The sequence below is a fragment of the Oreochromis niloticus genome, linkage group LG2 (genome assembly GCF_001858045.2).
Source record: "Oreochromis niloticus isolate F11D_XX linkage group LG2, O_niloticus_UMD_NMBU, whole genome shotgun sequence".
NCBI lineage: Eukaryota > Metazoa > Chordata > Actinopteri > Cichliformes > Cichlidae > Oreochromis > Oreochromis niloticus.
This window is the reverse complement of record NC_031966.2, coordinates 863,524-935,612: the sequence shown is the minus strand read 5'-3', so window position 1 is coordinate 935,612 and position 72,089 is coordinate 863,524. Positions and strand designations below refer to the sequence as shown.

Genomic DNA, 72,089 nt, shown 5'->3' with positions numbered 1-72,089 from the left:
TTTTCTTATATATGTACAGTCATGTCAAGGTGCTTTATTCTGTAAACATCCTACAATATTAGAGCGACACTTCAGCAATCAAACAACAAGTACTTGGCAACAGAGGGAAGGAAAAACTCCCTGAGCAGAACCAGACTCTGGGAGGTGGAGAACATCTCACTCTGGTTGGGGGTGAGGGGAGGAAGAAAGGACAAAGACATGCTGTGGAAGAGAGAGGCAGAGATTATTAATAACTCATGATTAAATGCAAAGAGGTCAGTTAACACATAGTGAGTAAAGAAGAAACATTTGTATGTTGTAACAAATGTGTGCTATGTCTTCTAATGATGCTGCCTAAGGGAAGCATGTATAATGTAAACAGAATTGGTCCTAGCACTGAACCCTGTGGAACTCCATAATTAACCTTAGTGTGTGAAGAGGACTCTCCATTTACATGTACAAATTGGAGTCTATTAGATAGATATGATACAAACCACTGCAGTGCAGTACCTGTAATACCTACAGCATGTTCTAATTGCTCTAATAGGATATTATGGTCGACAGTATCGAACGCTGCACTGAGGTCTAGCAGGACAAACACAGAGATGAGTCCACTGTCAGAGGCCATAAGAAGATCATTTGTAACCTTCACTAAAGCTGTTTCTGTGCTGTGATGAGCTCTGAAACCTGACTGAAACTCTTCAAATAAGCCATTCCTCTGCAGATGATCTGTTAGCTAATTATAGTAAAGAGTAGCTGTAAAGCAGCTAAGACCGCTGGGTCTAGAGATGGCTTTTTAAGTAACGGTTTAACTGCAGTTTAAAAGGGATACTGACATTTTGTCACCCTGGTGCTGACGAGAAACTAGGGTTGTTGTTTCATCTGTCCATGCTTTCTGAGTTATAGAATGTATTTTCATGGGAGCCAAGTGTCTCGTATTATGCATATAGAAGTTGAAACATTATTAATTATTCAAAAACAAGTGAATTTTGGATGTTTCCTTTGATATTTGAGTTAGATATTTTGGTTTGTTTAATGTTCTTTGATCTCAATAAAAATTAATACACTTGTCTGATGAGCCAGCTAGTTGTGCTCTGTATGCTAGGTTGGTTATTTTGAGTTTGTTTCACGTGTCCAGTTCATAACTTCAGTTTATAGGCAGCAGATTTGTTGGCAGACTTCAGAACTAACTCATTTTTACTCTTCCTCATTCAGCTTTTGTGTAACCTTTACTTGTCTGAGTAAAACCAAGCAGACCTCTACTTTTCTCTTAATTCTTGCCCATATCTCTGAACTATAGCACTCCACTCCTTCCCCAAGTTTTTGTGTTTTAACGATTTTCTTAAAAAATGTTGTGTTAATTAAGCTAACAGCCAGTCTTCATGAGGACACAGCATCAGAAACGCTGGTATGTCTGAAATGAGCTGTAATCCTAAAGCAGGGAAGAGTCCCACGTCTGCAGTGGAGCATCGTCAAATACCAGCAGAACAAATGCACACACAGCAGTGCATTATCATTTTATTAGTATGGATTATGTAGTATTTCAGGTACTAGTTAGCAATCATTTTTGCTCAAATGGCATCAACATAAGCTGATAATCAATGAAAGAATGAGCTTCAGTCTTAGTAATTAGAAAAACCATACACAACATGTCAGCACAGTGACACAGCACACTATCAGTACAACACTGACAAACTAATAAACACAAACAACACAGAACTGTGGAAATTAGACAGATTAGTAAACACATAAATAAATGATCAAATAGTTTAGATAATAAGTTCAATTTTAACATTTTTAATTTTGTCTTCTCAAATATAAGGGATTTATGCCATCCCTTGCTTTATACATCTATAACAGTCATTTTGGTGACAGCCACTTGTTAATTAGTAATTTGGCTAATTCACTTTAAAAATAATTAGCTGAATTTCTATCATTCTAAAGGCTCTGAACACAGAGAATACATTGAAAATGGATTTGATGAAGGGTAAAGCCACCTGCTCTCCTCAGTTACTGATCATAACATCAGGAAACATCGCTTTTTATTATTCATATTAGAAGCATTTCTGCAAACAAAATGTCTGGAAGCATATAGGATTAATTTAGTCTGAGCTCAGAGAAACAGAGAAGCCCAGCAGTCTCAGAGCCACTCGAGTTCACAACAAAAAGAGACTGAGCTTAGATGTGGTGGCAGGCAGAAATGTGCTGGAGAGGCACGTGGAACTAGGTGTTGCTAAAACCCCCAAATGGTTGAATTTTCAGGGGGGGTAGATTAGAGACACCTCCCTCCCCTCTGCCTTGACAACTAGACAATGGGTGACACCTAGAGGTTCACCGTGTGCACTGTAGGCCGATGACTCCAGCTCTTACCACATTACTGCGGCTACCCACAGCAGTAATGAGCCCTGACATGGAAGGCAACCACACAGAGCCCCCTGGAGGAGAAATGGCCACACTGCAGCTTTTACAGCATGTATCTGTAAGGAAAACCAGGTTGCAGCCCAACACAGCATCAGAACATAAAAAAGGAAAACATTATATATGATTAGTAAGGAGGCCATAAATCAGCAAACGTTGATTCAAACTACAAACAACCTCAACCCACCTATGTTTCATTGTGTTTGCTGACAAATGACTGCAAGAAGGGTCCAATAAGAAGGTCGTGTCTTTAAAGCCAGCAGTCAGCTGAAGCCTTCCTGTACACAGTGTGCATGTTCTCCCTCTGAGTTCTCTCTGAGTACTGCAGCTACCTGTGTTAATGCATATCTGCCTCTCTGTGTTAGCCTTGCAATAGCACGACAGCCCGTTGTTGGACCCTGCTGTGCCCTGCCTCTCACCCTATGACTGCTGGATAGGCTCCAAGAAAGACAATAACAACACTATCAGTCATGGATTGACCTCCCTGGAGCCCAGACCTCAGCATTATTGAAGCGGCGTGGAATCACCCGGACAGAGAAGAGAAAAAAAGCAGAAACATCTAACAAAGAGCTTTAAATGTCCTTTTAGAAGCCTGTAAAAAGAATTGACAGAAGATTGGAGTTAGGAGTTCAGACTGTGCAGGACAACAAAGCTGCTCACACCAAATATTCACTTTCAGACTCTTTATAATATATAAGGAAACTAAAAAAAGAATGATACTAGCTGTGTTTCTGTGCATGTTTACATATTTCAGTAAATCGTGGACCGATTTGTTATAGCAGCATATAAAAGATATGGGCAGGCTCAAACCTTTTACATAGTACTATATATATATATATATATTATCACACGAGCATTAGATGAAGAACTACCCAGCCCAGGGTCGTCTCCCTCTTCCACACTCACAAGAGTGCAAAGATGTCTGGCACATTAAAAGCAGCTCTTAAGTGAGAGCTCATTCTAACACTCAACATAAGCTCCTCTTCTTTGAGGACAGTGAATGTGGTTTTCTCTTGGGGCTCCTCTTTCCTCTCCACACTCCAAACAAGCAAAGGCATTTTGGTAATTCTACATTCTGCACAGTTGTGGGGGTGGCTGTAGAGCATGTGATCTACTAATCACAAGGTGGGTACTCATGGGCAAGATGCTAACTCCTAGTTGCTCTTCGATGCATCTATCAGAGTATGAATGTATATGAATGTTAGCTACAAAGCACAGGAAAAGCTTAGAAATGCTTGTATAAATGGATGCGAATGGGTGAATGATGCAAGTTGTGTAAAGCACTTTGAGCGCTCAGTAGAAAAGTGCTTTATAAGAACCAGTCCATTTACCATTTCAGTCCTCAGTAACAGGGAAAGTGATCTTACATACTACTCCTTATAATAATATTACCCATTTGTTATCAGGGGCAATGGTTTATATTTCTACAGTTCAAAATGCAAGCAGACACTCGAGTGTGGTACAAAGACAGAGGGGAAAGGACTCTGAAAATACAATCACAGAAAAAGTCCATACACAGAAACAACAAGAGAGCAAAACAGAAACTCAGACTTATTAACTAACAGTTCCAGACTGAAAACAGCAACAGTTACTCTTACAGTGACTAACTAACTACAAACACTGCCATCCCTCCATCCATCCCTCCATCCATTCCTCCATCCATCCCTCCATCATGGTAAATGGTAAATGGACTGGTTCTTATATAGCGCTTTTCTACTCATCTGAGCACTCAAAGCGCTTTACACAACTTGTGCATTCACCCATTCACACCCATTCGCACAAGCACATCTTACTAAGTGCTTTATAGCTAACATTCACACACATTCATACTCCGATGGATGCATCGGAGAGCAATTTGGGGTTAGTATCTTGCCCAAGGATATTTGGCATGTAGACTAGGGGAAGGCAGGAATCGAACCACCAACCTTCCGATCAGTGGATGACCTGCTCTACCACCTGAGCTACAGCCATCCATCCATCCCTGCATCCATCCATCCCTCCATCCCTCCCTGCATCCATCCATCCCTCCATCCCTCCCTGCATCCATCCATCCATCCCTCCCTGCATCCATCCAACCATCCATCCATCCATCCCTCCCTGCATCCCTCCATCCATCCATCCATCCAGTCCAATCCACCCATCTACCATCTTCTCCCTATCTTCTGTATGTGGTTGGGCTGGAGGCTGTCCAGCTGTCGTAGGCTGAGCGGCTGGGTACATGGGATCATCAGCCTACGGCAGGCCTGTAGGTGCACAGCCACATACTCTGTGAGACGACAGTGCTAACCACCGGGGTGACTGTAGCTCAGGTGGTAGAGCAGATCAGCTACTGTTTGGAAGGTTGGTGGTTTGATCCTTGGCTTCCCCAGTCTGCATGCCAAATATCCTTGGGCAAGATACTAACCCCAAGTTGCCCTCTGATGCGTTCATCGGAGTGTGAATGTGTGTGAATGTAGATTAGTTTGCACTTGTGTTTAGAAGTGCTTGTATGAGTGGGTGTGAATGTGGCATGTTGTATACAGCGCTTTGAGTACTCCGGGAGAGTAGAAAAGCGCTGTATAAGAATCAGTCCGTTTACCACTGCATCACTGTAACGGACATATCTGACAAATAAGACACAATCAGCAGTTGCATTAGTCTGTTGCTCAGCACTAATCTGAGATGTAGAAAACCTAATTTAAAATACTTTATTTGCAGTTCCCCAATCACATGTGCACGAGTTACAGAACCATAAGCAGCCTGTGAGGCTAAGAGTGAAAACTTATAATAATAGCTCTGTACTGAACTACTACAAAGGCGTACAGTTAGGTGATTAGATCTGCAAGCAGTTTTTTTTCAATGACAGTTTCAATGACAGTTTTTTTGTTGAGTTTTGTATCTGTGCCCCACACCAGTGGATTCTACATAACAGAATCTAGTTGTGATTAAAGAGCAGACTTTGAGCTTTAATTTAAGGGATTAAACAAAGTTACTGCACAAAGTGTTTAGAAACTACAGCCATTTTTATGTAAACCCATCTCAGGAACTGTTTCTAATACTTGGATGTTCTTTGGTGTTACTGACTGCCTCAAACAAACTCTAAATGCTGTGTTTCTAATTAAATCATGAGGTCATTAAACTGCTTGTTCCCTGAAAATAGGAGCTGTGTGTAAAAATGATTGTAAATCCTAAAATGTTAATGCTTTACCTGAAGGTAAAGGTAAAAGTCTGCACTCCAATCTCACACCGATTGTTTGGTTTAAACCCACTGGAAAGATTTGTCAGTATCCGAAACCATACCTATTGATTGAGTTGAAGAAAAAAGGCAGGTTATAGAAAAGCCTGTAGCAGCCAGCATGAGTCGCGCACGGTGCAAGGACGAGCACCACAGAGGAGGACGCCAGCTCTGCTGTCTGCCCCGATGCTGTCTGCAGTGTTAGCAGTGGATAAAGACACAGTGTGGTTATTTGTCAATGAAAAAACAGCTTGTTCCACTGACGGGTCGACTTAGTGTGTGATGTATGCCCTTTAAGCAAACCTGTTGATCAGAACCTAAACACCACAGAATGGCTGACAGTGAGAATGAACTTCAGCCTTGTTGTCAGTGATGAGGGGAATCAGGATGTTCAGTTTACTCACCATACTGATCCATTTTTTAAACTTTAACTTTTCTACTCACAACAGGTTTGTCTCTTACTTTTGTCCTCGGTTGCAGGTCTGTTCTCACTCCCACATTTGTGATAACTGCAAGTAATCACATACTTGTTTTACATATTTTCAGTAACTGCCAACTGTGGCCAACTGCTTAACTGCATGTGTGTGAAAATGTATCTGTACTGTCTTCTCACTTACATGAGTCAACACATTATGGCCACTCATAAGTGATAATGTTCTAACAATGCTCACTTCATAGTCTGGGATACATTGGATGGAAAGTAAACAGCTCTTTTTTCTTGTTAAGTTTTAGTGTTATCAGCCACTTTGATAAGGTCACATGGTTGTGGCTGGTGGGTGTGGAAAGGGAAAGAAAGGTGTGCAGGGATGCTCGTGACACTGGTCCATGGAGGGCATCCATGGTGCTGTGGGCTTAGGCTGCATTTAGCCATGATGCTAAACAGTTCTGTGTATCTTACAAACACGTCTGTTTATGTATTGATAGTATTAAAGGAACAGAACTGGCACTTATCTAGGTTACTGCAATAAGTATGTTGTTGTAGAGGCTTTGGAAGAAAAACACTGTTGATATAACTCCCACATTACAATAATGTTATTGTGGATCACTGCTCCGCTTCCCTTTTCTTTCCACCGCTCACAAGGCTGCCTTTTGTTGTCAAGACAATATGCTCCTGTTTGTATCACAGCAACACCACAACATGTTTTTCACTGGGATTACGGCTGCGACAATAGCTGCTTTATCTGTGGGTTTGTCTTTTCTGTGTGTGCAGGAAATGTAGCAGCACTGTAATGTGAAGGAGCACTTATATATTCACACACACACACACACACACACACACACACACACACACACACACACACAGGGTTAGATAATGGACCATCAGCTAAATAATAACAGCAGAGTGGATGGGTATCTGTGTCTTTATCTCTTTGTGTCTCCACTTCGAACACTTTTGATTTCTCGATTATTTTGTGAAACACATTTTGTGTAATGGTGTGTGTGTGTGTGTGTGTGTGTGTGAGAGAGAGTGTGTGTGTGTGTGTGACTGTGGCTATTATCTACCCAGTATATATCTGCCTGATACATACAAACAGAGTGTTTGAAAGTGTGTGTGTGCTTTAGGACTCAATAAGCTAGTGTAATCTCTGTGTATGTAGCATGAGCACCTTGTTGGGTTGCTGCCTGTGAATGGTGGATGGGTGTAGGGTTGGGGGTGGGGGGCAGGCTCAGGCTCATCTGCTCAAACTGAGCGTGTTTATTGCATACATTTGCAGTAAGCTATTAAACTGTAAGCTTTACAGACATGCATGTTTGGGCATAAAGGGACATTTCACTGATACTATACATGAGACAACTGAAAGACACAGTATATGTAGTTCCAGTGGTCCTGTGGGAGTGTGACGCAGTTACAGAAGAGCCCTGCCTCGTGGTACACAGACGTATGGCGACCAGCAGCTTTCCTGAGCTCCGTCTGCATCAGTGTCAGAAACAGTGATGAGACTAAAACAACACAACCAGCTGCAAAAGCTTTTCTACATCACTGGACACAGGGAAGTGTTGCATGGTTGAGAAGTTCAATCAATGTGCGTTCTACAGTTTGTCAAACATAAAATCACTTTTTAGATTTACTCACACTCGACTTCACAAATCTTCATTAGTTCCATTTAGCACTCACAGCAGGCTCAGCCTGCCCGTCTGCTATTTACTATTAAAATTGGAGAGGCGACGGTATTATCAGCGCACACTGAGTGTTCAGGTCACTTCAGTTTAGTTCCTCATATGGATCAATCCCAGCCACAGCTCATGCTGCACACCATCACAGGGAGACTGGGAACCATCCTCTGTGATCCACGGTGGAGACAGAAGCATCCTTTTAACTGTTTCCTCGCCACTGTGGGATTTTCAGCTTACCGACCAACATCTTCAGTCTCACTCACTGATGCTTAAATAGGTCCTCTATATATGCATATAACAGGAAATGACTAAGAAATGTGCACATTATTGCCACTGGTTAGTTTGGCACTACTCCAAGGTTTTGTGCTGTGTGGTAAAATGCAGATCACATGCACTCACATGCACACTTTCTGTACAGATGTTGAATCCATTGTTGACAGCTGCATCTCCTTCCCTGTGTGTCTCATCCTCTTCATCATCCTTCGCGTCTTCCTCACATCCATCTCTGCCTCAGCCTCTCTCCATCTCTCACGCATTTCCTGATAGAATGATGTGAATTAGTGTCACATCAGTAACACTGTAATAACTTAACTTAATTTATCATATATATGGACAACAATACAGCCAGTTCATTTCAATAGTGACCTGCATTCTACCTACAGCAGCACAAATCAGCAAAACAAAAGGTCGGGGATATGTGTCACGAGGTGCTCTCTGGGAAGGGAAACCTTCTAGAACAGGAAGAGCAGGAGTCAATGCAGGAGAAAATATAAAAATTAAGTTTCTAAAATATAATTTATTTAAAATACCCTGGCCAAGGACAACAAGAATTTAAATATAAAAAACAGCCCAAGTAAAAGTTGCAGTGGCCTCAGCCGATGATCTAAAACTACTAAAAGTCCAATAAAAAGTCCATTCAAATTCCAAGTGGGCAGCGTCCTCAGACGTCCTCACCGCCACTTTGCTCCAGCGTCCACTGAAGAAAAAGGAGGACAGTCACTCTTCTTTAATTATTCATCTTTAATAACTTACCCCGCATACGCAGAGCTCTGAACTCGGCCCACCGCTGTCCTGAGCTCAACGCACATGGCTGGTGTCTCGTTTCCTCCCTACACAGGACGTCCTTCTGTCACCACTTTGCTCTCCACCCAGGGTGTTCTTCCTCCCCTCGTGTCTAACCACACCGCCGTAACCTCCTCCATGGTCCCGCTTTTCCTCTCGTCCACCTCGCCACCTCTCGTGACCTCCTGTCACCACTAACACAACTTTGGGCTTTGGCATCTTCCACATCTGCTCCAGTTGTTCCTTCAGTCTCTGGTACTTCTCTGTTTTCCTGTGTTCCTTGATGTTGCTGGATACTGATCCATGACTGCAAATGTAGCAGCAAGCTTTCCCACTGGGATGCCGGTTTCCCTGAATATATAAACGTATTTAACAAAATATACCGCATGTTCCTGGCACCGTGTCGCCATTTTTCGTCTCCATTTCGATCATTTGCAAACACAGCAGTAAACATTCCTTGCACCAGGATGCCAGTTTAACAGTTTTGTTCCCTCTTCTGCAAAATGCAGCAGCAAACCCTTCTGGCACCGGGATGCCAGTTTCTCTGCCATCTATCCTGCCTTTGCAAAACACCAACGAACCCTCATGGCACCGAGAAGCCAGGTTCTGTCCTCTATCCCTCCTTTTAAGACATCTGAACTTATCTTGGATCTGAAGGTGGAGCTGCTCTGCAATTTCATTATTCAATAAATGCATGACAATAAAAGGCTTCAAATTCTAACCTCCATAAACACACTCATAGAAAACATCACATCTGCTCTCTCTCAGCATGAAGCCATGGCGAGCATCATGGTAGCCCAGCTTCAGCAGCTCTTTCTCATACCTCCATGGTGTGGATCGTCAACTATCCCTTGTACTAAGGACAGCTGTCTTTGTGCTACACTGTCCATAACACCATCCATCCATTCTCCTCTCTCTCATATTCTTCATTCAGCAGATCCTTAAAGTGCTCCTTTCATCTTCTTAGGACTCTATCTTCACTCATTAGCAGGATTCCATCTCTAAAATGAGCGATGCACGTTACTGTAGCTAGTTTTTAGAAGCTATAGACCCATGAGGTGGACTTGGTTAGTCACAGAACTCCACAGAGTCCTTGTGACTGTATATCCTCTGGTCTAAACACCTTTTTTCCATTTTTCAGTGTGTGCTCTGTATTCCTTTTAAATCTTTTTTCATATCTTGTGGTATTGCTGGTCTCGTAGAAAATAAATCTCTGTATCGATACATATAGTTTGTGAGCAGCAGTTCATCTTGGGGGATGCAGAGCCACTTCTTCCATTCTGATGCTTTTAACCCGCTGTGTGGGGTTACTAACAGAAGCTTGGTCACATTTGGTCAGAGATCACAACAACAACCCTCCATGTTCAGAAATGGCAGGCTGGATGCCAGACCTGTCTCACTAATGCTGCGACCCAGTGACTCATGCACTGCCACCAACTGTCGGCTTCTGCATAAATGTGACGATGCACTGGCTTGGACATTCTGGGAATGAGAGCAGACCAATTTGGATCCATATTATGGTGGACGCAGCAGAAATCTGGAAGCTATCGCCTCTCCATGAAGAGAGGACGGCTGAATAGGACTGATCCCTGCGTCTTTAACAGCAATGCTGTGTGCTGTGCAGCTCGTACACGAGCAGCATGACTGATCTGTTTCACACACTGTGTGTGTGTGTGTGTGTGTGTGTGTGTGTGCACGTAAACACCTCCCACCTGAGTTACAGTATCATGCTGTTTGCCAAGAAACATTCCTTAAGCTACAGTAACACAAACTCTAGCTCCGCACCTTTGGACCTACGATGCAGCGTGTGTGTCTGTGGAGCATGTGTAGGTCTGTGTGTTTGTGTGTGTCCGTGTCTGTGTGTGTGTCTGTGCAGCGCACGTGTGTCCATCTAGCATGTGTGTGCCTGTGCAGGATCTGTGTGTCTGTGTGTGTGTCCGTGTCTGTGTCTTTGCAACATGTGTGTGTGTGTGTGTGTGCAGCGCTGCATCAGCAGCACCTGAGCGCTGTGTCTGCTATGGAGCCGTTCCTGTAACAGAGCTGCTTGGATGTTTGTCACGGAGCGGGTGGAAGCCTGACCCCTGCTGCACAGCTGTGAGTGAGGGCGAGTCGAGTGTGTGCGCCCACAAAGATGTTTGTGTGGAAAATGGTGAGCAAGTGCAATTAAAATGCAAAATAGTCAAGAGAGAAAGATAGCGCTGTATTTATAAGTGTCTAAGTGTGTGTGCACGTCCCTGTGTGTGTGTGTGTGTGTGTGTGTGTGTGTGTGTGTGCATGTCTCTGTGTGTGTAGGTGCACTAATGTGCACTTTCACTCCCACTTATTAATTTCAGCATTAAAAGGACTCTTTGTGTTTCATGTCTTTTTTGTGCCACAGCCATTATATGACTAGAGTGTGGGGTCAGCCTCTCTCTCTCACTGTGTGTGTGTGTGTGTGTGTGTACATGTGTCTGCAAAAGCTCCCACATTTTCCCACCAGTAGGTGGAGCTCTTCCTTTTCCTTTGGAGCCTTCCCTCCTGTGCTTGTGGCTGCCAGCTCTCTGACTAAAGCAGAAAATGGATCAGCTGCAGAATAACAAAAGGATGGATATGATCCCTCGATATCTTTCGCCAACTTCAGCCTCCTTTCCAACTGGCACCAGCATGTGTGTCATATCTGGCAAGTATTTCTGCTCCGATTTAGCCGGATTACACTTACACCTGGTGTTAAAATGCACCTCCAGTATACACATTTAAATTGGATTTCTCTCTCCACCAAATGCCTCTACATACTGCTGTACACATCTGTTGTCATCTTCCTTTTTCACATCGAAGCCGCTGCAGAAAGAGGCGCTCAGACCGAGAGCTGCAGTTACAAGCGCTCTCTGCTCCCGTTCACTGACAGGAGGAACGTTCTGGCACAGCACTCTAACGCTGTGTAACAGTTGCATCAGCAACAAAAACGATGTGTTACTGTAAATGCTTACACAGTGCTGTTCTGAGCCAAACACCACAGGAATTATGGAGATGTTCCAGAGCAGACACTTTGACCTGTGCAGGAGAAGCACAAGTCTGACGATAGAGCCAATCAGGTCGCATGCCTTCTCTCTCTCTCTCTTACCTGCAGGTCGACCACTGGGTGGCGCTCTCTTGGCGATGATCTGCCAGTTTCCATCCTGAAGCTGGGTTTTCCAAAGCAACAGTAAGGTAGGCTGCATGTTGTGTTCAGCACACACCCTGCTAGTATGGAGTCTGTATCACAGCTGAAAGTGTCTGCTGACAGAGGGCCTTCAGTTTGTGGTAGGCTGATTCTGGCTGCATGTTCCTCAGGTATCCATCTGTAGGTCTCTGCCCTCACGGTTACACTGTAGTGGGATGTGCTCAGTGTGGCTGCAGTACAATCTGTGATGTCATCACACTTGAGGTGTCTCCTCCCAGGGGAAGAACTGGTGGTGTGTCTTATTGTTTAGTTTGCATGTTGTTATTTCACCATTCCTCCAGTTTTTTTTCATTTACCAGTTTCATTATCAGCTGTTTCTTTAGGTGTTTTTTTTTTTTTTTTTGCTTGATTGCAACGATGTTCTTGACAAATAGCGATGTGACCTCTCCAGTGGGGAGTCCCAACCAGCATTTTGGGTGTATTTGGGTTTACTGTGCAGTGTGTCTGGTGCTTATACAGCTGTGTACAGTGTGAACACATTTGACTGCTGGGCACTCCCACATATTAAACCCCATTTGCGATAGAAGGTGGCCAAAAGGGTTTTTTAACCCTTACTTCAACGTGTGAGTCAGGATGTGAAAAAAGCTGTTACCATCACTGGGAACTCTGTGAGACATTGCCCCACTCCACCATGATGTGGCCTCTGAGGTCACCTGAGTCCGTGTGCGAGTGGGTTTGAGGTGCCTGGTAGGGGAAAGGGACCCAGCTGGGATAACCTCGTGTTTAAAGAGCTTTCTGTACATGAGTGCGCTCCTTTCCTTTCCCTTTTGTTTCAGCGGGAATGTTTTCTGTCAGTGTTGCAGGATCCAGAGTCAGTGTGTAGGTACTGGTCTGTGTGTGTGTGTTGGCTTTTTGGTAAACTTCAGATAAAAATAAGATACAGTTTGGCATGACAGCCCACAAAACTATAAGTTAAATTGGGGAATGAAGACTATAGGCTCACAGCACATAGAGGCTGAAATTTTTCAGCTTAAATAAACAATTGAGAAAGTGAATTTGTTATCTTATAGCATAGTGGTCAAATCATTTGTCTCACATGAAAAAGAGAATCAGACAGAAATCTCTGGGAGAGTTATGTCATGAAATCTGCCTGATTAAATATGTGGATTGTTTTGTAAAGACGTGTGCAGTGGAAAGAAGATTGTATTCAACATGCGAAGAATGAGGCCTGAAACAGAACTAGCTTATAAGCTAAGAGCTAGCTTGTTCCAGGTGTTACAACGTAACAATACAAACGTTTGCAAATAAAAGAGACCTATAGTTATATACTATATAGAGTTATAGTTCTAAATAATCACTTTGTAACAGTGCACCTGTTTACACACAAGTGCACTTTATCATTTGTTGTTAGATAAAGATCAGATCAGATCAGGGCTGTCACTTGGTGTTCGCTCGCTCTGCGGTAGAGTATCACTTCCTGTTCCTGCTCAAACACAGTGGTGTTTCTGAGTAGCTTTTCTGCTTAGCAATTTAATTTAAATCTTTTGACACATCCCTTTTTCATAGTATAATCTTAACGTGCTTCATCTGAATCACCCTTTCTGTGTGCTCACTACCTAATTTATAGCCAAAGTATTCACTCACTGTCTCTTTACCGTTTCGCTAGCTTAGCTTAGCTCGTAGCCGACTCGTTAGCACCATGGCTACTTCACCTGTCCCTCTTGCACTTTCCTGCTCATTGTGTCAGATGTTTAGTCACTCCTCGGCCTCCTTTAGCAGTAATGATACCTGTAACAAATGTAGCATATTTGCAGCTCTGGAGGCCAGGATTACTGAATTGGAGACTCGGCTTCGCACCCTTCATTCACCCGTAGCTAGCCAGGCCCCTGTAGCTGGTGCAGCCGAAGATAGCGTAGGCCCCGCTAGCTGTTCCCCAGCAGACCCCAAGCAGCTGGGGAAAGAGGGCGGCTGGGTGACGGTGAGGAGGAAGCATAGTCTTAAACTGAAGCCCCAGGTACACCACTGTTGGGGGAAATTTCCCAAATAGAAGGCTGCCAAAGTAAAACAGAAACACAGTGAGACAATATAATCAATCACATGTACATGGGTGAACGTCTCTAATGAGAGTCACACAGTACTCTTCTTTATTGCAGGTTATATAGGCACGTAGGTTACTCAACAGGGCGGAGGCAGTCTCCGCCTGTTCTCAGAATATAGATTGCAAATACATATCTTGCTAAAGAATATAGATTGCTTAACAGACAAATGCATATCTTGCTAAAACGTTCTGTTCATACTATACTAAACATCTGCTTAAGTGGAACTTTCCGTTCCTCTTTACACAGGAACTTGTCTTCACAGGCATATGATAAGCATAGGCAAGGCTTCATGTTTATCAGGGTGAATTGTCATTCAGAGTTTACACAATCACAAGCAAAGCATATTTGAACAATAAACAAAATCTTTTCACATTTCCCTCCTGTTGTTTAACTTTCACACTAGTTAAAACACCATTGGTTTATTATCTGTGCATGATTTCTTGCAGCGCATTTTTAATCAGCACGTCATACATTGGTGTATCACAGCATTTCAGTGTCAGGTGGATCATCATCATCTTCGTCCATGGGCAGTGTCAGGTATGCCTGCACATGAACTGCAACAACTTTATTAATCATTGATTGTACACATGGCAAAATACAAGAAGTAAAACAACAGAGTAGGAGTAGAAGAACTCCTACAAAAACCAGTCCTTTTATTAAAAGAGATTTCCAGGAACCACTCAACAGCCAGGTAAGCCAATCTTCAGTATTCGTGACATAGTCCTGTTGCTGAGCGTCCCTGAGTTGTTTCAGCGTGCGTAAGGCGTCGGTCATGTTGGAAGAGTGAACATTATCTGGAATGTATGTACAGCATGTGTTGTTAAAGAGTATACAGAGTCCTCCTTTTTCAGCCAGAGTCATGTCCAGTGCGACTCGGTGTTGCATCACAGTTATGCACAGGGCATCAATCTCTTCATTTTGTTGATTGTTGATTTTGCACGAGGCATTCAGGAACAGTCCAAAGCGGTAGTCCAAAGTTTCAATCCTTAACATGTTCTTTCCGGTGCCCACCCATGGAAACAGTGAGTGGAGGACCTTTTGTCCGGTGGTCCAAAGCTTAAATTCCTCTGGCACATCACTGCCATAGATGGGGTCATGTGGTTGCACTGTGGAGATGTCTCGTCGTCGTCTTGTAGTCTGAGAGCTATTTACAGCTGACATCCTGAAGGTGTGATCTGAAATGAAGATTGGGGCACAGGTGCCCGTCCATCCGGGTGGTAGTATGAAGTAGGCACGTTGTCCACACAGCCAGGCCATTCCCTGCACCCAGTAGGTGCCGTTGCTGGGCGCGGACGTGTTTACAGGTGCGCCCTCTCCGTTGGCTGCGGTTTGGTTACAGTTGGTGGTGTTGCCTAGGGGTCTGTTACCGTTGTCTTGTCGGTAGCACATGGAGTGGTTCTTCCCTGGGGTTTGGTCCAAGAACACTGGGAAGTGAAGGGACGTGTTCCGATTCGTCACGTTGAAGTTGATCCAGAAGAGCCGGTCACACGTTCCGTTGTCAAGTCCAGCGTTTTCGACGGTGATTACCTCGTATTGGGGTGGTCCCTGAAAGATACTAAGAAGGTTAAGTGAATAGATGATAGAGCTTGTCTCATCAATGATGATTTTCTTATGTTGATAGCCAATGCCCGCGAAGCTGGCAGCGCACTTGGCTTGTGTTTTATTCATGTAGTTTCCATAAAAAGTGGGATGTGTTGAAGTGCATGGCATGTGGGAGCAGACGTAACATGCAGTGTTATTAGGCTCTCCCTTAGTTCTGTCATGTACGTAGCGGTACCATGAGTTATTCATCCATGGGTGAATGTGGTCTTGTGTCATGTCACGGAGGTGTGAATTGTCATGCGTCCATCTCATCCGTAGATGGTGCTGTTCGTCTTCTGTACCATCCTCTAGAAACATGAGGAGTCCTGCTGAGAGTAGGAGGACAGCCACGAGGACAACAAGCGTCTTCATGGCGACCAAACACACCTAGGTCCTCAGGTGAGTAGACTACTGGCAAGAAGCAGAGGGCGGGATATACCCAATCAGCCCTCCCTTCACCAGTCAGATCACCTGAGGGTAGGGGTGCTGGCGTCTATGAGTCTGGGCTGTCACTCACTTTCTTGCAGTGGCTTTGGTGAATCCAAGATGGTCTCTCTGCTATCTTACAGGCGGTTGGTGTGTTGATAAGCACTTGGTATAGGCCTTCCCAGCGGGGCGAGCTCCAATTCTTTCTCTGGAGAACTCGAATCAGGACCCAATCACCTGGCTTCAACCTGCAAGATACTGGAGAAGATTCAGAAGGCAATTTATTGTTTAAAACAATATCTTTGTTTTCCAGCAGTTTTGACATTCATTCTGCTAGTGTAGTTTCTCTGATTGATTTATCTAAAGGTTCACTTGTGATTGGCAGTGGAAATGGTCTGCCATGAATGATTTCAAAAGGCGTAAGTTTTTGTGAACCTTGTGTTAATCTCATCCACATTTTTACTAGGCCTATGCACTCTGGCCACGGCCTTCCTGTTTCTTCCATACATTTTCTAAGTCTCTGTTTTATTGTGCCGTTAGTTCTTTCCGCTAATCCTGCACTTTGCGGGTGATAAGCACAGTGATTTTTGATGCTGAATCCTAGTGCTTCAGAGACTTTGCTGATTACCTCATTGACACAGTGTGTCCCATTATCTGATCTTATCAGAGTGGGGATGCCATATGTTGGAATAAAATGGTTACATAAGCATTTTGCTCAAGTTTCGAAATTTAGAGTGTAAAAGTGTTTTGGAGATTATATCTCCTCTCCCTCCTGTTGACGCATGGAGAGTAACTCCATGTGTCACTAAGGCTGCTGTTTTGTGTAGAGATTTTGGAAGTATTGGTTTTCCTTCACAAATCATCAAGTCATCTCTTAGTTGCGCTCCGCATTTCAGCCATTTCTTTTGCTCAGCTGTGGGAGCTGCTTTTTGTTCATCCTTTGTCAGTTTTAGTTTGCATCACACTTCTTAGTTAAAAGAATGTGAAAATCATTAGATTTATTAGATAGGTTTGTATTATCCTATACTGCTGATTTACTGTGAGTGAGTTACACTGTTTCATGACATTTCATACTGCCGAGTTATGAAGAGAATATTGTATTCAGAGAGTAGGGGCCTCTCTCTTTTTTTTTCTTTGTGATAGTAAAGAGAACAGAGCACATGCCACAGGAGCGTCACCCCCACCCTTGGTGGAAGCAGAAAAACAGGGAGCCAAGGTCATAACTCAGGCTCACAAAGAGTCAGAAAGAATGTGAATACTTAGTTTTGTGGCTGTGGCGCATTCTGTATAGCTTCTTTTCTTTGTTTAGTAGCTTTCTGCCTTCACCTGAGGGTGTGCCCTAAGCATGTGACTTCAGGTCTCCATAATTGGAGTTTATTTAAAGATAAATAAGATGATTTCATATATTGCTCGCAGATCATGCACTAGACGATATGTTGCAGTATTAGCCTGCTTCAACACTTAAACAAAACATCACTCTTTGTTTTATTATTATTATTATTATTATTATTATTATTATCCTGTCTCAAAACAGAAAATGAAATTGTAGTTGTTCTTGGCTGAGAAACACAAAACCTCTTTTTTTTTTTTTTCAAAACAAGAAACTAAGTTTTAATTTCTCAGCCTTGACACATAAAACAAAACAGATAACCCAGCTCTCAGCTGGCTCTGGACTTATCATCATCAAGGACACAAAAAGAAAAAGAAAAAGCTGCTGCCAGAAACAGAGCAGAAGTGTGAGGAAAAAACTGAGCTCACAGACAGCTGCATGTGTGACCTTTAATATGTAGCTTCTGCTCTAAAAAACAAATAAAAATAAAAAATGTGTAACTTGCTCATCAGCTTGGTAGTGTCCACATATTTAATTCATTTTATTCAGCTTCTCAAACCTGTAGCTTTAGCTGTTGTATACAGGGTTTGGCTTATTAGTTGTTAGTATAGGTTTGCTCTTCATCTTAACAAAGTCTCATCTAAGATGACAGGTTTACAAGCAGGTCAAGTGTCTCTATGCACCTGATTAGTGTATTTATTTCCTTATTTTCTTCATCTCCTATATCATTGTACTGAGTTTGAGCAAACCTTAAGCTTGAATCAGACTACTTTTAACAATCTTCCACCTCACATCATAACTGACTGAGGTGCCTCTTCCTATTAATAGTATGTCATTATTAATGTTATCATTGTATTGTTTTTCCTTTTTTATAACAGCAATAGTGTATCACAATACACTACTTTACTACTAATATACAATAGTATATTAGTTTATATTTTATTATGTATCCATCACGGGTCTGTGTGAACCTGCAGCTTCACACCTTCCCAAGCTGGAGACATTTTCCTTGGCTGAACAATGACACAGCCTTAATATGCCTTATGCATCTCTCTTTTTTATTTGATATATTTTGTGTGAATTATCTGGTTTCACGCATTCTATTCATTCAGCTTGGTTGTCTTCCCAATTTTGTTTCATTGCTTTAATTTAAGTTAACCTTAATTTAACCTTTTGTTTATTCCACTTCATTCCTCTTTCCATGCTTTAAAATATTACAACTCTTGTGTATGCTTTGATTTCTTTTTAGCTTCCTTTTCAGTATTTATTTCTACTTGGAGGGTTTCTTATAATTTAGTTAATGCATTTTCCCTCCCACGTGGGACATTTAGTTTTCTTTGGATTTCTCCATCTATATGCACTAATTTGTCCGGCGCCTGGACATTTCTTTTCTAGCCACTGCTCGTCAGCAGTGAGTTTTGTTGCTTTATTTCCCATTTTCTTATTTGTTTTATATGTTTATTTCTACTTATTTTATTTATTTTTTATGTATTTTAGCGCTTAGTAATACACACACACACCTGCGGCGCTTTCACTGGCACGAGAACAGAGAGAAGTGGCTGACACGCCCTTCTACTTTTGAGCTATTCTCAAAAGCGGTGTCGGCTTTATGTGATAAAACACGACCTTCCTCTCAGTTCGCCAGTACTTCAGCGACCAACAGTAAACAAATCAGTGGAATAGTTCAGCCTCCTTATTGTGCTGTAAAAATCAACTTATTCCACCACAAAAATAGACAATAAAAGACAGACAGTTTCAACGCGCGTTCACGCTACCAGCTTCCTTAAAGCGAGCGTAGTGCTTCCAGCCTCTCTTGGGCGAGCTTATAGGCCTATTTTTACCCTTTCGGGGAGCTACCAATCATTCTTAGACGAGCTCAATATTTATTTTACTGCTTCCAACCCTCTGCGGGCGAGCTGACTACCAGTCGTCAAGACGAGCTTAATGCTTCCAGTCTCTCTTGGACGAGTCTATTTCTTTTAAGTTTCATTTTCGTTTTTACGCAAACCTTTATTATCTCAAAGTAGTCTGTCTTACCTTGGCGCTGGTTTCTTCAGATGCACCTGATCAGCCCCCGACGGTGCGGACCGCTTGTAAAACGTTGACCAAGACCCGAATTCACGCTCTTGGATTTTATCACGCGTCTAGTGCGTGAGCTGCCGGCAGACTTCAACGTGGGCTTCTCGCACCGACGGGACCTGGTGAGGCGCCTTCTGTGAGAGCTGCTTTAAATAGGCTGTCTCATCCGGCTTTGAAGGACCAAGAAATGTCGGGGGAAATCTCCCAAATAGAAGGCTGCCAAAGTAAAACAGAAACACAGTGAGACAATATAATCAATCGCATGTACATGGGTGAACGTCTCTAATGAGAGTCACACAGTACTCTTCTTTATTGCAGGTTATATAGGCACGTAGGTTACTCAACAGGGCGGAGGCAGTCTCCGCCTGTTCTCAGAATATAGATTGCAAATGCATATCTTGCTAAAGAATATAGATTGCTTAACAGACAAATGCATATCTTGCTAAAACGTTCTGTTCATACTATACTAAACATCTGCTTAAGTGGAACTTTCCGTTCCTCTTTACACAGGAACTTGTCTTCACAGGCATATGATAAGCATAGGCAAGGCTTCATGTTTATCAGGGTGAATCGTCATTCAGAGTTTACACAATCACAAGCAAAGCATATTTGAATAATAAACAAAATCTTTTCACAACCACCAACCTGTTCATGTGTCTAACCGTTTTTCCCCACTCGGCGACACACCCGCCGGGGGTCAAACTCTGGTAATTGGTGATTCTGTTCTCAGACATGTGAAGCTAGAGACACCGGCAACCATAGTCAATTGCCTTCCAGGGGCCAGAGCAGGCGACATTGAAGGAAATTTAAAACTGCTGGCTAAGGGTAAACGTAAATACAGTAAGATCATAATTCACGTCGGCAGTAATGACACCCGGTTACGCCAATCGGAGGTCACTAAAGTCAATATTGAATCGGTGTGTAATTTTGCCAAAACAATGTGGGACTCTGTAGTTTTCTCTGGTACCCTCCCCAATCAGACCAGGAGTGACATGTTTAGCCGCATGTTCTCCTTAAATTGCTGGCTGTCTGAGTGGTGTCCCAGAAACGATGTGGGCTTCATAGATAATTGGCAAACCTTCTGGAGGAAACCTGGTCTTGTTAGGAGAGACGGCATCCATCCCACTTTGGATGGAGCAGCTCTCATTTCTAGAAATATGGACCAATTTATTAAACCCCCCAAAATATGACTATCCAGAGTTGGGACCAGGAAGCAGAGTTGCAGTCTTACACGCCTCTCTGCAGCTTCTCTCCTCCTGCTACCCCCCCAAAAACCCATCTCCATTGAGACTGTGTCAGCTCCCAAAAAGACAAAAAACAAACTAAAAACCAGCAATAAACAACTTAAACATAAAAAATCACAAAGAAAGAACAATACAGTATCCACATCTGAACCAAAGAGTAAAACAGTGAAATGTGGATTACCTAAATATTAGGTCTCTCTCCTCCAAGTCTCTGTTAGTACATGACTTAATAATTGATCAACAAATCGATTTACTCTGCCTTACAGAAACCTGGTTGCAGCAGGATGATTATGTTAGTTTAAATGAATCAACACGCCCGAGTCATTCTAACTACCAGAAACCTCGAAGCACAGGCCGAGGGGGCGGTGGGGCAGCAATTTTTCACACCAGTCTATTAATTAACGAAAGACCAAGACAGACTTTTAATTCATTTGAAAGCCTGATGCTTAGCCTCGTCCACCCCAGCTGTAAAACTCAGAAACCAGTCTTACTTGTTATCATCTATCGTCCACCTGGGCCTTACACAGAGTTTCTCTCTGATTTCTCAGACTTTTTATCTGATTTAGTGCTCAGCTCAGATAAAATAATTATTGTGGGTGATTTTAACATCCATGTAGATGCTAAAAATGACAGCCTCAACATCGCATTTAATCTGTTATTAGACTCAATTGGCTTCTCTCAAACTGTAAAAGAACCCACCCACCACTTTAATCACACTCTAGATCTTGTTTTAACATATGGCATAGAAACTGAACATTTAACAGTGTTTCCTGAAAACCCTCTGCTGTCTGATCATTTCCTGATAACATTTACATTTACAATAATTGATTACACAGCAGTGGAGAGTAGACTTTATCACAGTAGATGTCTTTCTGAAAGTGCTGTAACTAAGTTTAAGAATATAATCCACCCACTGTTATCATCTTCAATGCCCTGTACCAACATAGAGCAGAGCAGCTATCTGAATGCTACTCCAACAGAGGTCGATTATCTTGTTAATAATTTTACCTCCTCACTACGTACGACTCTGGATACTGTAGCTCCTGTGAAAACTAAGGCCTCAAATCCGAAGTACCTGACTCCGTGGTATAATTCTCAAACACGTAGCCTAAAGCAGATAACTCGTAAGCTGGAGAGGAAATGGCGTGTCACAAATTTAGAGGATCATCATTTAGCCTGGAGAAATAGCTTGCTGCTTTATAAGAAAGCCCTCCGCAAAGCCAGAACATCTTACTATTCATCACTGATTGAAGAAAATAAGAAGAACCCCAGGTTTCTCTTCAGCACTGTAGCCAGGCTGACAAACAGTCAGAGCTCTACTGAGCCAACAATCCCTTTAACGTTAACTAGTAATGACTTCATGAACTTCTTCACAAATAAAATTTTTATCATTAGAGAAAAAATTACCAATAATCATCCCACAGATGTAATATTATCTACAGCTACTTTCAGTACCATCGATGTTAAGTTAGACTCTTTTTCTCCGATTGATCTTTCTGAGTTAACTTCAATAATTAATTCCTCCAAACCATCAACGTGTCTTTTAGACCCCATTCCTACAAAACTGCTCAAAGAAGTCCTGCCATTAATTAATTCATCGATCTTAAATATGATCTAGGCAGCATCATTGGAAGACATAGCATAAATTTTCACTGCTATGCAGATGACACGCAGCTCTATCTATCCATGAAGCCAGGTAACACACACCAATTAGTTAAACTGCAGGAATGTCTTAAAGACATAAAGACCTGGATGGCCGCTAACTTTCTGCTTCTTAATTCAGATAAAACTGAGGTTAGTGTACTCGGCCCTGAAAATCTTAGAAATATGGTATCTAAGCAGATTCTTACTCTGGATGGCATTACCTTGGCCTCCAGTAACACTGTGAGGAACCTTGGAGTCATTTTTGACCAGGACATGTCCTTCAACGCACATATTAAACAAATATGTAAGACTGCTTTCTTCCATTTGCGCAACTTCTCTAAAATTAGAAATATCCTGTCTCAGAGTGACGCTGAAAAACTAGTTCATGCATTTATTACTTCCAGGCTGGACTACTGTAATTCTCTATTATCAGGATGTCCTAAAAACTCGCTGAAAAGCCTTCAGTTAATCCAAAATGCTGCAGCAAGAGTCCTGACAGGGACTAGAAAGAGAGAGCAGATTTCTCCTGTATTGGCTTCCCTTCATTGGCTTCCTGTTAAATCCAGAATTGAATTCAAAATCCTGCTCCTCACATACAAGGTCTTAAATAATCAGGCCCCATCTTATCTTAATGACCTTGTAGTACCATATCACCCTATTAGAGCACTTCGCTCTCGCACTGCAGGCCTACTTGTTGTTCCTAGAGTATTTAAAAGTAGAATGGGAGGCAGAGCCTTCAGTTTTCAGGCCCCTCTTCTGTGGAACCAGCTTCCAGTTTGGATTCGGGAGACAGACACTATCTCTACTTTCAAGATTAGGCTTCAAACTTTCCTTTTTGCTAAAGCATATAGTTAGGACTGGACCAGGTGTTGCGAAATCAGTTTTGCCCCGGTTCTTCATTCGTCGAGGGATCCAGAAACGGCACCGGAACTTCAGTAGTTCTTTTTACAAAATCTTTATTCATCTTTATTCATCTTCATTTAAGCATGCACTTCTAGAAGGGAAGACGAGGCCGGTGTCCCTCTGAAACAATCTTCACCCCTTTGTTAGTTCCAGGCAGCTTTATAGGAGCGACCCCATCATAAAACCCCCCACAATGTGCTGCAAACTCTGTGTCTGTGTCTATGTGCACGAGCACGTGAGTGCCTGTGTGTGCGCATACCCGTATGTCTATGTGAGTGCACGTGAATGACTGTGTACGCGTACCTGTGTATATGTCTGTGCACGTGAGTGAATGTGCATGTCAGTGTGAGTGAATGTGCATGTAGGTGTGGGTGCGTCATAACAGTCAAAGCACTGTTTGTGTGTGTCTCTGTATACGTGACTTCCTGGGGGTCATAAAAGTAATCTCCTCACCCAGGTTAAACCAAATTCCTCTACACAACATAGAAAACAGAGTTAACATATTACAAACACTGAGACCCCCACTCTGCATCCACTGGGCCATTGGCCTCTTGTTGTCTTACATTTACAGATAAGGTGGAGAGTCTCCTGCAAGCCTACTTCTAAGTTATGGCAATTATGAGTTTTTATTAAAGGTACAAGCATCAGCATCAGCAACCCCCAACTGTAGCTTCCTGTCTCCTTTTATGACAGCAGACCCTCAGTGTCAATAAATTCCTTTCCCTCTAAACAATTACACACACTCTCAAGCCTACAGCTAAGCCAAACTAAAACACAGACCAATCCTTCCTTATTACTGTGATCTAAACAAATTTAACACATTACATTCTAATAATTATTTTCTTGTACTCACACAGGTGACCCTGAATCCTCCCTTAGTTATGCTGCAATAGACGTAGGCTGCCGGGGATTCCCATGATGCATTGAGTTTTTCTTTTCCAGTCACCTTTCTCACTCACTATGTGTTAATAGACTTCTCTGCATTGAATCATATCTGTTATTAATCTCTGTCTCTCTTCCACAGCATGTCTTTATCCTGTTTTCCTTCTTTCACCCCAACCGGTCGCAGCAGATGGCCCCGCCCCTCCCTGAGCCTGGTTCTGCCGGAGGTTTCTTCCTGTTAAAAGGGAGTTTTTCCCTTCCCACTGTCGCCAAAGTGCTTGCTCATAGGGGGTCATATGATTGTTGGGTTTTTCTCTGTATGTATTATTGTGCGATCTACTGTACAATATAAAGCGCCTTGAGGCGACTTTTGTTGTGATTTGGCGCTATATAAATAAAATTGAATTGAATTGAATTGAATAGATCGACCTTGTCTTCATGTTGGGATCATTTGTAGCTAATAAAAATGTGCATGCAAACATTGCTCCAACACTTTTCTAACCTGGCTTAGTTTCAGCTCCATCACTGAAGACACTGGCAAACTGGAAAGATGGTGCCCCACTGCGTTTCATCATCACTCTGTTTTATCTTTCTTTTACTTTTTGTCATCAAGCATCAAAAAGAAACAAAGCACAAAGCTAAACAGGTAAAACAGTGAAACAGAAAACACAGATACAATAAAATGGATTTACCAGCAGCTGAGGTGAACTGGCTTTTAGATCAGCCTTATCTTAAAAGCTTGGCCTGCTTGAGCTAACCTTATGCTCGATTTTTCTCCACATGGTTATGCAGTTTTGTTCATTTGTATGTTTTGTAGCCATATGACCATCATATCACTTTGACAATGACAGGTCTGGATTATTGTCTCTCTTTTAGTTTTCCAGCAGTGGTAACAGTGAGACATCACTGGGTGAGCTGGAAAAGCTAATATTAGCTCTATCTAGCTACTTTGGCTAATCGCTTGTCACGAGGGTGCGCCACATCAGGTAGCTCTGCATCTTTGTTTTGGAAGAGCTTTATGCTGGATGCCCTTCTTATCGCAACCCCAAAGGAGATTTGTGTCTCCAACTGGAATTGAACCAGCAAACTTTCAGTGCCAAGCAAATATGTAAACTAAATTCAATATGAGCTATTATTACTTTCATCCAGCATCCATTAAAAAACACAAAAACACGGGCAGGGTGGTGTAGAGTCGCAGTGGCTTGTCTTTGACCCTAAGCAGAGGTGGCAAAATACAGAAGTATAGATACTCGTGTTAAAAAATGCTCCAACTTATTTACTTGACCTAAAAGTGAAAAAGACTCTGGAATGTACTCAAAGTAAGACAGTAAAAGTTGCTCCTTGAAGGACAGTTCTACCATTTATTCTGTTCTCTTTTACAAACGTCTTTATTCCCTCTTCCTACCTGTTACCACTCACAGCTGCTGTCCTATCTGCCTGCAGGAGCAGACCCATTCGCGGCCCACGTCACCCCTACATGAGGCCTGTATATGGACATGAAGAAATATAGAGCAATTTTTTTTTTTTTTTTAGGGAGCATTTATTTGTTGTTGTTGAGTGCAGTGTTAAAATAAGTTATTTAACCTTATAATGCTCTTTGTATCAAATATGATGCATGATTGTCTGAGACCTGTATCTCATCAACATGATCAATACTTGCCATCATTTCAAAATGTTATGGACAAAACTCTTTTTGTCAGTCTGTCACTCTGAGACAGGATATTTCTAATTTTAGAGATGTTGTGCAAATGGAAGAAAGCAGTCTTACATATTTGTTTAATATGTGCGTTGAAGGACATGTCCTGGTCAAGAATGACTCCAAAGTTCCTCACAGTGTTACTGGAGGCCAAGGTAATGCCATCCAGAGTAAGAATCTGGTTAGATACCATACAGTGGCTTGCAAAAGTATTCGGCCCCCTTGAACTTTTCCACATTTTGTCACATTACAGCCACAAACATGAATCAATGTTATTGGAATTTCAGGTGAAAGACCAATACAATGTGGTGTACACGTGAGAAGTGGAACGAAAATCATACATGATTCCAAACATTTTTTACAAATGAATAACTGCAAAGTGGGGTGTGCGTAATTATTCAGCCCCCTGAGTCAATACTTTGTAGAACCACCTTTTGCTGCAGTTACAGCTGCCAGTCTTTTAGGGTATGTCTCTACCAGCTTTGCACATCTACAGACTGAAATCCTTGCCCATTCTTCTTTGCAAAACAGCTCCAGCTCAGTCAGATTAGATGGACAGCGTTTGTGAACAGCAGTTTTCAGATCTTGCCACAGATTCTCGATTGGATTTAGATCTGGACTTTGACTGGGCCATTCTAACACATGGATATGTTTTGTTTTAAACCATTCCATTGTTGCCCTGGCTTTATGTTTAGGGTCGTTGTCCTGCTGGAAGGTGAACCTCCGCCCCAGTCTCAAGTCTTTTACAGACTCCAAGAGGTTTCTTCCAAGATTGCCCTGTATTTGGCTCCATCCATCTTCCCATCAACTCTGACCAGCTTCCCTGTCCCTGCTGAAGAGAAGCACCCCCAGAGCATGATGCTGCCACCACCATATTTGACAGTGGGGATGGTGTGTTCAGAGTAATGTGCAGTGTTAGTTTTCCGCCACACATAGCGTTTTGCATTTTCGCCAAAAAGTTCCATTTTGGTCTCATCTGACCAGAGCACCTTCTTCCACATGTTTGCTGTGTCCCCCACATGGCTTGTGGCAAACTGCAAACGGGACTTCTTATGGTTTTCTGTTAACAACGGCTTTCTTCTTGCCACTCTTCCATAAAGGCCAACTTTGTGCAGTGCACGACTAATAGTTGTCCTATGGACAGATTCCCCCACCTGAGCTGTAGATCTCTGCAGCTCGTCCAGAGTCACCATGGGCCTCTTGGCTGCATTTCTGATCAGCGCTCTCCTTGTTCGGCCTGTGAGTTTAGGTGGACGGCCTTGTCTTGGTAGGTTTACAGTTGTGCCAGACTCCTTCCATTTCTGAATGATGGCTTGAACAGTGCTCCGTGGGATGTTCAAGGCTTGGGAAATCTTTTTGTAGCCTAAGCCTGCTTTAAATTTCTCAATAACTTTATCCCTGACCTGTCTGGTGTGTTCTTTGGACTTCATGGTATTGATGCTCCCAATATTCTCTTAGACAACCTCTGAGGCCGTCACAGAGCAGCTGTATTTGTACTGACATTAGATTACACACAGGTGCACTCTATTTAGTCATTAGCACTCATCAAGCAATGTCTATGGCCAACTGACTGCACTCAGACCAAAGGGGGCTGAATAATTACGCACACCTCACTTTTCAGTTATTTATTTGTAAAAAATCTTTGGAATCATGTACGATTTTCGTTCCACTTCTCACGTGTGCACCACTTTGTATTCATCTTTCCCGTAGAATTCCAATAACATTGATTCATGTTTGTGGCTGTAATGTGACAAAATGTGGGAAAGTTCAATGGGGCCGAATACTTTTGCAAGCCACTGTATTTCTAAGATTTTCAGGGCCGAGTACAATAACGTCAGTTTGATCTGAATTAAGAAGCAGAAAGTTAGCGGCCATCCAGGTCTTTATGTCTTTAAGACATTCCTGCAGTTTAACTAATTGGTGTGTGTTACCTGGCTTCTTGGACAGATAGAGTTGGGTGTCATCTGCATAGCAGTGAAAATGTATACTATGTCTTCTAATGATGCTGCCTAAGGGAAGCATGTATAATGTAAACAGAATTGGTCCTAGCACTGAACCCTGTGGAACACCATAATTAACCTCAGTGTGTGAAGAGGACTCTCCATTTACATGCACAAATTGTTAATGATCTGTTAGCTGTTTGACAACTACTCTTTCAAGGATTTTTGATATGAAAGGAAGGTTGGAGATTGGCCTATAATTAGCTAAGACAGCTGGGTCTAGAGATGGCTTTTTGAGTAAAGGTTTAACTACAGCCACCTTGAAGGCCTGTGGTACATAGCCGATTATTAGAGATAGGTTGATCATATTTAAGATTGAAGCATTAATTAATGGCAGGACTTCTTTGAGCAGTTTTGTAGGAATGGGGTCTAAAAGACACGTTGATGGTTTGGAGGAATTAATTATTGAAGTTAACTCAGAAAGATCAATTGGAGAAAAAGAGTCTAACTTAACATCGATGGTACTAAGAGTAGCTGTAGGTAATATTACATCTGTGGGATGATTATTGGTAATTTTTTCTCTAATGATAAAAATTTTATTTGTGAAGAAGTTCATGAAGTCATTACTAGTTAACGTTAAAGGGATTGTTGGCTCAGTAGAGCTCTGACTTTTTGTCAGCCTGGCTACAGTGCTGAAGAGAAACCTGGGGTTGTTCTTATTTTCTTCAATCAGTGACGAATAGTAAGATGTTCTGGCTTTGCGGAGGGCTTTCTTATAAAGCAGCAAACTATTTCTCCAGGCTAAATGATGATCCTCTAAATTTGTGACACGCCATTTCCTCTCCAGCTTACGAGTTATCTGCTTTAGGCTACGTGTTTGAGAATTATACCACGGAGTCAGGGACTTTGGATTTGAGGCCTTAGTTTTCACAGGAGCTACAGTATCCAGAGTCGTACGTAGTGAGAAGGTAAAATTATTAACAAGATAATCAACCTCTGTTGGAGTAGCGTTCAGATAGCTGCTCTGCTCTATGTTGGTACAGGGCATTGAAGATGATAACAGTGGGTGGATTATATTCTTAAACTTAGTTACAGCACTTTCAGAAAGACATCTACTGTGATAAAGTCTACTCTCCACTGCTGTGTAATCAATTATTGTAAATGTAAATGTTATCAGGAAATGATCAGACAGCAGAGGGTTTTCAGGAAACACTGTTAAATGTTCAGTTTCTATGCCATATGTTAAAACAAGATCTAGAGTGTGATTAATATAAACACAGTGAAGCTGGAGGATGAACGCTAACTTTTTTCCACTCAATGAGGGTTCCCGATGGTTAGGAACAAATGTAACTGCATGGTAGGATGCTGTAAATGGACCAAATTTCAGTCAGGAGAACAACTGCAATATAAGGTTAGTCATTAATATACTGCTGCATGGGCTGGGCTGTAGTTACATCGGAAGGTTTTAAAAACTGAGCTTTAAAATGAACAGTGGTAATAAAAAGCGAGAGAGGCCGACAGTGATCACTGACTGTTTTTAGGGGCTTGTTCAGATTAAACAGAACAACATACAAAGGATTAAAACATGTTAAAAACACAAACAGCTTTAATAAATGCAGAGTAGTTTGGACCCAGAAGCAGGTTTCATATGTCATCACTTAAAGATTGGATATCCCAACTGCTGTGAATGTTTTAATGCAGTACAGTTGTTATTATTATCACTTGTCACATCCTGTTTATGACAGTTAAAATAAATAACATTTATATAAGAAATAAAATTGCCTCATGTAAACTGTATGTGGTGTTAAATAGGCCTATATTACTGTACTTTAATGTCAGTCATAAGGGTGGTACTTCAAGAGCCATATATTTTATGAGGTGGTACTCATTGTGAAAAGTTTGAGAACCACTGTTTTAATGTATAAGACCAATGTAACAACAGGTGAAAAAATGCAGTCGGGGTCATCACAGAGCATAAAAGTAAATTTTTCCTACTTTAAAATAAACTGATGGTTTATTGGTGGACAGACAAACAGAGCTGTGAAGTATCGCGCTGTGCATGTGAGCACGGAAACCAGGATTTCATTGTGTAGGCAATACAGAGACAAAAACAACAGCGAACAAAAAAAACCTGTTTTCCCTTTTAAATGTCAGGTGGTATGCTGGGGAAAATGTAAATAAAAATAGAATGCAATGACTTGCACAAACCTATATTTTATCCACAATACACAAACTGAGAGAAAATGTCAAATACTTCAGACATTTCAGTCTTTATGAAAAAGATTACCTCAGTTTGAATTTGGTGGCAGTGATGCATCTTTACAAAGTCGGACAACGACAACTAAAGGCAGGAAAAGTAAGTGGTAGTAAATAAAACAGCTGGAGGAGGAACTAATCAGGTCACCTGTCAACAGGTCAGTAACAGGACTGTATAAGAAGGACACTGTTGGAGAAGTAAAGCTGGTGTAATGTCCGTGTCCACCACACAGCTGATGTTTCACATTGATGTTACTAGATACTGAGCGTTGGCACGGCAACCTCATTTTCACATCCCTCATTAATTTGGGTTAATGCATTATGACACTGAGCTATACTATAAGTGATGCCAACCTGTCTGCTGCTGAGGGTGGAGCTGGTTTACCATCAGGTGTGAACACATGTGGGGGCATGTTTTGTTTCTTTGTATTAAATGTAATTACTGTTGGTGTGCGCTCCCTTTTTGTGTTCCAAATGGTTTACTGTGATGCAACTGTGTGAGGCAGGCAGAGCTGAGGAGCCAAAATGCAGACGCACAGGCAGAACTACAGCTTTATTGTTTATTACTGAATATGTTAACCAATGAATTCACAGGGAAACTAAACAGAGATCCTAAGCAGACAGAGCGCACACACAGGTGGAGGATGACACACAAGGACATCCAGACAATAAAAACACATGGGGATCAGGACAGACAGGAAACACCGGGGAACACAGCTGGACAATAATCTAACTGATGAGACAGGGAAGGGAAAATCAACATGATGCACACAGAACAAGAGACTATCAAACTAAACGTGAAAACAAGAAACACACCGAGACCCAGACTGACTTAATACAGAGAACAGATGGAGACAGAGACCAGACTAAGATACAAAAGGGGACAAAAGTCAGTGAACCAGGGGCGATCCTGGCCTGTTTGGTGCCCTGGGCGAACACTCTCTCTGCCCATATATACACAGACAGAGAGAGAGTATGCTAGCGGCTAACAAACAGCCATTTTAATTCATCACTCATTGAGAATAGCAGACAAATCAGCAGTACAGCTCTTCCAATTAATGGCTAATTAATATTGTGCTGAACACAGTCCAAATGATTCAATAATCCACATCAGTGTCTACTGTCTGTCTACTGTTTACTATCATAGCCAAGTGGCTAACAAAGGTAAACAGAAGTTTATCACTATCCCTGCTGATGAATGTTGTCTTGTTTCAGGATACATAATACCTGCCATTATCCAAAGCCACATCTGCTTACCTGTGTCTTTTGCTCGTTTCTCCTCTTCTTTTCTGTGTTGTCCAAACTGAGGACCTGGTGGCTTTGACCTTTTCTTGTCCATCTTCCATCAGTAAGTTTGCACTCCAGTATCAACACCCATAAACCAGAAGACTAACAGACCTACACCTTGTATAGGGTTTTTTTCTGGGATTTCCCACAACCCAGGAAAAATAATTAATACATAACGGGCTTGGATTGACAACATTATGAATGAAATCTGCACTATTTGGAAGCCGCCCGCCCCCTCCTCTTTGGACAGGCTGTGTGAGACTTCAGCAGGCACACCGAGGGCCCTCGGCTCACTTTTCAACGCATATGTGAAATTTAGAAAACACATCGGTGCAAATTTTGAATGCAATCGACCCATCTGGAGCGCAGAATGGACAAACTTTGGACAAACTGCCTGAAATGCGTTGACAGAGACATTTCAGGGATTTTGAGTCCTTCTGCGCTCCAAATGGATTAATTGCGTTAAAGTTTTTAATCTCGTTAATCATGATGACGGCGTTAACGTTGACAGCCCTACTTTGTTGGTTTTTATTATGTTTAATTTTGCGAGCTGGTTATTAGGTGCTGCTCCAGCCAGCCAGAGAATCCTCCGCCCCCTCCTCCCTGTGCAGCAAGCAGCAGGCGCACCTCGCAAACAGAGGGCGCCTTTACTCCCCATAAATGGGCGATAGAAAACTGATCAGTGCCCATGCAATCCCCAAAATGCGCTGGCATGATGTCGGGGCAGCATGGGTGCGAGCAACTTTTTTTTTTGCCGATGCCATGATGCCGCCCCCACCATGACGCCGCCCATGTTGCCCATATCAAAAACTGCTACTGCAGTGAACTAAGAGCTGGCACCAGCCTGAACATAACAATAACCTCCATGCAAAACACAAACTACCAAAGGCCCCATGAACCCAAACTAAAAATACTAAGTCAGCGACCCAGGACTGCGACATCTACCAAGTCAGTATACAGGTCAAGCTGTCCCTCATATGGGACGTCACTTTGTTGAGCTATGATATTATTTGGAATATGTTTGATTTGATTTTTGTCTTTTTGGGGTGTGAAAACATTTGGGAAATACCTGTGCCTGTATGTCTGAACTTCTGCTGCTGTCCATATCGTTCACAGGTATTTCAGCAGGATGATATTACACCTGACATGCTATAACAACTGCTTGTCTTCACAGAAGAAGAGTCCAGAAGAGCCAGGTGGTTGAACTTTTCAGCCTTGCTGGTAAAAACTTTTTAAATGGTTTTTACGTTCTGTTGTGAATCAAATGTGGACATTTGGAAATCCCAGCATATTGATTTAATTTTCCTTTTTCCACGACATGGCAGCTTTTTTGGAATTGGAGGAGCAAACACAGACAGTGATGTTTACACGCCCACACAGAATTAGCTCCACGAGTAGAGAGAACTCACCTGTGTTTGTCCAGCAGCACCAGGTTTTTCTCTGCATTGTCATGTTTTACTTTCTAACCAACAACCACACCTGATGGTGTGATGTGGAAGCCTTTATATAAAGTAAAATTTACCCAATTTAGGAATAAAATTGTCAAAAATCACTAATGGGTAATGATCTAAATTGCTTTAAATAGGGGTCTTACTTTCTTCCATAAGCTGTGTTTCTTCTCTGTTCCACTCCTCAGTCCCTCCTTCCTCTTGTAAATCCACTATCTCCTCAGCCGTGTGTGATTAACTCCAGTGGAGCTGATTGCTTCTAATTACTCGAGGACGATGCTGATTAAACTTGACATAGGATCAAAGACATGCACTGAGAACCTGCACACAGTTTCTGTGTTTCCTTATACTTACCACCTCCCAGACCCAAAATCATCAAGTCATATAATAAACGACTGTTATCTTTTCAAAATCATAAGGACCTGGGAGGTGGGGGGTGGGGTTGTGAAGAGGAGTCAGAACATACACTCACATACAAAAACATAAAGTACCTTACTGCACCTTTACCCTCTAAGGCACAGGTGTCGAACTCCAGGCCCCGAGGGCCAGTGTCCTGCAGGTTTTAGATGTGTCCCTGATCCATCACAGCTGATTCAAATGGATAAATTACCTTTGCAACGTGTCTTGTAGTTCTCCAGAGGCCTGGGAATGAACTAATCATTTGATTCAGGTGTGTTGACCCAGGGTGTTATCTAAAACCTTCAGGACACCGGCCCTCGAGGCGTGGAGTTCGACACCCCTGCTAAGGCTCTACTGTTCAACCCTAAGAGGGACTAATTATTAGTAGCCTTGTAGTCTGGACCCTGCACACACAGTCTGAACCAGCTTTGAACCTTAACGTAATCAACCCTATAAAAAAAGGTGTAAAGAGCTCCTTCTCCTTCTTCTTGTGCAGAATAGGTACAAAAAGTGCCCTGGTGTTTAAAGCATACTGAAACATTGTAATCATACATCAAAGAAACAGTGTCCTCGGAGTAGTCGGTTTCTCATGTGGAGGGAAAAATGAAACGAATGTGAGACAAACTGTATGTCAGTGTATGCAACTGTACCCTGGAGTTTATATGTTACTTATGTGATTGTGTATGACAAGCTGTGTAACAGAATAAGCCAAAAGTAAACTAATGACTTTCTCTGGGGATGATTCAAATGAGCAGTCATCCTGTTAAAGGAGGAACCAGTTAGAAGCTGTTTTCAAAGCAGCTGAGCAGATTTCATCTCAAGTAAGCGATTAACTGTTTGTTCGTTTGTTCTGCCACTTAAAGAGCATTTAAGGACATCTTTTGAGTGTCCAGTTGAATTAATTCTACTGGCTCTCATGGTCATTTGTGATTATGGACATATTTTTCAAGTACATCAACCATTTAGTATATTCTATCTATTTAGTAATATCTGTCAGCTATAAAATGTAGTATACAGTCAAGCCCATAATTATTCATACCCCTGCCAAATTTTGACTTAAAGTTACTTTTATTCAACTAGCAAGTTATTTTTTGACTGGAAATGACACAGGTGTCTCCCAAAAGATAATAAGATGATGTACAAGACGCATCATTGTGGAAAAAAATATTTCTCAGGTTTTATTTATATTTTAGCAAAAAGTCAATAGCCAAAATAGCCAGGGGTATGAATAATTATGGGCTTGACTATATATAGGCATATATAGACTATATATAGACTATATATATAAGCATCCTAATTACCCTGATTAATTGGGAATAGCAGCTCTCTGCAGGTGGTTTGTGGACAGTCATGGCTAAGACAAAGGAACTCAGTGAGGACCTGCGGCTGCGCATTGTGGCTGCTCACAAGTCAGGAAAGGGCTACAAGGTCATATCCAAATGTTTTCAAGTTCCAGTGGCTACAGTGCAAAGTATTATTAAAAAATTAGAAGATGTTCCGCACTGTGGAAAATCTCAGAGGACGTTGTCGGAAGCCAAAAGTGACACCTGTGCTGGCCAGGAGGATAGTGAGAGAGGTGAAAAAGAATCCAAGGATCACCACCAAGGCCATTCTGGTGAATCTGGGCTCTGCTGGTGGCAATGTCTCAAGGCAGACAGTCCAACGGACACTGCACACTGCTGGGTTCCACGGATGCAGACCAAGGAAAACGCCACTTCTCCAGATAAGGCACGCAAAAGCTCGTTTGGCCTTTGCAAATGCTCATCTGGACAAAGAAGAAGATTTCTGGTCTTCAGTGTTATGGTCAGATGAAACAAAAATTGAATTATTTGGTCACGATGATGTTTCCTTCATTTGGCGTAAAAATAGAGAAGCCTTCAACCCAAAGAACACCATCCCCACTGTCAAACATGGTGGTGGGAACCTAATGCTTTGGGGGTGTTTTTCAGCCAATGGACCATGGAACCTAATTACAGTAAACAGCACCATGAAAAAAGAGCAATGCATGAAGATTCTCAACAACAACATCAGGCAGTCTGCAGAAAAACTTGGCCTTGGGAACCAGTGGACATTTCAACACGACAATGACCCAAAACATACAGCAAAAGTGGTGAAGAAATGGTTAGCAGACAACAACATTAACGTTTTGCAGTGGCCTAGCCAGAGTCCTGACTTGAATCCAGTTGAGAATCTGTGGAGGGAGCTAAAGATGAGGGTGATGGCAAGAAGACCCTCCAACCTGAAAGGTTTGGAGCTCATTGCTAAAGATGAATGGGCAAAAATGCCTGTGGAGACATGCAAAAAGCTGGTCTGCAATTATAGGAAGCGTTTGATTGCTGTAATAGCCAATAAAGGCTTTTCTATTGATTATTGAGAAGGGTATGAATAATTCTGGACATGATACTTTTTGCTAAAATATATATAAAACCTGAGAAATATTTTTTTCCACAATGATGCCTCTTGTACATCGTCTTATTATCTTTGGGGAGACACCTGTGTCATTTCTGGTCAAAAAAGAACTTGCTGGTTGAACAAAAGTAACTTTAAGTCAAAATTTGGCAGGGGTATGAATAATTATGGGCTTAACTGTAAATATAAAAATATCTAAATATGTCCTGCTCTTTATATTTTAATGATGTAAGACCAGACGTCTGTTATCGTGTTACATTAGCATTCCTCACATATCAATGAGATGCTGTACAGTACAATCCTACTGACACATGACAGGGATAACAACGGCTATTCAACATCGTTACACGACACATTCGAGCTGCATGATGCAGACAGAGTGACTAAATAATCTTTTTTGTGGTTTATTGTCTTCAAACCAGCAGACAAAGCCGATGGCAGAAGATGTTTGGAGAAGAACTTCAGGCTGTGTACTGACAAGGTATTTTTTCTTGTTATCAAAAGACATTTGGAGTGACGTCTTCTACAACTGGTTGTGCTGATGTAAAGCTTACAGTCTAAGAAGTCACAGTGTTGATATTCAACACAAAGAGAAAAGCTCACTAGTTTGAATTTATTTACAATCATAGTTTTTATAAATTCTGACTGTAAACAGCTTTTACAGCTTTGATATTGTTTGACACTCGATATCAGGTGATGGGATTTAATTTAAAGGTTTCTTTGTCCCAATGAGCCATTTACACTGACCAGTGTCACTTTAACTGTAACACATTCATTATTTAGATCCAGCATTTCTAAGAGAAACAACTGAATGTAAAAATGGCAGCCCTCAGGCCAGGTTTAATTGATAGAGATATATGCATGCATTATGAAATGTATGTATCCCAGATAATTGTTATTCATCTAGTCCTGACAGACCCCTCCCTTCCTTCTGAAATCCTTCTGAAATGTGCTGTGAATGAATGCTGATGCAACTCACTGTGGGAAAGCTGTTAATAAATGAATCTGTGACACATGCAACACATTCACAGAGGAAGAGGACACAAAGGGAGGACACGCAGAGGCTGTGTTAAAGTCAGAAATCCAAATCTTTAGTAAGAAACAGGCGGCGGTTACAAACAGGAACCAGAAAAGCAGTCCATTAAACAGTCTACAGGGTCATACATACAGAGAACTCAAACAGCAGTAAAAAATAACTGGACACTGAAAAACTTAAAGCAATGTGTGACGAAATAAAAGGAAGCAGCAGAGTATCTTCACTGAATTATCATTAATTACAAAAGAGAAAAACGACAATTTTTACGGTTTGTTTTCTTAATTGCAGTTAGAGTGTGGCTGGTAAAGGCTGTCTCTGGTGATGAAACCATGAAGGAACAGGATCTGGCACGTGTTGGTGAAACATCCCAGTACACTGGTGTAGTTTCCTCTCCAGCTGTTTGACATTTGACACTTCAACATTAAGGGGAAGAAGAAGAAACAGTCTTAGGTCAGGTGACCACATGGTTTCTAAAATAACTGACAGGAAGTAACCAGGCTGTTAGAAATGGATGGCATGTGTTTATAGTTACTGTACTTAGGTAACTCTACTTACCAAAAGCAAAGCTGCTGAATGTTGCAGGAACATGCTCATGTGTGGTGGTTATTCAGTGCTGCCCTGGCAGGTTAGACAATCTAATAGTGATATCCTGCCCATCTGAGAGTTTGAAAACACACGTGCAAAGATTTAATTGTATTACAGTCAAAATGTTTGTGTATTTGAAAGCACTAACACTTAAGGATGACTCGGATGGTCTCTCTCTAAGAGTATCTCCTTTGAAAGCAGAGACAAGTTTACCCACTGATTCACGTCACTTTACCTGGATGATGACTCCTCTCTCCCTCACTCAGAAACACTCCTAATAATATTGAAGATTTACTCACAGCATTACAAAATCAGCAAAAACATTTCCCTTTGATTCAGTTTCTCCATTCCTGCTGAACATCAGGCAACAAATATCCCAGTAAATCACAGTAAGGTGTAAAGCACGTATACTGTGTACAACATGTGGCTGTATAAAGAACATTCAATTCTAAAACTCACAACTAGCTGTGTGTGGTTTATCTGCAGCCTCTGATGAGAGATCAGAATTGTAATTTTCTCTGCTTTGTCTAACCTCTGCAGAGCCTCTGTCAACAAAAACATATCTATGAGCATAGAAGATGTAAAATATACATTTCATAACACCTCACTGGACAAACCTCGGTCAGTTGATTTCCTCTGTGCAGTGTAGACGAGCATCAGTCAGCAAGTCAAGGTGGTGAGATGGACTCGTGCCCTTTGTGACTCTGCTAGTTCCTCTGAGGAAACACCACCGTCTCTCCACACTGTCACCATCTGTGAGCACAAACTGCGGCTCCGCCAGCATGTAGGAAATCAGATATCACACACACAGGGGTGAAGAAACATCAGAGCTTGAGTTTGGAGACTTTAGATCTACACAGATCAAAGTAGCTCTTAGTTTCAGCAATCAGTGAACAGACAGACAATGATACCATACTGATTCTGTATGAGTACAATATGGTATTTTCAATTCAGGTGTCAAATTAATTTATCAAAGCTAATATACATATATATATGTATATATATTTTTTTGATAGATTACTTTGATAAATTGTAAGAATATATATTTTCTTGAATGAATTAAATATTGAACAAAAATACATTGTAACATTCTTCATTCTCAAATACAGATTTCACAAAGTAAAACAGTACTGTGGACTTACTGCTTGGGTAATAGTGATAAACTTCAGGGGAGATCATGATGACAGAAAACTGTAAACAACACTCTGAAGTCTGAAGCTGCTTTTCTTGTTTCTGTGACCTCAGCACGCTGACAGACCTGAAGCTGCTACAGATTTTAAAAAGTGATAATTACAGGGAAGAAACTTCTCTTTTTCATCCATTTAATCAAACATATGATGCCTCAGCTGTCTCAGTCCTATAGCGTTCTGCAACTACAACTAACCTGAGGAGGCTTGGATTTGGCTGCAGGTGCCCCTGTACATCCTTCTCAGCAGCACACATGTGGGTACCATTTAATCACACTTCTTCCTGAGCTTTGCTTCATCACAAGACTAAAGGTGGCATCCCGTGTCACAGTCTTATCATCATCCAACTGGAAAAGAAACATTTACAGGCCTCCTGGTTTTGTTTTCTGATCCTGCAAAAAGACTGAGGACAACAAAGCCCAGAGAACACGAGATACACAACATCCAACATTCAGACTCTGCAGCCTCCATAAATGAAGAGCACCAGGTTGGTCCAGTTATACTAGATATAAGCATGCTTCACATTACTGTGTATGAAGAATAATCAAGAGACAAACTTTGAAGATGCAGAGCATGATGTCCCATCATCAGACTGTAAACAAACATCCACCAGGCTTCTTTGCTGGCAGAGGTGATGATTCTCCCATCAGGGATCAGTAGCGTGTATTAACCTGTGGTATAAGCAGCAGTCACTGAAATGTTACTGTTTGAGATAAGAAATCTAGCACATAAAAGCCAGGGTGGGAGGGATCTCTACAAACTGACTTACCTCTGCAAGTGTGAGGCTGTTCCTCCAGCCTCAACAAAATCTGACTCTCCAGTCACAGACAAACAAAAAAACTCCAGCTGGGAGATAGAAAACGCTGTCTGGGTCTTGCTGGATGTTGCTGGTCAGAGTCCACACATTAGCAGAGTGCTGCTTGGTCCCACTGACCCATGTGGACAGTGACTGTGGAGAACTGTTCTGGCAAACTGAAAAGAGAATTAAAATAACAAAAAGCCAAACAGGATTTCCACAAAGACTCTCTTGGAATCAGCAATCAGAAAATCATTGGCTCATATTTCAATTAAATATGAATATGTTGCTTAACTGTAAGTTAAGTTAAGATCTGATTTGATTTACATCCTTCACACAGCACATTTTTCCAGGCCTTCAGGTAAACATAGCAGTAATCCCAGGTAACATGACTCATAGTAGAGATTCTATAAGAAAAGATCGCTAGCTCTAATATTATTACCACACAATCCAAGGACACATCAACAGCTCAGATTTCTAGAACTATTTAAACAAATGTCAGTCTATCCATTCATTTTCTTCTGAATATTCAATTCAGGTTCACAGTGGGGGGTGGGGTGGGGGTGGGGGTGGAATTTTGTAAATAAAGTCTGCAACACAGAAAGAGCTGTGATCAAGCTATTTATTACTGCGCGCAGGAGAGCCAACACACATCAAACATCATAGTTCACAGTCATGCCAGCTCTGCCACAGAAGTCGTGCTCCTACTCCTTTATGCATTCCAAGAAAGAGGGAGGAAGTTACAAACTGATCATACCACACTTCACGCGCCTCGCTATGAAACCTAACGGATCAATGGTTATGCTGTTTTGTGGCCTTGGCCTTATCAGCACCTGTAAAGGGAGTTGTTTTCTCAAACTACTGACGCTGAAGTGAGTTCATCTAGTTTTAGAAACTTTCACTGAACAGTCTATAACAGTGTCACAGCTAAGCATATGCATAAGCACTTAAATACTTTAAATGAGAATAATAGAAAATTTCTATTACAGGAGCCAGAGCCTGTCCCAGTAGTCATAGGTAGAGCACACCTGGACAGGTACCAGTCTGTCAGAGGACTAACAGAGAGACAGACATCAGAGTAACAAATCTATTTAAAATTAATGTAAGCTTGCTACAGCTGTATGTATGAACATGTGTTTCTGTGCTCACAGTCCACCTCTCAGGAACCTGCAGTTCATTTTAAGTCTACTTTAAACAGACCTCACAAAAGGCTGATGTGGCTGGTTCAGTAGTCTGATTTAAGTACGATACCTTTGGCCAGGGATTAATCTGGTACATCGCTTCACTGCAGTCTTACCTATTTTCCTGACACCTGAATAGAAAATACTGATATTTACATATAACAGATTCTGCTGATGGGCCTGACTCACTCCTAATTCTAGATGTTCAGCACACACAGAGACACAGAGGTACCGTTTAAAGTTTAGTGTTAACCTGAGTCAATGATCCTTTACAGTATTACAGAGTCTGGCAGTCTTTGCATGATGTCCACGTCACTGTAACTTTCTAGCTGACTCTCAGGTGTGACAGGTGTGCCAGCAGGAAAGAGTAATAATAACCTGCATCCTGAGGTTTGTCATGCAGGATTAAAGGAGCCAAGCTTTGTTCACACAGCTAGGATTGTACTTTACACTGACCCTGGGTCAGTATAAGTATCATACAGTTTAAACGAAGCACTGAAACTTGCACATATTTATTATAGATGCATTGAAGCTAATCGGCATATTTACTGTCAATCTGTGGCTGCAATTAAACACTTTAATGGAAACTTTATTAACTAGTAACTTCATCAGTCATGACAGAAGCTAATATTTCTGTCCCAACATCGTTTAAACAGTAACAGCTTTACCACAATATAAGCTAACATTTACACCGTAACTTTAAGCTAGCACCATAAAGACGGTAAAACACGTAATAATATCTACAAATGCATCTTAAAGCTGTTATATTAGCACTCGGTGTATTACTAACATAACCACATTAACATTATTGACACTCGCTGACTTTTAATAGTCATTCTATAAATGCTGTCCGGTTAAATGGTCTTACCCGTAACACTGCTGTATCCACCGGATTCCAGCCAGAGTGGATTCTGGAGTCTTCCCACGCTCCTGTTGGTGATCCTCCATCTGGATGGATGAGAACAACCTTCTGAACAATCTAGCAGGTGGAGATGGCCCACATCTATGGGACTGATGTCTGCTAATAACGCCCCTTGTATGGACTGATAACAGCCGAAGCGGGTGAATAAAGTCACCCAGTCGCTAGCTGTGCCATTACCCAGCATACACCTCTCCCTCCATAAATGCAATAAATGATACAAAAGTAATGGCTTATAATTAATTTATATGCTGTATCTGCTGTTTCTCAGATAGTTTTTTTTTTTTTTTTTTTTTTTTTTTTAATTTGTTCATTTCAGGCACAACAATAAAGTTGAACATAAAGTGCACAAAAAACAAAAACAAACAACAAAATGTACCTGAAAAGGAGTGGGATGAAGAAAACTTATTAAATCCCACCCCTATATTCACTTATCAACAGAAACAATAAACTTCCCGCAGCTACGCCCAAGCAAAACAAATAGAACCTTCATAACTGAATACAGAATATATTAATTATAAATTGCGTTACCACAGGTAACAGGCAATAATAATTACAAGTAACAAACACACATACATATACATACATACATATATATCTACACACACATGTACATATATATACATACATACACACAAACTTTTTTTTTTTTTTTTTTTTTTTTCCCCCTTGGAATCCATACCAGCAATGGTAAGAGAACAGACATTTCAGAGCACACTAACACCATCATTGATTATACTGTGACCAGACCAACTGTTTGTAGAGAAATTTAAATCTATGAATATTTTTGCATTGTTTCAGTTGTAAACTCAGACTGTTCCAGATTTTCACACCACATACAGACACACAAAAACCTTTACGGGTTGTTCGAGTTCTGGGTAATTTGAATTGTCCAAAGCCTCTCACATTATAAGCCCTTTCTCGAATTTCAAATATAGATTGTAAATTTGCAGGTAGAAGTTTATTAAAGGCTTTGTATAAAATTATGGATGTATTGTAATTAACCAGATCCTGGAATTTAAGTAACTTTGCCTGAAGAAAGAGTTTGTGAGTATGATCTAGATAACCAGCCTTGTGAATAATACGCAGTGCTCGTTTCTGTACTGTGACTAATGGATTAGTTGTGTTTTTATATGTGTTTCCCCACACTTCCACACAATATGTAAAATATGGAAGAACCAGAGTACAGTACAGAGTACGAAGTGCATCTTTATCAAGGTATGGTTTCACTTTATTCAAAACTGCGAGGCTTCTGGAAATTTTGGTTTTTATGTGTCTGACGTGGGGTTTCCATGAAATTTTGTTATCAATTATGACTCCCAAAAATTTGTTTTCACTCACATTATCAATGGGTACACCTTCTATAGTAATTGGTAATTCTATATTATATTTTAAATTACCAAAAAACATTGCCTTAGTTTTATTTATATTTAATGATAATTTATTTATATCCATCCATTTTTTAATTAATTTTAGCTCCCTGTTTACGGTCATTACAAGATCGGTATAATCATCGCTACTGAAAAATATGTTAGTATCATCTGCGAACAGTATGAGTTTAAGTACTTGAGAAACATCAAAAATATCATTTATGTAAACATTGAAAAGTTTTGGTCCCAACACTGACCCTTGGGGAACACCACATGTAATACCAAGTTTCTCTGAATGGTAATGCCCTATACTAACATATTGTTCCCGACCCGTTAGGTAACTTTTTAACCAGTTTCCAGCTTTCCCTCGAACACCATATCTTTCCAATTTATCCAATAAAATTGAGTGATTGATTGTGTCGAAGGCCTTCTTGAGATCAACAAAAATACCGACTGCATATTTATTTTTATCCAGTGCATTGGTAATTTCTTCTACTGCCTCAATTATCGCCATAGAAGTGGTTCTTTGCGTTCTGAAACCATACTGACCAACATTTATTATTTTATGTTTTTCAAGGAATTTTTCTAATCTTGAATTAAAAAGTTTTTCTAAAATTTTTGAGAATTGAGGCAGTAGTGAAATAGGCCTATAATTGGTAAAACTGTGTTTGTCATTACTTTTGTATAGTGGTATTACTTTTGCAATTTTCATTTTTTTCGGAAAACAACCAGACTGAAATGATAAATTACAGATATATGTTAAGGGACTAGCAATGTTCAGAATAACCTGTTTAACTACAGACATATTTATGTCATGATAATCCATTGAAGACTTACTTTTACATTTTAATGTGATATTTATTACTTCTTGCTCATTTGTAGCTGAAAGGAACAGTGAAAAGGGATTTGGTTTTATATTACTGATATTTTCATTTTTTTGACACGGGATGTCCGCTGCTAGTTCAGGGCCAACATTTATAAAAAATTTATTGAACCCATCAACAATGTTACTCATGTTGTAATTTACACCATTTGCATCAATGAAATATTCAGGATATGATGTTCCAGAAGATCCTTGTTTAATTAAGTTATTTAACACATCCCAAGTTCCTTTTATATTGTTTTTATTATCATATAATCTTCTTCTATAATAAAGTTGTTTACTCGTTCTTATAATATCAGTCAATTTATTTCTATATGCTTTATATCTTTGTTCCACTTCTTTTGTTTTTACTTTGATGAACTGTTTATACAGATTGTTTTTCTTTTTGCAAGCATTGATAATTCCTTTTGTAAGCCAAGGACTTTTTATCTTTTTTTTCTTTGTCCTGTATTCGTTTACAGGACAATGTTTATTGTACAACATAGTGTAAATATCTAGGAAATTTTCATAAGCCTTGTCCACCTCTGACTCTTCATACACCGAACTCCAATCTTGTTGCGCTAAATCGAAATTGAAGGCATGAATTGCTTCTTCATTTATTGTTCGCTTTGCTATCGTAATCTTGGTATCTATTATTTTTTTTAAATCACAGTCATACAAAGTAAAAACTGGTAAGTGGTCAGTTATGTCACAGACAAACAGGCCACTATTAATTTGGAAATCCATGACATTAGTAAAAATGTTGTCAATAATAGTGGCGCTATGTGATGTTATTCTGCTTGGCTTTGTTATTGTTGGATATAGTGATAAGCTATACATCGTGTCAGAAAAGTCATCAATGGCTTTTATCCTTGTTGGGTTTAGCAAATCAATATTGAAATCCCCACAGATGAATAGCAATTTTTGGTTCACCGAAGAAAACACTTTTTCTATCCATTCATTAAAAATGTCAATACTTGAACTGGGTGTCCGATATATACAACTTATTATAACATTTCTCTTTTTTTCATTCATGATCTCAATGGTCAAACATTCCAAAATTCCATCAATAGCCATAGACATAGTTGTGACAACATTATATTTTATAGAGTTATGAACATATATAGCAACCCCGCCACCCACCTTATTTAATCTATTCATGTATTTTAAATCATATCCATTCAAACAGAAATCTATTCCTTTATCGACATTAAACCAAGTTTCAGTGATGGCTATAACACTAAAGGGTCGAGAAAATTGTTGTAAGTAGTCCTTAATGAAATCAAAATTAGAGTACATACTTCTGCTGTTAAAGTGAATTAATGAGAGCTTCCCGTCTAGGTTGATTTTTTTTTCATATTGTTCCTGTGTGAAATAATTACAATTTTTAACAAAAGAAGAGAGAAAATTACTTTCAGAATCTATTTCTGGGTCTATTATATTATGCTCCTTATATTCACAATCTAGATCAATTACTTTCTGTTGGAGAATTGATTTCAACGTGTCCATGTCATTTCCTGGTGTAATTAGAGATGTTGGTGTATTTATCATTTTTGATTGTCATTAGAGTTGTATATTACCTCGATACATTAGTGTCAGTTGTACTTGTCCAGGTCCTCCATGTTCCTCACTATCAGTACTTTTGCCTCTTCTGGTGTCCCGTTTAGCTTGATGAAAATCTTGCAGTTTGTTACCCATGTATGTTGTATTTTACCGTTCTTCTTCAGTTGCCTTGCCTTCCTCGCGATGTCTGCGTTTTTTCGTGTCAGATGCTCATTAATGAAAACGTCCGTGCCTTTCAGTTTGCGTCCTTGTTTCAGCAGTGCGACCTTGTTCTTCCGATTGACGAATCTCATAATGACGGCCGGCGGTCTGTCGCTCCTCCTGGGCAGTGGGTGACATGCTTCTACATGCTCCAAGTCCATCTCTATCCCTTTGCTTTGGAGGAAGGACGCCACCTGTTGCTCCACCGAGCGGTTCTCCTCATCGCTTGGCTCCCCGACGTTCCCGGCCACCGCGCGCGCATACGAGCGCGGCTTGATTTTAATACCGCTGATGACCACGTCGTTCGTACGGGTGTACTGCTCCAGCTCATCCACCCGCCGCTCGAGATCCATGATTCGTCTATCCTTCTGGGCATTTTGGAGGCGTAGCTGTTTTACCTCCTCCAGAAGCCCCAGAAGCAGCTCCTGCTGCGCCCTGACTGCGGCCACATCTCCACACAGCGCTCCGAGGGAGGTTTTTATGTCCTCGACCTCCTCTGGTGTTGGGCCTTTCTTGGGTGGCATACTGGGTAACCAGCCTTTCCAGTCCAGGGGTCCTTTTTTATTTAACTGGCGAGCTAGCAGTTGCTGGTAGTTAATTCGTACAACTTGCTAGCTATCTCCCGGTTAGGGAGCGCAGCCCGAAACACTTCGATCGATAGAACTAGTAGGATGTTGGTTGTCCTCTTCTTAACCAAAGTCCTGTTTGCCGTTTTAGAAGTTACAAAAGTTACAAAAGTCATTGCCCGTTGATAAGCAGCGACTGTAGAAAGCTGTAGAAAGCTAGCAGTTCAATCCAGTGTCTTTTCCACAACCGGCCTCCGCCATTCCATGAATGGGGTAAAGTTGTTTACATTATATAATATATTGTGTTCAGTATACGTAACTACAATATGTCTGTGAAGGTTCTCAGTCATCCAGGTCATCGTAGACTAAGGAGCTTGGAAAGAAAAGCGTCTGGACTTCTTGAGTTGCTTGAAGACGTTTCACCTCTCATCCGAGAAGCTTCTTCAGTTCAGTTCCAGAACTGAACTGAAGAAGCTTCTTAGTCTACGTCACTACAATGTGATTTTGGAAATGTATAAATATACGGACAACAGGCTCTTCCGCGGAAATCTATTGTCGTCAATAAACAACGTTTAGGGAGCTCTATAGTATTCAATAAGAGGACCCTGCACGTCAATTCTCAACGTGAGGGGGGTACCCTGCGCGTCGATAAGTGAAGCAGAGGGAACCTGACCATGCGTCACACATTTGACGAGTTGGGAGTTAGAACATGTTGGTTAGCCCTGTGTTGCTAGGGTGAACCCTCAGCCTCCTGCGACCCTGTGAAGAGGATGGATGGATGTCCTGAACATGAACTGCTGAAAGTAAAACAAGAAACATTGGACATGACCTTTTCTGTCAGATAGAAGAAAAGTGAAATGAACAGAGTCCTACATACCTTTGTCAATCTGTTTGTTACAGGGAGTCATGATGGACTGTGGCAGATCCTGGGTGAGTATACTTGTTTCAGGATAGTATGGTAGCTCGGGTTCAGGACAAAGGACAGCTCTTGGATCCCTTCTCCATAATTGTCCTCCCTCCAGATCTTAATGTTTCTGTCCATGCAGCACCACACTTTTACTGACACTTACAACTGTGAGCTTCAGTCCAGCATTGACAAATTCTCCAAATCAGATGACAGCTTCAGTCTCACCATTAACATCAAACATAAGTACTGTATCAGCCTTCATCTGGCAGAATCTACGTATCAACACGAAGGGCCAGACTGTCAACACCACGGACAGTTTAAGCTATCTAGGAATGTGTCCATAAACTTCCATGCCCTGCACACGCTCACCTGTTTGCTCACAGAAGCCAAGCACAGTCACAGCAAAGGAAAAAGGAGGATGATGAGAACGTTAATGCTCTTTACTGACCTCAAGCTGCAGAGAACCCAGCTCAGAGACTTTGAAGCTTTTTTCCCCAAGTACCCTTTTTGTCTTATAACCATTCAGTGTCCAGTGCCTGCTTATGAACCTGTGAACACATGTCTTCAAAGAGTTTTGGTTACTTACTTGTCTGCATACTTTGCAAATCCAACATTGCACAACTGTCAATCATGTCCTGTGTCTGAACCTTGACAAGAGTCTCTGATGGATCCCACTCTCCCTAAAACCCCTCGACCAGACCTCACAATGGTCCCAGGTTGGGAGAGGTGTTCAGTAAAACAAAACAGTCTCTTTGCCTCCACATCAGCCCCATCACTGATCTATTGATTTGCTTCCCAGTAGTTGATCGTACAACCTAATTCCTAAAGAGAAGCCATGGAAACATATCTTAATATCTTTCAGCTGGAGTAATTCACCCATAATCCTCTCCCTTAGGTGGAGACTGAAAAGAACAAGACTTTGAGATTCAGTTCAGCTTTAGAAGCACTACGAGGAGCCACCAGTTGTACTTAATTGGACTTGGGGATTGTATAGCATCTGGTTCAAGTGAAATAAAATCAAGCACCCAGGCATAGGGATGTAAATCAAAAACTGGTTCCCAGTCCAATTCGTTGGAATCGTTAGTCTGCCTGCTAATCTGAATTATGGTAGCAGCCCACTAATCAGTTCTTCCACTCGCACTACAGTCAGCTGATTTCAGTGTACGTGTCAGAGGGACAAGACAGTCTAGAGCCTGGATATGGACATTTATTTTTATTGCACAAAAGTACGAGATTAATGGTAAAGTGGAAACTATATCAAGGACAGAAACAACTACATTATGCTGCTAACACAACTTTGGGTCTGCACAGACAGCATGCTAATGCTAAGCTAGCCAAGAACCCAGAGTGAATGCTGACCCCAGCAGTTGGGATGGACCCTGGACTTCAGCAGGTAACCAACAGATGAGCAGTCAGGCTGCAGCCTCCCATTCTACCTGTTCAGGTTCTTAAAGTAGAATCACTGTGGCGATGGCTTTTTGCGCTGGTTTTCATCTTTGCTTTGTGTTGTCAGCTTTGTGTTCTACTAAGACAATGATCTTAGACATGTGTGTCCACATTAGGGATTTGTGTTGGTGTGTGGGGCTGTAGCTTCAGATGATTGTTAAATGGTGATTATGAGAAAGTGTGTTTCAGCTGTTTTACAGAGTAACATGAAAATAATGTAACGGGTAGTATAACGCACTACTTTGTCCTGGGAGTAATTAAGTAATCAACAAACATGTACGAACATTTGACCCACAGCATGTAATTAATTTGCATGAATGAAAATTGGACTTAGAGATGGTGGACTCTTAAAATGGAGCCTGCGAACACCCAATGACGAATCAAATCAGTAAGTGATATCGATAATGGAATCAAAATTGCTAAATTCTTACTGATTTCCATCCGTACCCGGGCATGCAGTCTGCTTCTAAAAACATTTGTAAAAGAATGGGCCACTCATAGGAGTTCACTGAGTCCCAGTGCAGAAATGTCCTCACCACAGTCAGCTGTTAGTGATATTAGAATAAAACAACAACATTTTTTAGTGTGCTGACTTTTAATTAGTTTGAAATGTCTTGTTTTCAGCTCATCACAATCATAATTCTGTGTTTTTTGCCTGTTTTGTGTAGCATTGTGCTGTAGAAAAATAAAGTGGGTGTAAACATCAAACTGATTTTCTTAGATGTCCGGACAGAAACCTTTGCAAAGGATCAATACAGCATTTTCTTTCTACAGAAGTTTCTTCCTACAGCACTGATAGAGTGATGCAGTGATGTGTCAAATGCATTAAATCTAACAAGCCTAATAAGAAAGTAGAGATATGTGTGTGTAATCAGTGTTAATGACAAAACGTTTTCATCATAGTTTTCATCACAAAAAAAAAGACAATAACTCAATAAAAACAAATGCACAAGGACAAAAACTCTGATGACACGTATTGACCCCTTTATTGACAAGTAAAAATGACATGAAGATGTTCTGGAGTGACGAGATCCAATCAGAATGAATTAAGTTTATAGAGAGGCGGGATGAGTTTGGAAGTGATCCAATCTGAAGTAATCTCAGCAAAGTCAGATGTGCACAGTTTTATTTGCCACTGACAAACAGGATGGGATATCCACGCTCTTTGGTTCTGTCCACCAGTTCAGAAGTTTTGGCGCGAGATATGTGAAGACTTATCAAAGTGTCTGAAATGTAACATTCCAACTTCCCCTTTAGTGTGTTTGTTGGGCAGCTTAGATAATGTCACTACAGAAAAGAATATAGCCCATATGGTTTTCACTGCCCTATGCATAGCCAAGAAAACAGTTGTGGGATTATAACCCGTAACACAGTCCTCATGAACTGGAAAAATAAAAATAATCTTAATTCTAACCAATATAGAAATTATCTATTAGATTACATTAGTCTTGATACAGCCTCTGCCACCACATCAGATCAATTGCTCTGGGCTCCTTTGATCAGCTCCATCACCTAGTGGGGGTGGGGGGGTCATAGTTTGGTCCCACCTTCACTGTTGTGATTGGTGTGGGGGTAGGGAAAGGCTTAGGGTGTCGGGGGGTTCCCCAGGAGCATCTTCCTTGGGGGGCTCAACCCGGGGTAGCGATCATGGCCTATTAGGGGCTCTGTTGGCTCTTAGGTGACGGTTTCCTCGTGGCTGCGTGCAGCGGGGCTAGGGGAGGGTCTGTGCTGACGGACGTGGGTTACTGACCTGGTAGCCTGGCTGCCCCTGAGTGGGTCCGGGATGGGCGTGAGGTTCTGGGGCGCTCCGTCTCTGGGCTGGGGCCCTGGCTGGGCCTCGGGGGCTTGGGTCCTGGTTGGTGTGTTGCCGGGGTTGTGGGCGGGTGGGTGTATGGGGGCCCAGCCCTGGCGCAGGGTGCCGCCAGTGTATCGAGCCACCTGGGGGGCTCTTCAACTGGTGGGGGAGGTTGTCACATCTTGCAGGAGCTTTCCTCTCTTCAGGAACTCACTCTGCAGGAGGGGGAGATACAGGAGAGGTGGAGGAAGAACTCAGCCTGGGCGTCTATTGTCTTGTGTAGTCTGGAAGATGAGTGGATGATGGGGTGGGTGCAGTTTTCTCTGTGGTGGGGTCGGGTGGGCTGTCCCGGGCTCTATGGGGGCGGGTGGCGCTGCTGCACTGGGCCCCGGTCCGGATGGGCCTGGGCCCCCTTTCCCTGGCGGGTTCCAGAGTATGGGGGTGCCTACTGGGGTCAGCGGGGGAGCTGGCCCCAGGGAGGGGTCACTTGCCCCTCGCTTCCTTCCCTCCCCATCTCCAGCTGCCTCCCTCTTCCCGCTCCACCACAATCACCCACACATGCAGGGCCTTGGGGTAAAGGTGTGTCACCAGGGTACAGAGGAGGCATTCCCCCCCTCTGTCCCCTTCTGGCTGCCTGTGCCTCAATTTTATCTCACAACTTAGACATTCACATTACTCACACTCTCATTATACATACATATAGGACCTTGGGGGTGGGCACGCTACACGGACTCCAAATTACCATCAGGGTGTACACCTCACCCCTGGCGTCGTTGCCCACCTCTCAATTTTAAATACACGTAGACATTGAGGGCTATAAGGAGGGGCTATGCGCTTACCTGCTGCTCTCTGGCAGGTAGCTCCATGCCCTCCTGGGTTTTAAATGCACCTTAGAACACACATACATCAACACTACATATGAGCGGGTGGAGGGAGGTTTGGAGTCTTCTCACATCCCTGTTCTCTGCGGCCTGCTGGAGCGGGGGGGGGCTGGGAGGAGGAGTTGGCCGTCCGACTGGGGTCTGGAATGTGGGGCCTCCCTGCTGCTGCGGAGTCGGGGCGGTCTGCTTCTCCCCACCGCAGGGAAAAGGGTAACACCACCTGGGTCTGGGTGCAGTTTCCCCCTCTAGGGGCAAGGGGACCTAGACCTGGGGCGTAGAGTACGCTTGGGGAGTGTGATTGTGTGTACAGTGTCTATTTATGTCTGTCTCCATGTTGGGTGAGTGTTGAGTAATTGCATATGAGAGCATGAGGGTGGGAATGGATGTTTGTATCTGTGTGTGCCTGTATGTCTGTGTCTATATGTCAGGTTGGGTATCAGACGCCACCACTCTGGGGACATCTCAGGCCCTCCAAGGTTTGGAGGCCTATCTCCCCCCACCACTTCCCCTGCCGGTGGCGGACGCCCTCAGACATCGGTGCGTTGGTGGTTCTTTGTGTCCGGGGATGGGCTTCCAGGTACACATCGGCTCACTCCTTGGTGGCTGCTTATCGGGGCCTGGAGCCTGGGGCTCGCTCGGGCCACTTCGGGGTTGGGGTGCCCTCGGCCTCTCAGCCTGGGGCTCGGTCACTCTGGCACAGCTGGCTGCCGGCGGAGCTCACGGGCACGTCACTGCAACCCCCCCGGCTAGTGCTGCACAATAATGTTTAATATTTAGTATTTAGTGTTATATTCCCATATATCATCGTGATGTTGTTTATTCTATTACTCTCGTTTTCTTCTGCTTGTTTTCTTTTTTCTTTCTCAACAGGTGATCCAGGTGATCGACATATGTATTTTTTGTCTGCTTATTCTGTTGGTTTTTGGTTTTTGCCCTTTTTCCCCATCCCTCTTCTCAGCTGTTTTTCTTTCCCTCTTTCTTTCTCCCAGTCAAGTCTGTCCCGTATTCAGCAAGTGAAAATAAAATAAACAATAAAAGGTGAAAGGCAAGGCTGGGATGGTCCATTTGGTAAAGTAAATCCGTTGGGCATCTTTCTTCGCCTTTAGACAATAATTCTGATGGCAAAAGAGCCAAACGGGACAGGCAAAAGAAAAGAAAAGAAAAAAAAGGACAAACAGGATGGGAGGGGGGAGCTGCCATGCTCCGACACAACGTCAACTCTTGGAAGGAAGACAAGCGTAAACACATGGACACGTTCTGCATTCGAGGTCAGCTGAATGAACTTTCGAGTTAGTCTGATGATATTTAGTTAACTAAAACTGGACTCAAACTAAAAGACATTAGAACTGAAATATGACTTTAACAAAAAGACATTTTAGTCAAAGACTACAACTAAAACTAAATCCAAATTATCACTGGTGGAAATGAACCAGGATTCACCTTTAATGGTCAGTAACATTCAAAGTTCAAATGGTGCCCCATTACCTACTGACTCGAGACAAACTGCAGTTCATGGAGAAGGAAGAGAGTGAATTTGAGTCACACTAACCTAAACCCATGTGCAGATACAATCGTTCAATGGAAATCATCCCCTTTTTTCGTTACTGTCCATCCAATGTTCTTCCCTGACCGCATCACTGCTTTATTTCTTTGTACTTTTCTATCTGATGATAGACCAGAGATGATTCCCGCTTGGTGCCATGGAAGAATTTTACTCATCCATCTGAAGAAGCTGTGATGACACTGGCCTCATCCTGTCACACAGAGCTGCTCCTGTGATGCCCAGCTTTGCCAGGATAGCATAGGAATCAGCAACAAGTTCAGCCTAACCAGTGAATCTTTCCCACACTGGGAAATAATAATCCTGCTAAGTGGCCACATGTAGGTGAATATCAGCTGTAGGTTTTCATGATTAAGCTGTTTGACTGATCGTGTAAAAGCAAACATTTTACAAATCAAAGACAGCTTTGAGTCAGTGTCTGGAGAGTGGATTTTCAGGTTCTTATATTTACTATTCTCTGTTTGTTTCTGGTATTTCTGATGTCTCCTGGTCAGGTTCATTATGTTATCGTCCAAGACCTTCTCAGTCTGAGCTTTGCTGTCAGGGTTTTGTTAATAGTTTATGTTTTGTTTCAGTTTCTCTCCCTGTCTCTGTGTTACCTTTCCTTTTCTTATATCACTTCCTCTTTTATTTTGATAGTCCTTTGGCCCTTGTGCATAGGTTTACACCCCCCCGCCCCCATCTGATTCTTGCTGATTAATGTCACTTGTTTTCCTCAGCTGTTTCTTGTCCTTCTGCTTGGTCTTTAGTGTGGTGAAAGCCCCAGCTTGCCTTAGCTTACTTAGGTTGTGTTAAAAGAATGATGCCATATAAGGCACAGTAAACAGTTTTTAACATATGATACGACTGGACTTTGTTGTCAGCTACCTTCTTGGACTTGAAGGTTTGCACTTTGCTTAATGAATGCTGTACAAGCATTGCGTCTGTGTTGTTTCCCCTCGGTCTCCCTGCGTCTCTCCGTCTCTCTGTGTGTATTTCCCCGGACCTCCCTGCATCTTCGTTTCTGGTTTGTTTTGTTAGTTTTACCCAGTTTAGGTTCCAGTTTCATGTTCCCAGTGCCATTGTTGTTTGTATTTTCTTTTGTTTAATAAATACTCACCTGCACCTGAGCTGCTGCATTTTGGGTCCTAATGTATTCCACACGTCTGCCACACCGGACGTGACAGAACGAACCAGCCAGCATGGACCCAGCAGCTTGCAGCCCTTCGGAGGAGCTAAGGGATGACATCATTTTCACCGTTGAGAATCTTCTCAGCCTGTGGCTGGAACATCCCCCAGAGGAGCTTCGTCGCGCTGTGGAAACACGCCTACAGCGGCTCTTCTCTGGTCTTCCGTGGCTGTTTGGCTCACTCTCTCCGATCACACAGGCCTTCCTCCAGCACACACCTCACCTGCTCTCTGCCACTCCTGCCTCGCTGCCCTGACTCGCCGGATGTGATCTTGCCCGGCCTGTCGGAGCCGTCTGTGGGGAGGAAACGTCGATCGCGCCGCCGGCGCGCCACCCCACAGCCGGACATTCGGACTTCTAATTCGCCGGCTGTGGTGAGTGAGGACTCTTTTTCGGACTATGTGACTGTTCATTCAGGGGCTGTGTTTTGTGCAGCGGATAGCAGTACGAACTGCTTAGCGCCTGCTCAGCTACCTTCAGTTCAGTTAGCTGCTCAGCAGCCACTCTCGGCTCAGTCAGCTGCTCACTCGCTCTCCACTCAGGCTCCAGTGTCAGCTGCTCACTCGCTCTCCACTCAGTCTCCAGTGTCAGCTGCTCACTCGCTCTCCACTCAGTCTCCAGTGCCTCCAGTGTCGCTTTCAGTTCAGTCTCCTGTTCCTTCAGTGTCGCTTTCTGTTCTGTCTCCGGCGCCTCCAGTGTCGCTTTCAGTTCAGTCTCCTGCGCCTCCAGTGTCACCTGTAGCTCAGGTCCCTGCGCCTCCAGTGTCACCTGTAGCTCAGGTCCATGCGCCTCCAGTGTCACCTGTAGCTCAGGTCCCTGCGCCTCCTGTGTCACCTGTAGTCCAGGCTCCTGTGCCTCCTGTGTCACCGTTACTCGTAGTTCAGGCTCCAGTATTACCAGGTTCACTCGTTCACTCCATGCAGGGAGAAAGTCTTATTTTTACTCAGGGTGCGTTTCAAGGTTTCGCCGCGATTGGCACAGTTTGCCACTCCAGGGCTTCCCCAGAGGCTAGGTCTCAGTCCCCAGCTGATTCTGGACCCCTGAATTTTAAGCAGCCCCCTGAGAACTGCACCATGTCAGCGTTGCCTGGGCAGAGTGTCAGGTTTTGTGTGGAGGCGAGGAAGAAGGAACCCAAACGCAGGACTCGCAGGTAGGTGAAGACTGGTGAAGGTTTATTATAAGGAATGGATGAACAGATGGAGAACTGACACTGACTGGCTGGACAACTGAATGGCTGACTGAACTGAGGGAACACACGGAAAGGACAACATCACACGAACATCAATGACACGACACTGGACTGGTTGAACTGAGGAACATAAATACACAGGCTGGGTGATGAGTGATTAGAAACCAATGAGTACACAGCTGAACATAATGAGCTAATGGTACATGGGAAGAGGACAGAACATAATGCACACAGACCAAGGCTAACACAATAAAACAGGAAGTGAAACAGGCAGAAGATAAACAGTGAACGTGAACTGAAAATACTGGGTCAACGACCCAGAAACCCTGACAGTACCCCCCCCCCCCTTCAAAGGCCGGCACCCGACGGCCAAAAGAAAGAAAAACCAGAACAGGGCGGGCGGAGGGGGCCCAGGACGGAGGGACGGAGCCCAAAACAAAGACAGTTCAGGTGGACGGCCACGTGGCCGGTGGCCGAGACGAGTCAGTTCAGGTGGGCGGCCACGTGGCCGGTGGCCGAGACGAGACAGTTCTGGTGGGCGGCCACATGGCCGGTGGCCGAGACGAGACAGTTCTGGTGGGCGGCCACGTGGCCGGCTGTGACGCTGGAGATGATCTGGTGGGCGGCCGCGAGGAATACGGCGGCGGCCACCGAGCAGGTCCGGTGGGCAGCCGCGAGGAAGATGGCGGCGGCCACCGAGAAGGTCGGGCCAGCGGGCGCGGAGGCCCCTGGCTGAGGAGCGGCCGGGCCAGCGGGTGCGGAAACCCCTGGCTGAGGAGCTGGGGCGCTCACAGCTGGCTCTGGATGCTGTGGCTGCAGGTCCGGGAACTGGAATGGATGGTGAATGAGTGACTGGACTACAGAAGGCTGGGCGACAGAAGGCTGGGCGACAGACTGGACAGGCTGGAGGACGGGCGACTGGGGAACAGGAAAAGACTGGAGAGGACGAGACTGGAGGACAGGAGACTGAGCTATAGAGGACTGGAGGACAGGAGGAGACTGGACTACAGACTGGACAGGAGGCAACTGGACTACAGACTGGACTGGAGCAGGCTGGACTGACTGGACTGGAGCAGGCTGGACTGACTGGACTGGAGCAGGCTGGAGAGCAGGTGAGTGAGATACAGGAGACTGGGCTGGAGGCTGAACGGCAAGCGAATTAACTGACTGGAGTGGAAGCTGAACAGCAGACGAGTGAACTGACTGGAGTGGAAGCTGAACAGCAGGCGAGTGAACTGACTGGAGTGGAAGCTGAACAGCAGGCAAGTGAACTGACTGGAGTGGAAGCTGAACAGCAGGCGAGTAAACTGACTGGAGTGGAAGCTGAACAGCAGACGAGGGAACTGACTGGGCTGGAGGCTGAACAGCAGGTGAGGGAACTGACTGGGCTGGAGAGGCTACTGGATGAAGAGAGGTTGGTGAGGCTACCGGCTGTGCTGGAGTTGGTGTGGCTAATGGCTGAGCTAAAGACTGAATTACTGAAGGGGATAAAGCTACAGCCTGGGCCAGTAAAGCTGGTCCCTGAGCAGGGGACACCTCAGCTAGCCTAACCAGGGATAGTGCGAGGGCGTGAAAGGCTGGATCAGGAGGTGGATGAAGTGGTGGACTGATGGGTAAGCAGGCTAGCTCTTCCGAGCCTCCAGAGCATGAGGGCACTGGCTGGAGAGCCTCGGCTGGGCCTCTGGGATGGTCGGGTTGGATTCTGGCTGCCCTCAGCCTAGGCGCTGGGACAGGCACAGGGGGTGGCTGGACACCAGTCACCCCCACCCGAGAAACAGGAGCGGGTGTGGAGGTATACTGGGTCACAGCTGCCCTCGTCCTGGGAGCTGGCACAGGTGTGGGTGTAGGCTGACTGATGGAAGTGGAAATACTGACTGGGAGAGTGATACTGTCAGGTTTAGGTGACTGGGTATTTTTAACAGTGGCCTGAGCTGATGAAACCGGAACAGGTTGACAGGTGGACGAAGGAGCAGACTCAGATAAAACAGTGCTAGAGTGACCAGGCTTAGGGTTTGCATACACAGGGATGGTAACAGATTTATCAGAGGTTGCTCTGGCCTTTCTGCCATCACCATTTACAGTCTTTAGATGAACAGTCTTCGGGGGTGTTGAAGCGCGGGTATGGGCCTTAATGAATCCCAGCTCAGAGGGAGCAGAGCAGAAAAGTTCTTCCCAGGCCACATTGTCCTCTAGGAGGGAAACTCCCCATGAATCAGTAGTGAGTCCATTGTGCGTTTTAGGTGAATAATTAGATGAAGGGTGTGGAAAACAGTCACTGGAACTCACCGCCGGGAGTTGATCAAAATGGTCCATATTATGGCGGCGTGTGCGCCGCTTTCTCCGGGAAGAGGAAGCGGCCGGGGTAAACAGATGAGCCTCTGGCGCGGTAGCCTCCGTTGAGCCGAGGTGGGAGGCGTAGCTGCTGTGCCGTGGCGAGGTTGGAGGTCCGGCGAATGTGTGGCAGGTGTGTTAGCGAGGAGCGGAGCGGCGAGAGAGGGAGCGGCTGAAGCACGGCGTGAAGCGCCCACTGTCTGTGGCAAATGCTCCGGTGCAGGTGAGGCAGCAGGTGGGGGAATGCAGCGTCTCCGAGGCCCGCCCAGAGCCAGGCGAGTCCCCTCGAAGACGTGCTCTCTCTCCACGAAGAGCCGCTGTTTTCCCCTGAGCTCCTCTGCCCAACGGGAAAGCGCTGCCTCCTGCCGCTCATAGAGGTCAGAGTCCGCTGGGTTCCAATCGTGTCTTCGTGGCACGGGTCGTGTCATTCTGTCAGGTTTTGTGTGGAGGCAAGGAAGAAGGAACCCAAACGCAGGACTCGCAGGTAGGTGAAGACTGCTGAAGGTTTATTATAAGGAATGGATGAACAGATGGAGAACTGACACTGACTGGCTGGATAACTGAATGGCTGACTGAACTGAGGGAACACACGGAAAGGACAACATCACACGAACATCAATGACACGACACTGGACTGGTTGAACTGAGGAACATAAATACACAGGCTGGGTGATGAGTGATTAGAAACCAATGAGTACACAGCTGAACATAATGAGCTAATGGTACATGGGAAGAGGACTGAACATAATGCACACAGACCAAGGCTAACACAATAAAACAGGAAGTGAAACAGGCAGAAGATAAACAGTGAACATGAACTAAAAATACTAGGTCAACGACCCAGAAACCCTGACACAGAGCCAGTGCTCAGTGCATTGCCAGTCGCCTTTGTGTCAGCTAGTGGACTCCATGACTGCTGGCTTAGTGATGGCTTCTGCTGGAGGGTCCGTGGGACCGCTCCGGTCCTCATCTCGTGTCTCCGCTGGAGGGTCCGTGGGACCGCTCCTGCCTTCGTCTCGTGTCTCAGCTGGAGGGTTCGAGGGACCGCTCCGGCCTTCGTCTCTTGTCTCCGCTGGAGGGTCCGAGGGACCGCTCCGGCCTTTGTCACCTGTCTCCGCTGGAGGGTCCAAGGGGCCCGTCTGGCCTTCGTCTCCAGTAGTTGCTGGAGGGTCCAAGGGATCCGTCCAGCCTGCAGCGCCTCCATCTCCGTCTTCCACGCTGCCGCCTGCAGCGCCCTCATCATCCACGCCACCTGCAGCGCCCTCGTCATCCACGCTGCCTGCAGCGCCCTCGTCATCCACGCCGCCTGCAGCGCCCTCATCATCCACGCCGCCTGCAGCGCCCTCGTCATCCACGCCGCCTGCAGCAGCCTCCAAGTATTCATCCACGCCGCCTGGTCCAGCCTCCGTGTCTTCGCCTTCAGCGTCGCCTGGTCCAGCGTCGTCTGGGTCTGCAGCTAACCGGCCACTTTCCAGGCCACTGGCCAGGCGCCACCGCCATCGTGGGCGGCCCCCGGACTCCCTTCGCCTGAGTCGCCACCGTCATCGTGGGCGGCCCCCTGAACTGTTTCCTCGTCGCCGCCGTTGCCTTCCGCACGGCCGGCCCCCTGAACGGTCCGAGCTCCTGTGCTGTCGGCCTCCGGGCCGGCCCCCTGAACTGTTCTGTTTTGGACTTTGTTTTCCTGTGCTCTGGTGTGTTTCTTTTCTTTTGGTTTTGGACTCATGTTTTGTTTTATGGCCTTCTAGTGCTCCTGTTTTGTTTTGCTTCGACAAACATGTTTAATGAATCATTTTCATAATTTAGTTATGAGTTAGAGTTAGAGCAGGGGTGTCAAACTCAATTGCACAGGGGGCCAAAACTCAAGGCACACTTTAGGTTGCGGGCCAAACAAGATAAATATTTATTGAACACACTACAACAATATTTTTTAAACATAAATATGAATAAAAACAGACAGAAATATTATTCAAGTTTAAATAAACGTAAAAAATAAACTTTAACTTTAAATATTTTGCTCTTCATAAAAAATATATCCTGTCAAAATTATGCAAGTTAGAAATATGAACATGCTGCCAAAAACCCCAGAAAAAATAAATGAAAGCAAACACAAGGTTGGAGACGCATGTAGGCGGAGCTGGGGCATTGCTTCAGGAATGGAACTAATAAACTGTGCGGGCCATTCAGTGTCGTACTTTGCCTTGAGTGTATCATTACACTGCAGCTCCATCTGAATCTGCACAGGTGCAGTTCAGCAAAGTCCGCTGACTTGGTTCAAAATTATTTGGCAAAAGAGAAAGTGAGGCAGGTTGCACTGGTGCATTTGTGACAGCTTCACTTGAAATGCCTTCACCGCATCATACATGTCCATGAACTGACAGATTTCCTTGCTGAGCTCAAAAACTTGATTGAGAATTTTTATCCCAACTCAGCCAACGGACCTCTGTATGATGAGGAATGTCGGCAAACTCTGAATCTATTTCCCACATAAAAGACTGAAATTGACGGTGATTTAAACTTTTAGCTCAGATAAAATTTACGGTTTGCGTTACGGTGATCATTACATGCTCCATTTTTAGGACTTTACCACACAGCCTTTCCTGGTGTATGATGCAGTGATATGCTGTTAACTCACCGGTACAGTTCTCCTCCTGCATCTTTACTCGCATCCTGCTGACTAGTCCGCTTGTCCCACAACACCGGCGCTCCATCCAACAAGTTTGTCCCAGGGCAGTTTCATGTTGGTTACACTTCGACATATGTTTTAAAAAATGTCTTTTCCTGTCGTTGTCCCGTGCATCGATTTAATGTTCAATATTTCCTCTCCACGGATGAAGATGGCCAGCTGTGCAATGTTCATCATGTCTGTACTTTCATCCACAGCAAGAGAGTATGCAATAAAGTTTTTGCTTCTTTCACACAACTGTGTTCTTAAATCAGTGGCCATCTCACAAACCCGATCAGCAATTGTATTTCTGCTCAGGCTCACATTTGCCAAAATCTGCGTTTTGTCTGGACACAAGACGTCACACAGCTTCATCATGCAGCTCTTCAGAGTGGTACCGGGTTGATTTGGCTCCTCTGCTACAATAAAACTTGCTTTCACAACAGCTTCACTTTGTGAGTTTGCTCTGGTGAAAAAAGTCTGCTGAAATGTCAGATTCTTCTTTAGCTCTTCTACTTTCTGTAGTTTCTGCTCTGCATTTAGGTTTTCAGCTTATCCTGACGTTTTGTCTCGTAGTGCCGTCTTAAATTAAATTCCTTAATTACAGCCACATTAGCTCCACTAATAAGACACACGGGTTTACCAGCAATGTCTGTAAACATATATTCAGTCACCCACTGGCCCTGAAAGGCTCTGCTTTCAGAATCCACTTTTCTTTCCACCATTGTGAGCAGCTAGCTTCGCAATAACAGAAGTTTGACTTGACTGATGCGGGAATGTTCCCAGTTAGCCTAGCGTTCAGCAAGGAGGCTGCAGCGCTGCATTATGGGATCTGTAGTTTGTATATTATTAGCTCCTCATATCGCCGGGCCATGCATAACAATAATAGTACATCTGTATTGTTATGCATGGCCGGATATAAATGTACGCTGGGCCGGATGTTGCCCGCGGGCCTTGACTTTGACACATGTGAGTTAGAGTTACAGTTCAGCTCTACTCCCAGCTGGCTGCTAAAATAAGGAGCCCCTGATTACACAATGAGTCCCGAAAAAATTAGAAAAACAAACTGAAAGCAGACAGGTATCTAAAGCTTGTGCAATCACACAAGTCTCCCAGTCTCAGTGCTACATTGGACATTGCTGTCAGTGAGAAGTTGCAGTAAGAACGAGTGGTTTTAGCCATGTTGGCATGCAGGAGCTTCTCCTGCAGTTACACCAGATGGTGATCGTAACGGGGACTGAAGAGACATGGACACAATCACAGTCATGAATCTAAAAGGCAGAATGATGAAGGGGCACTAAGAGTACAGCACAGGGCAAAGGCTGACTGGGTGAAGAAAGCAGGCAAGAAAATGAGTGACTAAAGTGATGATAGAATAAATTCTGACAGCATGGGGAAAAGACCTTTGACGGCCCTGTCAAGCTCTCCTAGACTAACTGCCTGGCATCATCATGCACTGATGGTCCACCCTGGAGGATCCAAATGGGGGGAGGGGGTCAGTGTCCTCCACCTGTAAAACCATTCCTGTTTGGGGGGGCGTCACATGGTTGCCCCTGTAGGGCACCTGTTGCTTATTTCACCTGAAAGTGATTAACCGCCCGCTCTGCTACTGAACTGACCAGATCAACAGACTTGTACTCTAATACTCTAATTGCTAATGAATATATTGTGCGTTTATGCATCATTTTCCTGAATAGCCACACCTTCTACTCACTTTAACACTATTTGCATGTGTCTGCTTGTTCAGTGTCTCTGCACCATGAGAAGCTCCAGGTACTCTGCTCGCTTTGACTCTGCCAAGTAGACCGAGAGCATGAAAGTGATGAAATGCTCTGTAAGTTCATTTTCTCTAATCATTTTTCTCACATGGGGATGGATTTGGAGTTCCAGTCGGCTGATGCGCTCCATCAAGGGAGACACATAAAAGGACTTGAAAAAAGGTCTGGTGTATTTACTCCAAGCCAAAGCCAGTGAGTACATGAGCGAGGCAGTGATAGACTTTCAGTGCACGTACAGACAGAACACAGCAGAGAAATGTGTTTTAAGACTGACAGAAAAAATCTTCCCTCATCCTTATGCATCCCTCCTTTGTCTTTGTTTGAGGCAATAATGGCTGACAGAAGGGACACAAAATTATAAATCTACTCAAAGGGAAAATGTTTCACGTGGATTTTCATAATGACCTATTTTTCATACACGCATATACACACTCAGCGGGAGGAGAGAAATTCTTTACCCACTCACCGACTGTTAGACGAATGAAGGCGCTTTTTCCCCTTCATAATTTGAATTTGTTGTCACGTTCTATTACACGAACGCCTGCGTGCCCGTGATGCACACTCAGAGACAGGCAAGAAAAAAGGTCGAAACAGCACAGGCAGAACACGCTTCACATCCTTCAGGCAAGCCTAGTTAATATCAGAGTAAATTTAAACCTTTCATAGTGTGGATCTTCAGAGGGGAATTCATCCTGCATGAAGGCTGATTTCTTTGACAAATTACGAGGCTGTGGAGAATGACCGTCGCTAAAACACACTTCACCTCTGCAATCTGGGTAAAAAATGCAAAGTCTGTGTGAAAGCTCAAATAAATATTCCCACATGTACACCAGACCATGTTTCACTTCACTAAACCGTTACCTGAGGAATAGACTCCCAGACTCACCACTGGAACTCTCTGGATACAGACAGAGAATATCTGACTGACAACAACAGGAAACCTGGAAAAACCTTGCTCTATTCTTGCCTCACACTAAGCGTCATGTACCGGCTAGTGATGTGCGATACCACTGATTTCCTACCTTCCTACCAAGTAAAATTCAGGGTGGTATAGACGATACTGATCTGATACCGATACTTCGTACAAAAACGTATTTTATTTATTGTATTGTATCTCAAATTATAGATTCATAATGATTACAGGACATCAGATTACTTGTTTTTTATCACTTAATAGTGCAGAATTATCATATAGAAGTAAAAAAAAAAAACTGAAGTTGTGCGCTATTTGAACACGTTGCCTGCCTGCAGCACTAAAGGACTCCGTGAGAGACGTCTGTCTCGCCCTAGCAGCACCTGTCCCTCTCCTCCTCTTCAGTTCGCCTCAACATAAGCTCATCATATTCTGTGATATGATTTACTCTGAGGTGTTTGACAAGGTTAGTGGTGTTGCCACAACACCTCACTTTCTTGCCACATGTATTGCGAACCACGTCTCGGCTGTTTGTGGAGGTAAAATATGTCCACACATGAGTCAATTTATGCTCAGCCATTATTGTGAGTGCGCACGCCAGGGGCTGGACACATTTATACAGCCGTATTTCTCACATGACTATGAAAGGCGGAAGAGGAAGTAATTCCTTCCAATGTAGACAATCTGAATGATATAGTTTCTTTCCTCTGTGTTCCTGTTAATGATAAACTACAAATTTACCCTAAATTACTAAAATATCGATATTTTAATATGAGAATCAATTCTAGAACATAAATGACTGGTATCGGAAGAATCGATATTTCAGTATGGATCCACACATCGCTAGTATTGGCTGAATGAAGGGAAAAGGTAAGGCTCTAGTTTTACTAATATTAGCGATTATCAGAGACAATAACTTTGAAATATTTTATTTTACTCTCTATATTAACTTCAGTCCAAGTCCAGCTGTAAGTGGCACTGCCACAGTGTCTGAATAGTGGTTAATAAGCAAATAAAGGTGGTGGCTTAGTGGGCATTAGCTTAATAAAAATAAAAAATTTGCTTTTCTCTAAGTTCTTTTTTTTGGGATGATTGCTTATTTATTGATTTGCTAAATATTTTTCTACTAAAGACTGCAGCTCAGTACACAAAGGTTACACACAGGTTACACCCACCTTACACACACGTTACACACAGGTTACACACATGTTACACACACGTTACACACAGGTTACACACACGTTACACACAGGTTACACACACGTTACACACAGGTTACACACACGTTACACACACGTTACACACATGTTACACACACGTTACACACAGGTTCCACAAAGGTTACACACACGTTACACACACGTTACACACATGTTACACACACGTTACACACATGTTACACACACGTTACACACACGTTACACACAGGTTCCACACAGGTTCCACACACGTTACACACACGTTACACACAGGTTACACACATGTTACACACAGGTTACACACACGTTACACACACGTTACACACAGGTTACACACACGTTACACACAGGTTACACACACGTTACACACACGTTACACACAGGTTACACACACGTTACACACACGTTACACACAGGTTACACACAGGTTACACACACGTTACACACACGTTACACACAGGTTACACACACGTTACACACAGGTACACTATCAGGGACCTGATGAAAAACCTCTTGCTGGTGACACTTAGTCTGGTGTGACTTTTTCCAGTTTGTGTTTCACTTAACAATTCTAGAAAGTTAAGCACAACTTTAAGAGATTAGTGTAATTATAAACGATCTGAGGTCTAATAGATAAACAGCAGTGACATGTTTCTCCATGTTTCTTTGATCTGTGCAAGATCTCAGAAGGTGGTTAATACAAGCCTAAAGCACTCTTCAGACTTCTCTTTTTAACTCATTTAAATTTATATCTTGACATTTTGATGAGCTGTCTTAGATGCTACATGCACTCCAAATAAAGTAGTTTCAGTAGAGACTAAAGTGTATGCAAACATTTCATGTTTAAATTCATGCGCCCATATTTCTATGAACTGGCACCTGAACTGACAGCAGTGCTGTGCTTTCAGTCAGTCACTCAGCCATCAGTCATTAATCCCACAGGGACATGGTTGTAAATAATTATAACACTAAAAGGATATGAAGTATGTAAAATAGTCTTATGTTTAACTTCCTGCATCTGTCTGTTATCAATAAGTTTGCAGCACTTGTACTGTTGGAGCAGCACCTGGTCATCACTATGGTGTGGAATTGCCATAAAAGATTATATGGACAGATGAGGACTGCAGGTTGGATGAATCTTTATGACATTTTATTTGGAACGATCGCCAGGTTGATATTTATTATTTATTTACTTATCATCAGCTGTCAGACAGCCATGATGAAGTGTAATCGTTTTGGTGATTCCTTAACTGTGACTCTACCTAAAGCCATAGCTACATAGAAATGAGGACAGATTTCTTAGCCTGGTTCTTTTTTAACAGAGCCAGAGATTTTCTAAATTGCTACATGAGTTTAACCCATTTTAGGTCAAATTACTGTAACTCCTGAGACACTGGCACAACTGAGAATTTCTAATGGTTCCTGAAAGCATCAAATCTGTGATTTTACGGGACATAAAGGGCAAAAGAACAAAAGAAAAACAATGAAGGTGTTTACATTTCCACAGAAATACAGAAATAAACTGCCATTTCCACATATCTCAGTGTGGCTATTTCATGTTATCGCAGGACATGATTCTGTGCAGTCCAGCTGAACAGACGAGGTACAAGCTCACGGTTATTGAAAGATGTTCAGGCCCAGGTCTGATCTGATCTGATGAAGGGTCCTCCAGTCCCACAGCCAGTCGATGTGTTTTTATTATTTCTATATCATATCAGATAGTTGTCACATCAATCATTCAGTTATGATGTGAATTTACTCCACACTCTGTGAACCTGAGGAAAATCTGCTTCTTCAGGTACAAAATATAGTTTCTGCTCAGAAATCTGAGAGATAACAAACTTGGATGAAAGAAACAAAGCTGTTTTCACAGGAGAGTGGAACAGTGAAATATACCTGTGATTTCTTAACTCCTGGAACACATCTCTTTCATCTGACATTTCATGGAGAATATGGCACTGTTTCATTTTCACCTTACTGTGTCTTAAAATGAAGATGAATTAATACATTTGCAATTGGAACATAGTTTTTGTTCAGAGTTATTCTAGAACAATAGTGTAGTTTTGGAATAACTCAAATACAGCAGAAGCTATCCTGCCAATCGTTCCTGTTCCTACAACACAAAGTAGGAACTGAATAAGAGTTTGTAGAAACATTGGCTCTATTTTAAAGTACTCTCTGACAGGGGATTTCTTTAAATCACCCTGCCGTTCTTTCTTTAGCCAAGACTCCTGAGTTTAGAAAACACACAAACACTGCAGAAGTTTTTCCTCGCGAGGGGCAGTCACGTACACAGGATCTGCGTCTATTGACTGTCTGCGTCCTTTATTTATACTTTTCTGTGTGAGTGTGTGTGTGTGTGTATGTGTGTGTGTGTGTACAAAGGTAACAACATCATTTAGAGCCGCGGGTTTTTCCCCTTCACTACATTTGCATGTTCTTCTAATAGAGCTGAGTCTTCACTTCTCTGTTCTCTGAAGACAGGAAGCGGTTAGTAGCTGCACACAAGTTACTAGGTGAAAAGTCACTTAGACATGTCCTTAATAATAAGATAAAGAGATACATTTCATATAGCTGATCATATACAATATTCTCTTAACACTCTCATCTAAAAATGGCAATCAAGAGTCTATGATGAGGTCTGGCCAAAAAATTAGGTTTTCTCCAAACTGTCCTCACACATGCTTTTATCTGCAACTCACCAAATATAGACAATCAGCACTTAAGCCCCACCAAGACTCGTGTACTACCACTGCAAGGAGACTGGGGGCTGCAAAGGGACTTAAAAAAGTTACTGCAGGAAACCGAGACCCAAAAATCAAACAGAGAGCGCTGGAGAACAAATGCAGCACACAGCAGCTCCAAATCTCCAGTTTACTTTCTGCTTCTTTTGTCCTGTGTTTTCAAACTATAAAGTACATGTATACTGCTATAGAACATTTTTCTTTTCTCTTTGTTATACATGCGTTGTCCAAATTTGTGTGCTTCCTTGTGAGTTTTCCTAATGGATAATTTTCATCATACAGCTGACAAACGGCCGACCCTCACACATCTGGAGAACAGAGCGTTTTATGGTGCTTCTTTTTGGATTTTGTTACCATTAGTCACATCAGTCTCTCTTGGATTTTTGCCTTCAACACAATCATCCTGCAGGATTTGGAGTGGTCCCATTACTGTGGAACTAGATCTTTGTCTTCTTGACTAACACATCTGTTAATATCCATGACATCACAGCCTCCTCCATCATCCTCAGCACTGGCTGTCCTCAGCCCACTGCTCGACACATGCTAACCCCTGTGACAGGGGATTTCTTTAAATCACCCTGCCGTTTTTTGTTCTGGTGAGACACCTGAGTTAGAAAACACACAAACACTGCAAATTTTCTTTAACTCGCAAGGGCAGCCATGAAACGCAGGATCTGCGTCCCATCTCTGTCTGTGTTCTTTATTTATTCTGTGTGTGTGTGTGTGTGTGTGTGTGTGTGTGTGTGTGTCAAGGTAACAATGTCACTCAGAGCACTCACTTCTCTATATCTAAATGTTCTCTGAAGACAGGAAGCGGTTAGTAGCTGCACACAAGTTACTAGGTGAAAAGTCACGTAGACATGTGCTTAATGATACATTAAGGAATACATTTCATGAAGCTGATCACATATATGTTCAATAATCTTTTAACACCCTGACTGCAGAGCTCACTATGACAGTTAAGTTACAGGTTACACAGCAGTGGTGGGACAACGGGGACGAATCGCCTACAGGCTGGGACTGTGCTGTAAGGAGGACAACCCCATCGTTAACATCAATAAAACCAAGAAGACGATTGTGGACTTCACACTCCCACATCAATGGTGTGGTCATGGAGATGGTTGTGAGCTTTAAATACCATGAGTTACACTTCAACAACACCCTCACCTGCAGTGAAAACAACCTCAGCATCACTAAAAGGCTCATTAGTATTACCTGAATAAGCTATGGGGGCGTGGCTGAGCTCCAAACTCTGCACAGAGGACCATCAGATGTAGCTCACCTCCCCTCTCAGACATTTACACCACAGAGCAACCTGCATCACGAGAGACTCCACCCACCCTGAACATGGACTCTTTCTGCCCCGCCCTCAGGCTGGAGCATGTGCAGTAGTGGAGCAGGTGGACCTGTAGAATAGCTGAACTGACACACCTTTTAATGGGCATATTGACTAAGCCATCATTATTTAACAGGTCATTTATTTTTGATTTTTTACATGTATTTATATTTTTACTTTCATTACTTTTAGTGCTATATTTTAATGGTTATTAGCACCAGGGCCAGAGTAACTTTATTCATGTTTGATCATGTTTCTTTGTGATGACTGACAATAACAGATTTATGAACCTTGTATTGCTCTATGAGCATTAACATTTCATTCTAAAACAGGACACCTACTTTTATCAAATTTGCACATAATCTGGTTATAAGTCTGCTTTGGCATTATGTTTTTTATCCTTTACTTGTGCTCAGACTCTTAAATAGCACAAAGGCTGCTGCAGCATGAATACAAACTAAGACATTAATGTAATGTTCAGTTTTCCTGTATGTTGGATACTGTTCACTTACACAGTCGACATTTTTGCCAGTTTTTCTTCCGAGTTTCAAACAGGTTAAACTTAGTATTTAGTAGCTTTTTTCCAGTATTACTAAACAGAATATTTACAGCACACACACATTCATACAGGTTTCCTCTCTCTCTCTCTCACACACACACACACACACACACACACACACACACACACACACACACACAGCCTCAAAGCAGCACAGTTTTATCTTCCTTTGTAATATCAGCCGCTGTTTTGATCGTACACTTATCCATAATTCTGATTTGTTAGATGATGTCAACAATGATCTCTTTCATGTGAATCCTGCATCAGCTTAGCGAGCTGATGACCAGCTTCATGTGACTGCTGGTCCTGATTACCAGTGTTAGGGTAAAGGGAAAGTCACAGTGGGCCTGGTGAACTGGGACCAGTTTGGAGTCATTGTAGTTGGATGTTTAGCTGTATTTGGTTGTAAGAGCTAAATCAGTGTATGAAGGGAAACAAAGCCATGTTCCTGGTGGTGTTTCACTGTTTGTTTGTAACTGAGGAAAAAGAAAATGCAAAAAAATTCCACACAATGCATCCTGCCTTTTTTAAATTGGACTGTTTGTGGCATATTGTATTTATATTTATATTTTATTTTGCATCTTGTTAATCAGTTGAACTGGTCGATAATGTAGCAGACCTTTTTTTTTTAAATGAACATCCTGTTTGAAACATATGAACGTGGTCAGAAGTGAACAGAACAGAGGCAAAAACGCCTTCGTGTTAATGAGTGGAGTGGCGTGTAACACCACAGCATGAGTAAATGATATGGGCCCAGTATCGATGAGTACAGCCTATATTAGATGTGCTATTTAATGCAACTTGGCAAATCTGAGCACTCTATTGATCAGCTGCTTAATGTTCTCAGGTTCAGCCTCAACCCTTGACCTCCATTTCATTTTCCAGTCATTACACTGGGCCGTCACGATTTACTGCAGCTGCAATACAACGATGCATCAAAGTGTCGGACAAACAGGAGGAACAATGAGATCTGCTGCCACTTTTACCCGTTCCCTTCAAAGTTCAAAATGAGGGTTGTTGCTAATAGCTAAATGCTAATTATAACTCTATTCCTGGCTAGCCATGTCCCCTCAGACCTGGCCTCAAAAGCAGCCATCAGCAGACACTTTGGAGCCTAAGTCTGTGATTTGGATTAGCAGAGGGCATAGGAGGGAAGGCCTGGGGTAAGGATGACCAGAATGGAGTCAGGAAAGAAAAAGTATTGATTAGCACCTCAATGCAGAAAACTGAACAGTGGCGACTTCTTGGCCCTGCATAAAACTGCACGATGGGCTGAGATCAGTGAGGTGTCAGGGTTTAACGAGAGAGGTGAGGCTGTGGGGATATGAGGTCATGGTAACAAACCTCTAAGACATGTCTATGAAAAGTTTGTATAATGCATAATGCAATCAGAGGAGTCAATAGCTAATGGAGTGGAAAAGGCTGAAAACCAGGTACAAAGAGAGCAGCCATGCAAAATGCCTGCATGTCTGTTTTTGCAAATGCATTTGTATATCGCTGCACTACATGGGTTCATGAGCACAGCTGACAGTTTGATTTGTAACTTTCAAACTAGGTTGTTACAAATTACAGATCCATATAATCACACTCTTTTCTACATTAGTCACATTAGGCTGCATTAGGCTGTTATGTAGCATTTGTAATGTCACTGCTGTCACAGAAACAGATGTATAGATACGAGTAGGATAACACCCCCACCCGCCTTCCTCCCCCCGCATTTTAAAATATTTTTTTAAAGTATTTCCAAGTCAGTAATGTTCACTTTGGTTTCAGGAGGTTGTCTTCCAGTGCAACATCATCCAAAAGAACAAAGTGAACACAGTTTGGTATGACTGCTTGAGGTTTTCTTTCCAAATCCTTACATATCCTTTCACTAGCTGGGCCCACGTCCTCATTTTAGGTTTGGCAGCGTTTTAGTAGGTAAAGGTGAATGCCTGGACATGAACTGAGCTGCGGTTTGGGGAAGGCCTCGAAGGGGACTGACGACGGCCCCCGGGCCTGGCAGATCCCTATGTACTAAATAGGAGTGAAGAAGTTAAAGAATGGAGAACAAGGAGGGAGGGAGGGTGGGGCACGTAAACGAGAATGACCAGCTTGCAGAACTGGGGGGACCTATATAGATGACAGCCGGAGGGAGCGTGTTTGGAGGCGTGGTCCTGCTCCTGAAATTCCGATACATAATCTCCAATTATTTTCCACCTTTGTGAGATCCCAGACGCACCATAATCATCCAGTACTGCCACCGCTGTGTTTCCTGGTGTTCTTGCCTTGAAAGTGTCTCCTCTTTGCATCAGTGGAATTGTTCTTGGTCTGCAAACCCACAGTCCATTCACGTGCAGGGCTCTAGTGACTGTTTTCTTTTAGACTACAGTTCTACTCTCGACAAAGTCGATCGACAGTTTCTCAGCTATTGTTCTTTACACACATCTCTCTGTAGTTTTCTTTCCAGAGTGAAATCTGTCACCTCTGTCAGGCTGTTCTCTACTCTGTGGCTCTCTTTGAATTTCTCCATGACTCCACTCACTCCAATTCTTCACACTTTATTTTCAGGCTTAGTAAAATTCATTTAATTCTGAATTCATTTTAATGACCACTGATACACTGCTGAGTAGTGAGTAATGCATTGATTGTGAGACAACACTGCTGTTTCCATGTGTTATATTTTCCCCAATTCCTTAAGAAAGTAACACTGGTCTGTCTGTAGTTTAGTTTAATACAGTTTCTCAAGTGTGAAGCAAGTAAAACTTTGTCTTCACTGCCTGGAATTGAACCCTGGTAGAATAATAACGGGACACCAATGGCTGTTTCATTTGGAACAGGAAGTAGAGGCCCTCTTTTCTCCTTTACTTCTGTACTGGCCATGCAGGTTGAGTGATGCTGCAGCAGTTGTATCGAATAACTGAAGTGCTTCTCTTTCTGCAAGAGAATGATTATAGATGCGTTTCCTTCTGGCAAGTGCAGACATGAATGCACAAGTGTTTTCCTGGGCTAAAAATGAATGCTTTGAAGCGAATTTTGTAACTTTTACATATTAATGGTGACTTGTGATGAGAGCAACTGCTGTTGACTTCTAAAAACTGCCTGCTGTTGCTGCTCACTGAGAAATTGCGTACTGTAAAAGGTCAGCTTTTCAAGAACTAAGGAAAAACATTTTACCTTGATATATGCTGCATTTATTCAGTCTCAGAAATCACGTACTCGGGGAAAGAGGGAGATAAAAATGTAGATCAGTGAAGGTCAGATTCAGGGGCGTCTCCCGCATGAGTATTAGCAGACATTTCCATTTTTATTTAGCATGAATGTTCAGAGCTGACTCGAAGGTATTAATTCCTTCTTTACTTTTTAGACTTGGAAAAAAATGAATGGGTGAGACTGAACAATAATACCTGCCATGGTAAGAATAAACAGCTGGTTTATTATTGGAGGAGAGTTGGAATAGAAAGCCGACGAGCAGGGAAGCATTTTGCAGGAACAGATGGACAGTTCATAAGGATGAGTCTTGTCACATGTGTCATCATCATCATACAGATCAAAGCAACCTGGGCTTAATAACAAGCCCGCTGCCTCCATGCCAAAGGTGGAAATGCAGTTTGGTTCATTACCTCAAACCTCACCTCAAAGCAGGCGCAGAGCTGTGTTAGCCATGACAGCTCCACAATATCAGAGCTGTGAGGAATTTAGGATTAATCTCATTCACCCCAGGTGCTCATCCTCTTAGTCCACAGACTCTGCTTCCACTACAAAACCTGCCTCAGTAGGATTGAGGAGATCCTGCCCAACATGTCAGGACTACATTTGCATGGC

At 43.0% G+C, this 72,089-nt stretch overlaps 1 protein-coding gene and 1 long non-coding RNA gene across 5 annotated transcripts; both read right to left on the bottom strand.

Annotated features, from left to right (window-relative positions):
• Positions 1 to 36,619: 36,619 nt before the first annotated feature.
• LOC109195412 (uncharacterized) lies at positions 36,620 to 40,470 on the bottom strand. Of its 4 annotated transcripts, XR_003221110.1 has the most exons (5): positions 40,406 to 40,470; positions 39,128 to 39,322; positions 38,556 to 39,029; positions 37,142 to 37,445; positions 36,620 to 36,999 (listed from the first exon to the last, which is right to left on the bottom strand). It is a non-coding gene; the product is annotated as an uncharacterized LOC109195412 (long non-coding RNA). The 4 variants fall into 4 exon arrangements; XR_003221113.1 differs by lacking the exon at positions 40,406 to 40,470 and having other exon boundaries at positions 38,556 to 39,050; positions 39,128 to 39,650; XR_003221109.1 differs by lacking the exon at positions 40,406 to 40,470 and having other exon boundaries at positions 39,128 to 39,648.
• A 15,150-nt stretch (positions 40,471 to 55,620) lies between these two features.
• Positions 55,621 to 57,522, bottom strand: LOC112842478 (proline-rich protein 36-like). The gene is made up of 3 exons (XM_025899147.1): positions 57,050 to 57,522; positions 55,827 to 56,825; positions 55,621 to 55,714 (listed from the first exon to the last, which is right to left on the bottom strand). Exons 1-3 carry the CDS (start codon positions 57,520 to 57,522, stop codon positions 55,621 to 55,623), a joined length of 1,566 nt encoding a protein of 521 aa, XP_025754932.1.
• Positions 57,523 to 72,089: the final 14,567 nt, after the last annotated feature.

Excerpts from the sequence above, each read along its gene's own strand:
- LOC112842478 (XM_025899147.1), bottom strand. The coding sequence starts at position 57,522 with ATGACACGACCCGTGCCACGAAGACACGATTGGAACCCAGCGGACTCT. Across the intron at positions 56,826-57,049 it reads ATTTTGATCAACTCCCGGCG|AAAGGCCAGAGCAACCTCTG; the intron begins GTGAGTTCCAGT and ends TGGTGATGGCAG. Across the intron at positions 55,715-55,826 it reads GTCCAGCCTGCTCCAGTCCA|TCTCGTCCTCTCCAGTCTTT; the intron begins GTCAGTCCAGCC and ends CCTGTCCTCCAG.